We start from the raw sequence: 64,406 nt of genomic DNA on the forward strand, positions 1-64,406 counted from the left end.
ACAGGTGATGTTGGAGCAAAAACATATGTCACACACCAGGTGATCTGTACAGCGTTGCGTCCACCTGGGTGATCTCAAACATCTTGCATCTTGGCTGCACTTATTTGGTGTTGCCAACATGAATTTCCATCAGTTTTTTTGCCTTTCTTTGATCTCAGGTATCGGCATTGAATGTTCTGATCTCCAGTGAACGGCACCCGTTCTTTTATTAACCACAGTTTGAATTAAACTATGAAAATATAGGAGTGGCTGATCGGCTGCTCTACAATAACATGTGACCAGGGTTTAAATGTGCAAAAAGTCATAAGAAATAAAATACAAAAATGGTTTCTGAATTTTGTTTCTTCTTTACTGATTTGTGGTTTAAAAAGTAAACATTCAACACAGACTCAAAATTGAGAGCACGTACACTCTGACTTCTCCACCCTAAATTTCAATAAGTCCAAGTTCAGTCCAGATTCACTGACAATCATCTTCAATCACACTGACGGTCTCAGCTGTTTGGGAGGAAGTGCTGCCAAGTGTCCATCAGTAAGAAGAAGACAAGAGAAGAGGTGTTCAGAAGAACCATTGATGGATTTACAGAACTGTAAAACTGGAGTCTTCTTGTTCTTGTAACGTGTTTAATCATTATAATTTAACAGTGTTAAGGACGTTTAAATCCAAAAACAGCAGATATAGAGATATAGAAGACTAAAAAACAGAAATGTATTACTGATTTATTTACCTTTTGATATTTTTATTTACATATTTTATTTGAATGACAGTTTTATAAGTACATTTTGTACAGAAAACAGTTAATAATAGAGTATAGTTAATAGTATATATGTTCCATAGAAATCTATTGGCTCTCACGATGTGTGTGTGTGTGTGCGTTGAAGATGCGGCCCAGCCTGAGCTAGACCCTGCTTCAGTGACCCCCAGGTAAATGGAGTTTGAGACCCCTGATTTAGAGGCTTTAATACTAAAGAAACGGCAGCTGTAACGTGGATTAAAATGGTAGCAAATGCGGTGATTTTCACATGAGAAAAGCTTACAGCACAAAAAAACCCGCTGCACTTTCTTACCTTGGTCTTGGGTCTTTGGTTAAGGTCTCTTAATCCATTTTACATCCACCGTTTTCTTTCTACTAACCCTTGTGCTGTCCTAGGCACTTTAACATTGGGAGTTGGGTCATCTAGACCCACTAGACAGTCCGCTGTGTCACGGTGCCTGTCAGTTCACCTCCCCCCTCCCAGCGCTTCTGCTCTGCTGATTGGAACCAGCTGATCTTCATCTCCTCATCTTCCTGCCGGCCTTCATAAGGAAGCTCCTCACCAGTATCCAGCGCCAGTTCGTTATACTCACTCCGGTGCTTAAGTCTGGCCTTTTAGTCTTTGCTAAAATATCTAGTTCTTGTACTTTTACCACGCCTTGTACTGACCTTCAGGTTCTATCCACTGGTCATGCTGGTCCCTCATTCTCCAGAGTTCCACGCCTTGCCTCAAGCTGGTTCCGCCGTCCTCGGCGCACACTCCTCGCCTCAAGCTGGTTCCGCCGACCTCGGCGCCCACTCCTCGCCTCAAGCTGGTTCCGCCGACCTCGGCGTCCATGCCTCCCCTCAAGCTGGTTCCGCCGTCCTCGGCGCCCACTCCTCGCCTCAAGCTGGTTCCGCCGACCTCGGCGCCCACTCCTCGCCTCAAGCTGGTTCCGCCGACCTCGGCGTCCATGCCTCCCCTCAAGCTGGTTCCGCCGTCCTCGGCGCCCACTCCTCGCCTCAAGCTGGTTCCGCCGACCTCGGCGCCCACTCCTCGCCTCAAGCTGGTTCCGCTGTCCTCGGCGTCCATGCCTCGCCTCAAGTTGGTTCCGCCGTCCACGTCTCGCTCCAGGCTGGTTCCGCTGTCCTCAGCGCTCACGCCTCGCTCCCTCTGGCTCCACGCTCCAACGCGTCCTCGCGCCGCCCCTCTCAGGCTCCGCTGTCCTCAGCGCCTTCTCCAGTCCTCGCCGCCATCAGCTCCAAGAACATCAGGATCATTCCACGGAGGAACTACTCACTACGTTCTCCTAGAAACTTTATTTACCTCTTGGAAAATAAAACTATTCCAAGTACTTCTTTGTCGTGAGTTACTTCCGGGTTTCAGCTACTGGGTCTACTGGGTCAACTACGTCTACGACGTCATGACACGCTGAACGTTTTTTCTTCAATGATTTGTGATCTTCATTGGTGTCCATGGATTACATTAAATCTTTCCACCTTTATCCACCTTTGTCATGGTAGGGAGAACACGTCAATGCAAGGGTAGGGTCAGCTAAGATAGCACAAGGGATAAACTGTGCTTCATAATCGTGTCTCTTTGCATTTCCAGGGTTTCCAAAACAAAGGTGTTCTGCATTATGCACATATCTGCACCTTTGTAATATGGGGGGGGGGGGGGGCTTCTTTCACGTCCTCACCTCTCTCCGTATCGTTCTCATGCTGTTTTCTTCAAGGTCCTCTTTACCGAAGTCACACAATAACACTTTAGGGCCGCTTCGTACATTTTGGAAAAAATGTAAGACTTTTATGTTCACCTTATGTGTTTAAGTATTTACAAAAAGAGAATTCAAAAATGGTTTCAACCAAACAATGATCAAAAAGTTTTAAATGTGAGGACAAATAAGCATTAGATACGGTAATGGAGATTCGATACAAAGAATATTTGGGAATTTTCTAAATTGAAATGTGACTTCAATTAAATATCTCCAACTGGAAGATTTTACTAAACCAACAAGCGCATGAACCCTTGTTTTCTCTTTCTGAGTGAAAGATGCAGAGAGACGACAAAGGAGGATGAAGCAGGGTCACAGAGACAGACGCAGCAGCTCCGCCCCTGAAAGGGCACGTCGGTGGTCAATGATCCTGGTCCTAGCTCTGAAAGGATCTCCCACAGCAAAAGAAATGCAGATATGGAGGAAGTATAGAATAAAAAATGTATTTGTGTCAAACATAACATGTATATGTGAAGTTGATCAGACGTGTGAGGAGTAAAATCTTCCAGGGGCAACATTTAGGTTGTTTCAATCTTTTTTTGCTTTAACATTATATTATTTATGTTAGTACCAGTATCTAATTATAGAAAAACTTTTATCTCTTCTAACTATTTATTGGGAACACTTCAGCTGTTTTTTTACAACAGAAATTGTCATGGTTTGAGTTTGTTTTTTGCTTTAGTTCTTGTTCTGTCTTGTTTGGTTCTGTTTCCTGTTTTATGAAAGGTTTCCTGTCTTGTCTTGTTTCTTGAGCTTTACTTCCTTTGGTCCCCATCTGCCCTGATCGTGTTCACCTTTGTCTTGTCTGCCCTGTCTGTATATAAGTCTTGTCTCTGCCTTCCTCCTGTGCTGGTCCATTAGCCTTTGTCATGGTGTTCATGTTCCATGTTTTCCACGCTCATGTTTCCATGTCCCTCGCCACGCCACAGTAAGTTTTTGTTTGTTCTGTAATCCTGCTCTGCAGCGCTTTTTGTTTTGCATTAAACCCCCTTGTCCCTGAACCGTCTGCCTCCGCCTCTGCTACTGGGTCCAACCGGCTCTCAAGCCACCCCACACCGTGACAGAAATAAAACTTTTTTCAATCATGTGCCACGGCGGCTCATACCTAGAAGGAACCCAGGAGCAGAGCGACTCGAATCCAGGGGACTTCAATGCCAAAAGGTTTTAATAACACAAAATCCTCCACACATAGGACAAAACTATGCATCAACGGCAGGACTAAACAGGACACTGCGACAATGAAAACACAAAGACAGGAACCTAAATACCAAAACACCCTAATATGAGATTTCAAACAGCTGAGAAGCCTGGTGAGTGCACAGAAGGGGAAGGGGGGTGTTGCTGCCCAACATTAATCATCACATGACCCCCCTCGCAAAGTCCGGCTCCCAGACGGACCCCGACGAGGCTGATCAGGGTGGTCATTGTGAAAATGGGCGATCAGATCCCAGTCGAGAATGTGGCGCTCAGGCACTGACGATCAGCAGAGCCGTAACCCTCCCGGTCCATGAGATACTGAATCCCCCGACCTACTCTCCTGGAGGCGACAAGCTCCCGGACAGTGTAAGCAGGACCACCATCCACAATAAGAGGTGCAGGAGGGGGCACCGGAGTAGGCTGAAGGGAAGAGTCTTTAGCAGGCTTTAGTTTGCTTACATGAAAAACCGGGTGTACTCTTAGGGTGCGGGGAAGGCCAAGCTTGACGGCCACAAGGTTGATGATCTCAACAATAGGGCACGGTCTGATGAAGGTGGGCATACGCTTTCATGAACCCCCCCTTCAGTGGGATGTCTGTGGAGGAGAGCCATAATCTATCTCCCACCTTGTACACTGGAGCGACAGTTCTCCAGCGTTTGCCGACTGCGGTGAACCCCTCCTGGTTTCTTAGCAACTGGTGACGAAAATACTCTCAGTCTCATCGGCAGCACTCTATAAATGCTGCAGGACCCGAAACAGTGGCTACCTGGTCTTGGTGTGGGAAAAGATGTGGATAATAGGCTGCCTGAAAGGGTGAAAAACCAGTGGAGTTGATGAGTGAGTTATGTGAATATTCTGCCCAGGGTAGTTGAGATGACCCGGTGCTGGGGTTTTTGGAGCACATAGCCCTTAGGATGGTCTCTAGATCCTGGTTGAACCTCTCCACCTGGCCATTGGTCTGAGGGTGAAAACCGGAGCTTTAACTGATCTTAACTCCCAACAGAACTCCTTCCAGAAGGAATCTACAAACGGTGGCCCACGAGACTATATTCTGTGGGAGGCCATGCAAATGGAGCACATGTTAAAAATAAAAAGTTAAAGTCTCATTATCTGTCACACACAAGGTGTGTGAAATTTGTACTCTGCATTTGACCCATCCCCTGGGGGAGCGGTAAGCTGCAGACACAGGAACTATGGGTCCCATTTTTAGGGTCTATGGTATGACTTGGCCTGGGTTTGAACTCACAACCTTCCAGTCACAGGGCAGACACTCTATCACGAGGCAAGCAGTATCTTTGGGCCACCAGGAAGGCAGTTCTAGTCACTCCAGGATGGCAAGCTAAGTGAGACAAATGTCCCCATTTCAGGACTGACTGATGTAGATGTGAGGCAACAAACAGACAGTCTGCAGGACGACCTAATGGTATACTTGTAGTGTCGGGAACCGAAGCCTTGACCCTGCGTTCTAAAGAACGATGAGTTGCCCCCAGAACCAGATGTGAAAGGACAATGGGGCTGGATGTCGTGAAGTCCCCACCGTCCTCTCCCTGCTGTAAATGGGACAAGGCATCCGGCTTGGTGTTCTTGCTGCCAGGACGATAAGGGAGGGAAAAGTTGAATCTGTCAAAAAACAAAGCCCACCGCGCCTGGCGAGGCTTAGGCGTTTGACAGTCCGAAAATACTCCAGGTTCTTGTGGTCAGTCCACACAATAAATGGTTTCTCAGCCCCCTCCAGCCATTGCCACCACTCTTCAAGGGCCAATTTGAAGGCAAGTAGTTCCCTGTTCCCAATGTAGTAGTTCCTCTCTGCAGGAGTGAGCTTGCAGGAAAAATACACGCAGGGATGGACTTTATTATCAGACGCTCTCTGAGACAAAACAGCCCCCACTCCCATCTCAGACGTATACACCTCCACAATGAATTGTTTAGCGGTGTCAGGCTGCATCAAGATAAGAACTGTAGAGTAGCGTCTTTTCAGTTCAGTAAATAATTTATCTGCTCCCTCGTCCCAGACAAAACGTACCTTAGTTCAGTGCTTCTCAATTATTTTTTGCCAGGCCCCCCCAAGGAAAAAGAAAATGTTTCGCACCCCCCTTAATCCCCCCCCCCATAACCTCCCACCCCTCACAAGCACACTCACGCGGTGATAATATATTAGGTAAGTATCTATAAAAATTGTGTAAGTATACCTAAAATTGTATCTTTTAACATTAACAAAAGAAAAAAGCAATATGAATCCACTTTCAACAAATATTAACTTTATTTTACCAAACAGAAACCCTGTTACAGTCTAAAACAGGAAAAAAAAGCTTAAAGTACCTGAAATAAAAAATCTGTCATTTCTTATTTAAACTAAAAACATTTTGACCAACTGAACCATTTGATGCTGAGAAAAATAATTCAGATAATAAATAATATTAAATCTAAATTGATCTGAAACATTAACAGGACCAATATATTTAAAGTTTTAAGTCTGAAGAAATAGGTAAAAAACATTGTGCTGATTTTTTTTTAATGATGGATTGTGCTTTCCTGCATTACCTGCTGTCTTTCTGTCTGTCTGACACCAACTAAACGACAGGCAGACAAAGAATACATTTATGGAAAATAAAGACACGTAATCAAAATGTCTACAATAGTTCTTAAAGAATGACATTATTAGCATGTGCTGAGTCATCTAAAGCAGTGTTTTTCAACCAGTGTGCCGCGGGAGATGGTCAAGTGTGCCGTGGGAAATTGCCCACATTAACTGATCTAAAAACATTTCCCATCTCCAGGAAATCAGCTCTTTGTTCATCCAAACAGGCCCTGATAAAACACTGAGTAGCTAGGAATATAAAAGATCATAAAAGTATTTTTTCTTTGTGTTTATTTGATTCTATTAAAGACATTTTGATAAGAATGACGGTTCCGTGAGTTAGCTGTAACTAAAGCTGTTTGCGAAAAAGTCCAGCCCCTTTTTACTGTCTCCGCCAATCATAGTTAAAGGCTTAACCACGTGTCATCAGTCTGACCAATCAGAAGAGGTTAAAGTCTTAACTTCCTTGTGTCAGGAATGATCACAGGGCTGGACCCAGATGCAGAGATTTAGTGGTTTTAGTTTCTTGTACAGGCTTAAACAATAGCTCTGGAAATAACCAAACAACCTGGCACAGGACAAAGGGAGACAGACTATTTAAGACATGAGGGAGGGAACACAGATGGAACCAATCAGAGGAAATTACACAGTCACACCTGTGGGGAACAGACAAGAGCAGGAAGGAACATGGCCTGAAATGAGAGGAGTGTTAGTGTTTCAAAATAAAACAGGAAGTGTAACACGAGACAACACAGATGACAGACAGACCAGAAGTGCACAACTCAGGACAAATGATAAGAACGACAAGACATGACAATACCCCCCCCCCTCAAGGACCGACACCAGACGGTCCAGAACCACGTGACTTAAAGAAGTCAGTCAGGAGAGATCTGTCCACAATGAACCGTTCAGGAACCCACTGCCGCTCCTCCGGACCATAACCCTCCCAGTCCACCAGAAACTGCCGACCTCGACCCCTGTTCCGGACAGACAGGATCCTCCGCATTGTATAAACCGGACCACCCCCCACCATCCTGGGAGGAGGAGGGGGCACTGAGGGGGGGACCAGGGGACTGTCCACCACCGGCTTTATCTTGCTAACATGGAAGGTGGGATGCACCCGGAGGGATCGAGGCAGACGAAGGCGAACCGCAGCCGGATTGATGACCTTGGAAATCGGAAAGGGACCCACAAACCGTGGAGCCAGTTTTCTGCAAGGAACGTGCAGGTTGAGGTCCCTGGCCGAGAGCCAGACCTTCTGTCCGGGTCGATAGATGGGAGCGGGGCGCCTCCTGCGATCCGCAGCCTTCTTGACCCTGTCCTGTTGGCGGACCAGGACCTGTCGGGCAGCCGCCCAGATGTGACGACAGCGGCGAACCAGGGCGTGGGCAGATGGAACAGATACCTCTGGCTCCAGATCTGCAAACAGGGGAGGTTCATAACCGAATACACACTTGAATGGTGAGAGCCCCGTGGCCGAGGTAGGCAAGGTGTTGTGGGCGTACTCCACCCAGACCAGGTGCCTGCTCCATGTTGAGGGGTTCTGGGAGACCAAACACCGGAGGCCGGTTTCCAGTTGCTGGTTGAGGCGTTCAGTCTGGCCATTTGATTCAGGATGATACCCCGAGGTCAGGCTGACCGTGGCACCAATGAGCCGGCAGAACTCTTTCCAAAACCGGGACACGAACTGAGGCCCTCGGTCTGAAACGATGTCTTTAGGGAAGCCATGGCATCTTACTATTTGGTTCATTATAATTTCTGCTGTAGCCTTGGCTGATGGCAGTCTTGGCAGGGCAATGAACCTGACCATCTTTGAAAATCTGTCCACGACAGTTAAAACAGTGGTGTGACCTCGTGAGACCGGGAGGCCCGTGACAAAGTCCATGATATTTCAGCCCAAGGCCTGGAGGGAATGGGAAGCGGTTGAAGAAGTCCCATGCGGTTTCTGGTGGATGTCTTGTTCCTGGCACAGACTGAACATGCAGAGATGTACTCCCAGACCTCCAGCTCCATTCGTGGCCACCAGAACCTCCGGGAGATGGCGTGCATAGTCCGCCGGACTCCCGGATGGCAGGAAAGCAGCGAGGTGTGGGCCCAGTGAATCACCCTCGAGCGTAAGGTCTGAGGAACAAACAGGCGATCTTTCGGGCATCCACTGGGCAACTGCACCCCACTGTTAGCCTGCTTAACCTCTGTTTCTATCTGCCAAGTCACCGCTCCAACCACACAGGTCAGTGGAAGGATGGGCTCAGGTTCCTTGGCATCAGGCTCGGGGTCGTACAGACGAGACAGGGCATCCGGCTTGGTGTTCTTGGACCCCGGCCTGTAAGATAGAGTGAAAGAGAACCGATGGCGAGAATTAAGTCTCTTTGCATTTCGGATATACTCCAGATTTTTATGGTCCGTCCATACAATGAAGGGGTGTTCTGCTCCTTCCAACCAGTGCCGCCACTCCTCCAGCGCCACCTTAACTGCCAGCAGCTCCCTGTTGCCGACGTCGTAGTTGCGTTCTGCCTTGGACAGTCGCCTAGACAGGTACGCACAGGGGTGCATCTTCCCGTCTTGCTCGGACCGTTGGGAGAGGACTGCCCCAATTCCCTCATTGGAAGCATCCACCTCCACTACAAACTGACGGCGAGGGTCGAGCATTGTGAGCAGTGGAGCAGATGAGAAGCGTCTTTTCAGAGCCTGGAAGGCAGCCTCTGCCTCTGATGTCCACCGGAAACTAACATGGGGAGACGTGAGAGCATGGAGAGGGGCAGCAATGGTGCTGAAGCCCCGGATGAAGCGCCTATAGAAGTTTGCAAACCCCAGAAACTGCTGAAGTTTCTTGCGGCTCATGGGTGTCGGCCAGTCCGTCACAGCACTGACTTTGGCAGAGTCCATCTCAACCTTCCCTGCTGAAACCACAAACCCCAAAAAGGAGACGGTTGAGACACGAAACTCGCTTTTCTCTGCTTTCACGTACAGGTTGTTTTCCAGAAGACGCTGAAGAACTGCGGTAACATGAGATCTGTGAGAGTTCAAGTCAGGGGAATAAATGAGGATGTCATCTAGATAGACATACACAAAGTGATCCAGGAAGTCTCGAAGAACATCATTAATCATGGCCTGAAATACAGCAGGAGCGTTGGTGAGACCAAACGGCATAACTAAGTATTCATAATGGCTTTTAGGAGTGTTGAATCCCGTCTTCCATTCGTCCCCCTCCCGGATTCTAACCAAGTGATAAGCGTTACGAAGGTCAAGTTTTGTAAATACCTTGGCCTGGTGGAGCTGGTCAAAGACAGAGGTCATAAGAGGCAAGGGGTATCTGTTTTTTATTGTTATGTTGTTCAGAGCACTGTAGTCGACGCAGGGCCTGAGGGTCCCATCTTTTTTACCCACAAAGAAAAAACCAGCACCCGCTGCAGAGGAGGAAGGACGGATGAGGCCCGCTGCAAGTGATCCATCTATGTAATCATTCAGTGCCTGTCGTTCTGAAGCAGAGATAGAGTAAAGATGCCCCTTAGGAATGGTGGAACCTGGAACAAGATCAATGGCGCAATCATAAGGGCGATGCGGTGGAAGACTCAGAGCCTTTGACTTACTGAAGACCTCTTCCAGATGATGGTAACAGGAAGGCACTTTACTCAGGTCCGGGGTCTCTGAACCTGAAGCAGAATGGACAGAGATGGGTTTACTGACCATTGTGTGTCGTTTTCTAGTGGTGATGGGATGACGGTGTTTATCACATTCAGGCCCCCATCCCAGAATTTTCCCAGTTGACCAGTCAACCTGGGGGCTATGTTTACACAGCCATGGATAACCCAGGACCAGAGTCTTAGAGGGGCATTTGAATAAATAAAAGTTCATGATTTCCTGATGTTCACCTATGGATAGCTTGAGAGGTTCAGAAATGTGTGTAATATTAAACAATCCTCTTCCATCAAGACCACTGGCCTGGATGGGTCTTTCAAGGAGGTGAGATTTTAGTCCCAATCTGTCAGCCAGCTCCCAATCCAATAAACTTTCATCAGCGCCTGAGTCTATGAGACCTGTGAGTCCTGTGGTGTTGCCGTGGTGAGTTACCTCTATGGGCGTCAGGCTCCGGGTGAATTTAACAGCAGTGGTGACTTGACTCACCGTTGCCGGTGTCTTCATAGGGCAGGAGGAGACGAGATGGTTAAGCTCCCCGCAGTAGTAACACCGACCTTCCCGCTGGCGGCGCTGCCGTTCCTCGGCAGAGATCCGCGCCCGGCCCACCTGCATGGGTTATTCACCGCTGTCCGCTGAGGAAAAGCGATGCAGATCGGGAGAAAAACGGCGGAAACCTCGTCCAGCTGAATCAGTCCTGTGAGTAGACCCTTCTCCTGAGGGTCTGCTGCTCCGCAGGCAAGACAATTCATGAATCCGGTTATCCGTACGGATGGCGAGAGCGATGAGGGAATCCAGATCTTGAGGTAAATCCAGTGGCACGAGCTGCTCCTGGATGCGCGGCGCCAGCCCCTTCAGGAAGATGTCATACAGCGCCGTGGAGTTCCACCCGCTCTCTGCCGCTGACGTGCGGAAACGGATGGCGTAATCACAAACAGATTCTCTACCTTGTCTTATGTTGGTGAGTTCTCGCGCTTTCTCCCGGCTGGTTGATACTGGATCAAAGGTGATCTGTAGGGCATGTTGGAAGGCAACGAGGGATGAACAGATAGGAGAGTTGCGAGCCCACTCTGCCATGGCCCATGCACGAGCCCTCCCCGAAAGATGAGAGACCATGAAAGCAATCCTGGCTCTGTCAGACACAAAGGCATGGGGTGAATGTTCAAAGTGAATGGAGCAGTCTGTTAGAAAGTTCTTACACATTCCCAGCTCTCCAGAGTAACGTTCTGGTGGGGCAATCTTATTTTCCAAACTCCTAGCAGGTATGGCAGAAGAGGGAGCTGGGGCTGGTGTAGAAAGATCAGGTGGAGCGGAGGTCCTGAGCTGCCCTAGATGGAGGTCCTGTACTTGGGTGGAAACCTGGACCATATGGGATGCCAGAGTCTTCTGGAAGTCCTCCTGCTGGGAAAGGCGGGCTTCCAGGCGTTGCAGAATGGCTGTGAGACTGCTGCTCTCTGCTGAGTCCATACTGGCCAGGTTGTACTGTCAGGAATGATCACAGGGCTGGACCCAGATGCAGAGATTTAGTGGTTTTAATTTCTTGTACAGGCTTAAACAAAAGCTCTGGAAATAACCAAACAACCTGGCACAGGACAAAGGGAGACAGACTATTTAAGACATGAGGGAGGGAACACAGATGGAACCAATCAGAGGAAATTACACAGTCACACCTGTGGGGAACAGACAAGAGCAGGAAGGAACATGGCCTGAAATGAGAGGAGTGTTAGTGTTTCAAAATAAAACAGGAAGTGTAACACGAGACAACACAAATGACAGACAGACCAGAAGTGCACAACTCAGGACAAATGATAAGAACGACAAGACATGACACCTTGTTCCCATTTAGCTCAAAAAGTCGCTCAGTTCTAACAAAAATACCAGCCAAAGCTCGTCTTTAGCGGTGTAGCTTTCCACAAAATCTGGTATCAGACCGTGGAATTAGAGAAAAAAACAATGAAGCTCAGAGACGCTGGTCTTTCTGCCCTTTTGCGGCAGTTATCACACTACATCTCCCATGATGCATTGGGTTAAAGTGATAGCGCCCCAGCGTACAATGAGTCATCCTTGTTAAACGTCTTGAAACCACAACGAACACACTGTTTGTAAATTTTCTAACTCAGCTTTTATGTTATCATTTAGAAAAAACAGCTGCAACTTCCTGCTTTTTCTGCCACAATAATCCAAGAAATGCACGTGAGATTGCCGGGGGGGGGGGGGGGGGGGGTTGTAGATCAATACAGACTATGAGTTTCTGCTTTTTTTCTTTTTGGGATGCTGGTGTGCCGCGGGATTTTTGTCAAGGTTAAAGTGTGCGGTGGCTCAAAAAAGGTTGAAAAACACTGGTCTAAAGGCTAGTGATCCTGGTGTTGGGCAACAGGCAGCTCTCCGCGTGCACCGTTTCACCTGGCAGTCAGAGCCGACACCACCCCTCCCCTTTCGTTCTCACTCACGCCCCCTTGATACATGGCCCACCGATCAGCAACACCTGCTCTTAATTAGAAGGGAGTTATAAAAGATCCGAGGTGGAAAGTGCAGAGAAGACATGCCCAGGAAAGCAGACCGCCAGGCCATGTCCTGCAAAGGGCTACATCTGCTACAACAATACATAGAATTCAATTGGAAAATACTAAATTGAACTAACAAACTGACTAAACTAAACTGGTATCCCTGCTCGTAGACGCTCCTTCGCGGTAAGGAAAAGCTCATAATAAAAACGGATTCCGGAAAAAACGAAGAAGCCTCAGGGGTGCCCACATGAAGGAGGGATCTTCCCCCAGGACGGACAGGAGATTACCAGAACTCATAGAGAAGAATTATCTTATCTAACTCTAAAACTACATATCTAAAGTCCAGCAGACGAGCTTCATCCAGGTGGAGTTGGGGGGGGGGGGTGGCCGGGGGCGCGAGTCGAGCCGGAGACAGGATCCACAGCCAGGTGTAGAAGCAGGAGCAGAGACGAGGTACACGGCCAGGTACAGGAGCACGGACGAGCCAGAGGCAGGATCCACAGCCAGGTGTAGAACCAGTAGTAGAGGCGAGCCAGAGACGAGGTACACGTTTAGGTACAGAAGCACGGATGAGCCAACTGCAATCTGAAAGCACTCCCACTCCCCAGGAGGGGATTGGGAATAGAGGGACAGTACATGAATCGCACTGCACCAAACAGAGGCATGGAGAACTAAATGATGATATCAGGTGCAGCTCAGGCGGACACAATGGTGGAGTCAGGGAGTGGCAGAATCAGAGTCTTTAATATAAATCCAGGAGGCCATCCAAAAGAGAAATACGAACAGGAGCAAAAGCACTGGGAACTCTGGAAATAATGGCTGGATTGCCCACAGTGAAAGAAAGAAAATCTGACACTGGCTTGTGAAGAAGCCAGTGCCAGCTTATATAGGGAAGACAATGAGACACAGGTGAAGCACATTAAAGAGGAAGCAGATCACACAGCAGGAACTGGAAATGAAAGAGGGGAAGGACAGGAATACAAAATAAACAGGAAGTGATAACCAGAAAGCTTACTAGTCCTGACAGATGAATAATAATCAAGAATAGAGAAGAGAAGGAGAGTAGAAGTAGATGAGAAAAGAGAACAGAACCCCAGTGCACCATAGCTACCCCAGATTCAACTTCTAGCAGCCTACTAACAACTAATTTTTTTTTGTTATTAAGTTTAATTTAAACACATTAACATTAAGTTAAATAATCTCTGAATGCTAGCTAGTCTGATAATAATCTTGTCCAAAGAGGAATGTTTTCAGTCTAACTTTGAATGTAGAAACTGTGTCGGCCTCTCTTCCATGAGATGGGAGTTTATTCCATAAAACAGGAGCTTGGTGGCTAAACGCTCTACCTCCAACCGTACTTTTACAAGAACCACAAGCAGTCCTGCATTTTGGGAGCGATGAGTTCTGTTTGGATAGTAAGGGACTATGAGGTCTTTGATATTGGATGGGGCCATACCATGTAAGGCCTTATAGGTTAACAGGAGGATCTTGAACTTGATTCTAGAATCAACTTGGAGCCAATGGAGTGAAACTAACACAGGAGTGATGTGATCTCTTCTGCTAGTTCCTGCTAACAATCTAGCTGCTGCGTTCTGAACAAGCTGGAGACTTCTTAAGGAACTCTTAGGACACGCTGCTAACAAAGAGTTACAGTAATCCAGTCTAGACGTAACAAATGCATGGATGAGTTTTTCAGCATCACTCTTAGAAAGTATATTTCTGATCTTAGCAATATTCCGCAGGTGAAAAAAGGCAGTTCTACATGCCTGAAATATGTGAGCCTTAAATGATAAATCCTGGTCAAATGAAACCCCAAGGTTTCTAACTGTGGAATTGGGGGCTATACCTACGCCATCCAGGGAGACTATCTGATCATCTCTGAGGTTTTTAGGACCTAATATAATGACCTCAGTATTTTCTGGGTTCAGGAGGAGGTAATTAATTGTCATCCAGGTCTTGATGTTTCTGATGCAGGCATTCATTCATCTTCTGCCGTTCATTCCTTTCGTTCACTGGGCTATCAGAGCCTATCCCGGCCACTTATGGCCGAAGGTAGGGGACTCCCTGGACAGTTCGCCAGTCTGTCGCAGGGTCACACATATCACAGACCCATGCAAACTCACACTCACACCTATGGACAATTTGGAGTGATGAATTAACCTATGATGTTTTTGGACGGTGGGAGGAAGCCGGAGTCCCCGGAGAGAACCCACGCATGCACGGGGAGAACATGCAAACTCCACACGGAAAGGTCCGCCATTGTTGTTCTGTTTTCGGGTCCCCCAGCCGGGACTTGAACCAGGGGCCTTCTTGCTGTGAGGCAGACCGCTAACCACTGTGCCACCGGGCAGCCATGCAGGCATTCAGTTTCTGTATATTGTCATTCTTGTCAGGTTTAATGGATAAATACAACTGTGTATCGTCAGCATAACAATGAAAACTAATGCTGTGTTTCCTGATTACATTTCCCAAGGAAAACATGTCACAAACAGTATGGGTCCTAAAACTGAGCCCTGTGGGACTCCATAGTTAACTGGAGTGCACTGGGAGGACTGTCCATTTATATTAACGAACTGGTACCTATCGGATAAATAGGATTCAAACCACTGGAGGGCAGATCCTCTGATCCCAATGTCATGTTCTAATCTTTGAAGTAAAACACAGTGGTCGATAGTGGCAAAGGCTGCACTGAGGTCTAACAGGACCAGAATAGAAAGTAGTCCCTTTTTTAGGGCCAATAATAAGTCATTAGAGACTGTAACTAGTGCAGTTTCTGTGCTGTGGTGAGGTCTAAACCCCGACTGAAAGTCTTCAAAGTGGCTATTGTCCTGTAGGTGGCGGTAAACTACGACTTTTTCTAGGTGTTGCACCGAGTAAAAACTGATAAGTGCCGTAAAGCAAGTCAAAGTTTTATTAACACAGGATCATTATATACCTTTATACCAATGACACCACAGCAAACGTGCGAAAAAGAAGAATCACAATCAATGCAAAACCAAAAAATTAAAAATTCAAACATGCAAGAAAACTGTGATGCACAGCCCACTCAGTCAGATACGGCACTTAAAAATAATGTCCAGTATAAATGAAAGGAAGTGACTTTAACAAAATGACAAACAAAATAGAAAGAAGTAGTCCGCTCTTGCACTTGATTAGTCAATCATGCCGCATGAGCCCGTGAGGAGCGGACAAACAAAACACAAAACCAAAAAAACTAAAACAGGACAGCAGGGCACAGTATTCCAACACTAAAAACAGAATAAGCACCATATTAAAAACATTTGATGAAAAATAATTTACCATTTGTTTAAAATACACCTCTGCTGTGATAAAAGTGTAAAATACCTGGTGCCTTGCAAAACCTCACGCCCAGTCTTTAAAACCCCCGATAAAACAGGATCTACCTCTGCCTTGATCCTGTCATAAAATAAAAATTAAACATCAAGCACTGCTTAAAAACATCATCCACGGGTAAGGATAAAAGCAGTCTTACTGCACTCTCTGCTCGAGCCAACTCACGCTGCTCCCTGAGCTAACCGGCTTTCTCACAGGAAGCTAGCACCATAGCAACCACACGTCAACTTCCTTTTTATACCCTCTGTACAATGGGTTTAGCGACACCCTCAGGTGCCTCCCGTTACATAGGATTTTAGAAATAAAGGGGAGGTTTGATATTGGTCTATAGTTGGCCAGATTGCTAGGATCTAAACTGGGCTTTTTCAGAAGAGGTTTAACAACTGCATATTTAAAAGACTGTGGTACATAACCTGTTTCCAGAGAGTTATTTATTATCGTTAATATGGAATCATTAATTAGGGGGAAGGTTTCTTTAAAACATCTTGTGGGAAGTGGGTCTAACAGACAAGTTGAGATTTCGAAGGACGTAATAATTGATGCTATTTCTGCTTGATCCACAGCAGTGAAGCAGTCTAATGTTACAGAGGTTTCTATGGATGCCTCCACTTTAACCGCTTGATAGTAGGAATGGGCTGATAGTAGGAATAACTTATGTCTAATATTTGAGATTTTACTATCGAAAAATGTAAGAAAATCATCAGAGCTGAGAGAAACAGGAACATTTGGTTCTAATGAGCTCTGACTGCGAGTTAATTTAGCAATAGTGCTAAAAAGAAATCTTGGATTATTTCCATTCTCTGATATTAAGGTTGAATAGTACTGGTTTCTAGCTCTACGCAGAGCTTTTTTATAATTTAATAGGCTATGTTTCCAGATATCCAGAGACTGCTCTGAACCGGAGCGGTTTCTTGTTTAAGAGAACGAGTTTCAGCGTTAAACCACGGTGCTACTCGGTTTTCTCTGACGAACTTAGGTTTCAGGGGGCAACAACATCAAGTGTACTCCTGAGGGCTTGTTAGGCATCATTAACAAAGTGGTCATTTATACTAGGACTGATGCTATGGGAGCTGGACTCAGAGTATTTTCTCAGACTGTCACTAAGTACTGGTTGAACTGTGAGTTTAAACTCTGACACAGAACGGTCAGTTAAAGTTCTTCTAAGTTGTTTCTTATTCACTGAGGAAGGACACTCAGCTGGCTGATCTCTATACCATGGGTTAAAACAGGGTCCAGGTTGTGCTTATGACAGTGAGTGGGTTCATTTACACTTTGGGTGAAACCAACTCATCCACTAAGCTGTAAAAGCATTTTCCTTGACAGTCACTGGGGTCAACAACATGAATAATAAAATCCCCTAATATTATAATTTGATCAGAATCAAAAATAGTCGATAGGAAGTTGGAAAACTCAGTTAAAAATTTTGAATACGGGCCGGGGGGGGATAAATAATTAAAAATAAAACAGGTTTTCTAGTCTTCCTCTTTGGGTGATTTTTAGACAATATGATGCTTTCAAAGGAGTTATAAACATTATTTTACTTTAGGGCTTAGAAGTAAGCTAGACTGTGATATTACTGCCAAACCACCTCCTTTCCATGGATCTCTGATGGTTAGCATAACTGGGGGGGGGGGTTGGTGCTTCATTCAGGCTAACATAGTCATCCTGTTAGAACCAACTTTCTGTTAAGGCTAGTAGACTAAGGTTGTTATCATTAATTAGCTGATTGACCAAGAGGGACTTAGAGGAAATGGATCAAGTAGGATCAGAGTAGGATGGATGCCATCTAACCGCATGAGACTGGGTTTCCCCGAGAAACGTGCTCCAATTATCCACAAAACCAACGCCGTTTTCTGGGCACCATCTAGAAAGCCAGCGGTTAAATGATGAAAAACGGCTGTACATTTCATCATTGACTATGTTCGGCAGGGGACCAGAGAAAATGACAGTGTCGGACATCGTCTTAGCCAGTTTACACACTGAAGCTACGTTTAACTTAACCACCTCTGATTGTCTCCGTCGGGCATCATTACCGCCTGCGTGAATCACGACTCGACGGAACCTGGACTTACTCTGAGCTAACATCCTGAAGTTCCCCTCGATGTCACCAACTCTGGCCCCTGGATAACACCTGACTGTAGCCGCTGGGAGCTCCACGTTTCTAACTTCAGAAGAGCCAATAACCAGAGTTGAGGATTCAGCGGGTGTGTCGCTGAGGGGGGAGAACCTATTACTAACGTGGAGTCTCGGGTGCTCTAAGATTTTGCGTTTAGCACTATGTTTCCTCCCAACCGGTACAAACCCCTGTGTGTTTCCCGGCTGCTGTAAAGGCTCTGGGGTGCTAACTGGGTTAGCCCTGGCAACGCGGCCCGCACTACGAGTAACAACCTGGCTAGCCGGCGTAGCTTCCACTGTGTGGAGCCGTGCCTCTAACTCAGGGGTCGGGAACCTTTTTGGCCAGGAGAGCCATAAACGCCACATATTTTTAAATGTAATTTCGAAAGAGCCATACAATAATGTAGTGTCCCTTTCCCACACTAAGGCACGGAGACTTAACCTCTTTTAGGGTTCTTTATTCTGGTTACTGTAGACCGCAACAAACGCCGTACAATCAATTCAGCAACTCCTGAATCTCTCCCGCCGAGACGAGAGCGCTTCTCCCAACTTTATATTCCCCCGTCCTGCTCCAGCCCTCCCATTTTCCTTATTCGGCCCATAGCTGAACCCCATTGGTCCAAACTCCCTAACAACAGGCTGAGCGACAGAACTGAGGGCCAATCAGATCTCTGCTTGAACGATGCGTTCCATGAACTCCAGAACTTTTAAGGCGGCCCAACAGCCAAGTTAAACTCAGTCCGCGACAATTTGTTTAAAACTAAAATACAAGTGAATGTGTGCATTTGATGTAATTTCAACATTTTTAAAGTCCAATAAGTCTGTGGATTCTTTTTAATAACATTGTTATACTGTTGCTAATAAATGATGAGTATTTCTCGTGGTGGTTTTGCTGATGGTCTAGTCTGGTTGATCCGTGGTGAGTTTCTGCTTCATGCAGGCGTTGAGACTTTAAACGTGATCATAGTCTGAATGTTCTGTAGATGTGAGACAGACATGGAACCAAACACACCCACCCACGCTGCAGGAGTGACGGGCAGCAGGTTTACGTTTTTACCATCTCTGCGCGATTCACCTGCTGCCGGTCCCCCCCCCCCCACCCCCTCTGCTTTCTTCCTCACACATCCCGTCCCCAAAACTGCGCGCTCTTCCTCAGGGAGGCAATTCAAAGGTTTCCGGGTGGTACAAACTCTGTGAAATAATAGATAACAGTAAACTGATAGTTTTTTCTCCAAGCACCGCTACTACTGCGCGCCTCTGGCATTGCATCGCGCCCGAGAAGGACTGGTCTAATGAAAAAAAAAAACTATAATTAAAGATTTGTCTGCGAGCCACATGTGACCATCAAAAGAGCCATATATGGCTCGCGAGCCATAGGTTCCCGACCCCTGCTCTAACTGCTCTAGCCTGGCCTCCAAGTCTAACACAAGACTACACTTAACACACCTACCGCTATCTTCACTAAAGGAGGCAGGATCCTCACTAAACATATGGCACATGGAGCAGGAGAAAGGGGGAAAGGCGGAAGGAGTGGTGGCCATGCTAAAAAAAGTGCAAAGCTAGGGCTAGCGGTGTTTAGCTTAGGAGAAGTAGTTTATTTAGCAAACTGAGAATAAAGTGGACAGTAAGCGGTTAACAGTAGTGTATTTGCAACTAAAAGGTGCAAGATGTGAATGTGAATATTAAACCAAATAACGCTTAAATTAAGCAACAGTTGCTTAATTTAAGCAACTATTAAATTTGCTTAAATTTAATTAAATTTATGCAAATTTCAAGAATTAAATTTAATTCTTGTTTGGCATATGCCAAACAAGAGAGCAACAGTCAAACACGACCAGCACTGAATTACGCTCACCCGGAAATGACGTCACAAGAACTCTGACAATCTCCACCAGGGTTGGCCAGTTTTAACTGTAACTCAGCGGCCATCCATATTTTTATTGTTAGAAATAAATGGACATTGTGGCCAAAAAAAACCCAGGTGCTCTTTGTGTGCTTTCACCTAGATCATTTCCCTAGCCTGTTTAATATCTCTGTTCATTTTATTTATTCATCCCTTCTTTCAACCCTTTACAGTCCTTACATACATATGACACTTATGTTATTACTCTGTATTATCGACTGCTCCCCCAACCCCTCTATCTAACCCCTCTTAACCCTTTAACCGCCATTTGTTGTTTTTCTTTTTAAATTGTTCTGTGCAACAGCTAAGCAAACAGATGAGAGCTGAAGGCCTCTTGTGTTGGACATACAGTGCCTTGCAAAAGTATTTGTCCTCCTTGAACTTTTTAACCTTTTGCCACATTTCAGGCTGCAAACATAAAGGTATAAAATTGTAACTCTTTGTGAAGAATCAACAAGTAGAATTAAATTGGATATTTCAAACTTGTTTAACAAATAAAAATCTGAAATATTGGGCATGCAAAATGATTCAGCCCCTTTACTTTCTGTTAGGATGAGTGGAAGGATCCCAAAGCAGAGACTGAAGCCGAGGGCAGGTTGACAATTTATTCCTCAGGAACAAAAACGAACTCAGACAGAATGCTGAATTCAGGGAGCTAGACGGATAAACAGGACAGGTGCTAAGAGCTACTGAATAGTAATAATCCGGCAGGGAGAAAGAGAAAGGTGCAGGCTTTTAAAGACATGGTGATGAGATGAGAATCAGGTATGCAGTGTAGAGAGGCACCTGGGAAAAGGTCAGCCACGCCCCCCTGCTCCACACTGATCATAACAGTGCCCCCCCCTCAAGAGACGCCACCTGGCGGCCGACCAGGCCTGTCAGGATGACGGGCATAAAAGTCTTCAAGGAGAGCAGGGGCCAGGATAAAGGAGCAGGGAACCCAGGAGCACTCCTCCGGGCCATAACCCTCCCAGTCAACGAGATACTGCAGGCCGCGACCCCGTTGCCGGACATCCAGAAGGCAGCAAACAGGAAACGCCGGATGATTCTCCACCACCAGGGCGGGAGGAGGGGGCTCGGCCAGAGGGCTGAGAACACCGCAGGAGACAGGCTTCAGGAGAGACACATGGAAGGACAGGTGGATGCGCAGGGAGGCAGGCAACTTCAGACGGACCACAGAAGGCTTGATGACCCGGTCGATCTCAAAAGGGCCGATGAACCTCGGAGAGAACTTCCTGGACTCACATTTCAGGGGAATGTCACGTGTGGAAAGCCAAACCTTCTGTACAGGGCTATAGTCCAGGGCTGGGACCCTGTGGCGGTCTGCCAGAGCACGGTTCCGTGAGGCAGTGCGTGGAGGGGGAGGGCTGCCCGGACCTCGTGCCAAACACGACGAGCCCTCCGGAGATTATCCGGGATGGAGGGCACGGCCACCGCTCTCTCCTGAGAGGGTAAGAGGGGAGGCTGATAACCGTAGGATGTCATGAACGGAGACAGACCTGTGGCAGGGCAGACCAAGGAATTATGCGAGTACTCAACCCAGGGAAGATGAGTTGACCAGGATGCAGGGTGACTAGCTGCAACACAGTGCAAAGCTGCCTCCAGGTCCTGGTAAGCCCGCTCAGTCTGGCCGTTGGTCTGGGGGTGGTATCCTGACGACAGGCTAGTTGCTGCTCCAATGGCCCGACTGAAGGCGTTCCACACCCTGGAAGTGAACTGGGGGCCTCTGTCTGACACAATGTCCTGGGGCAGCCCATGTAGCCAGAACACAGGACCAGGAGGTTGGCTGTCTCGAAGGCAGATGGGAGCTTGGAAAGCGTCACAAAATGGACGGACTTGGAAAAACGGTCGACTATGGTCAAGACCGTTGTGTTGCCCTTAGAAGTTGGGAGCCCAGTGACGAAATCCACAGCTATGTGGGACCAGGGTCAATGAGGAATTGAGAGTGGTCGCAGAATTCCAGCTAGTGCGCTATGGGAAACCTGGCCACGAGCACAGACAGAGCAGTCCCGTGTGTCAGCAGACATGGAGGGCCACCAGAAGCACTGTTTAAGCAAGGTCAAGGTCCGGTGTATCCCAGGATGGAAAGCCACCTTGGAGTTGTGACCCCACTGCAGCACGGAGGAACGGGCAGGTGGGGCAACAAACAGGAGACCTGAGGGACATTCAGGAGGAGAGGGAAGGTTTTCCAGAGCCCTCGAAACCTCATGCTCCACCTCCCAGAAGGTTGCACCAACCACACAGGAACATGGTAGGAGGTATCCTTAGGAGTGTTGCTGGAGGCTGGCAGCTCAAATTGTCTGGACAGGGCATCAGGCTTCTGGTTGCGAGATCCTGGGCGGTATGTGAGAGTGAATTGAAACCGTCCCAGGAAAAGGGACCACAGAGCTTGACGGGGATTCAGTCTGCGGGCAGAACGAAGGTAAGACAAGTTCTTATGATCAGTCCATACCAAGAAAGGTTGAGATGTTCCCTCCAGCCAATGGCGCCATTCCTTCAAGGCCAGCACGACTGCCAACAACTCACAATTTCCCACGTCGTAATTCCTCTTAGCAGGAGACAGCTGCCGGGAGAAGAAGGCGCAGGGATGCATCTTCTGATCAGAGGGTGAACGCTGTGAGAGCACTGCCCCAACTCCAGACTCTGAGTGTCATCCACTTTCACCATGAACTGAGCTGTGGGGTCAGGCTGGGACAACACAGGGGCAGAGCAAAACAGATTGTTTAGCTTCACAAAAGCTGCATCAGCAACTGAGGACCAGGATAAGTGTTCCCTGACAGAGGTCAGCTTGGTCAGGGGAGAGGCCACGGAGCTGTAGTTCCTGATAAACCTCCTATAGAAGTTAGCAAACCCCAAAAACCTTTGCAGCTGCTTCCTACTAGTAGGTGTAGGCCAATCTGCAACCGCTTTGATCTTGGCAGGATCTGGTTTGAGTTGGCCCTTCTTGATCACAAACCCAAGAAAACTGACTGTAGATGCATGAATAATGTATTGCGTCAGAACAATTTTTGCCAACAAAAAAAGGATTTAAATGTATTTTTTAAAAGACTATCAACATTTTTATCTACAGAAGACAGTAGATTAATAAATGGTCATTAACTCGTATTAATTAGATTTTAACTCTCGTTAACTCTCCCTTTAAATCTCGTAAATTACAAGAAAAACGTCATAGATTGACGAGGAAAAAACACCAAAGTTTTCCGTTTATCGGAGCCTAGTTTGAAGATGAAATATGTGGAGCCTTTTGTGAAGCTTTATTTCTGGAAATGTTTTAAAAAAAAGAGATTCTGAACCTTTTGATGACTCAAAATCAGATTATTGTCAGTGGAGCTGTCTTTCTGGGGTTCAGTGTCGGTAAAGCGGAGTTTATGTAAAATAAGGGTTCAGAAACAAGTTTGGGTGTAGAGGACCGCTGCAGCCTTTATTCTCCTTTTCATTCACATAACCTGAAGTTCATTTGTCACATTACGTCATGAACCTGTCATCCAAACACCAATGCAGAGGTAAACAGTGTTACATACGCCCCCTCCTCCAGATGAAACGTCCCGTTTCAACATAAAACAATAAAGAGGAATGAAAATAGTCTGTTGTATTAGCACTAGAACGTTGAAAATGACAAAAAAAAGTGCTGCTCCTCAGACGGAAGCATCACACAGACGTAGAAATCTTGTCTTTCATAGAGGAAGAAAGGATTGAAGTGGACATCTGCAGGGACACCGATGTCTTCATCAACGGCTGCAGAGATCCTGCAAACCACCCATCAATAAATAAAACGTTAATAAATCATAAATCAAACAAATGAGCTTCCAAACATTTGGAACGTTATCAATAAACATTCAGCTCACCTGATCAACTACGTTTAGTCGGTCTGCTTTGCTGCTGCGTGGCGTTCACTTTAATCTCGTAAATTTATGAGTTTTTTCTTGTAAATCTACTACTTAAAGTCTTGTAATTTTACTTTTTTATGTATTTGGTGGCCCTAAAACGTGTAATGACGTCATATCCTCCGTTTAAAATCCGAATTGCTTTTAAGATCCAGGGCACTACATTGTGTTTTAGTTGTTAGGGATTAGGGTGGGAATTCGGACACAGCCATGTTCTACTTTATCCTGCAACTTTATACTTAGTGTAACATGTGTGTGATTCAAGCTCATGTGTGTTTGATTTAAGCTTGAGTGTTTTGGTACATTGGTACCTTTAAGGCACATTAAAGCTTGTAAATCAGTGATGGAGGCAGTTCTTGTTCAATGCATTTTTTATTACAAAAAATAAAATAAAATATTTCCACAATAATTTAAATTATTCATTAACATAAAAATGTCTGAACATTTTTTGTATCAAAACGTAGCCCTCATATATTTAAACACTTCTCGCAGAAATGACGTTTTAAAAATAAAAAAGAAAAAGCGATAATTTTCGTAAAGTTATAACTGCATTTCCCACAATGCCTTACATTTTGTATTTGGGTTTTTATTGGTCTTTTTTTAAGGCGAACCCAGTGTTCCGTCTCTGTGTGTGGCTGTTTCTTCCTGTCAATCAACCAAACCCATTTGTTGACCAATCAGAGTTGGTTTTACCCTACTGGGCGGGACTTTGACCCATCAGGTTTGTTTCCTGGTCGCGGCTAGCAACCCGCCGTCTGGAACTTTGTGTGTCTGTTTTCCCCGGTTCTCGGTCGGTTTCCAGCGGCGGGCTGTTAGACATGTTTCCGAGAGGGAAGCCGCATCGAGTCTGAAGCAGGCGGGACCGTCGGCACAGCGCTGGCCCGGCTGCTCGGCGCTTCTCGGGGGTTGCAGTCTGGCCTCTAACCGCGGCCGTGAACCAACTTCATCCTCGCGCCGAGTGTTTATTTTAAGAAGATGGCGGTGAGGAGGACACTGTGAACTAAATGACTGTCAGAAACATCGCCTCCATCTGTAATATGGTGAGTTCCTCTCTGCCTTCAGCTGGGATGTCAGAACGGCGCTGGGTTGATTTGTCACAGAGATTGATTGACAGGTGAGGTGCAACTGACAGCTCGTTGGTGATTGCATAATAATGCGATGCTGCTGCTACAGGGAGCCCGGACATCCTACTCCTCACTAATCTGTGCTCGTGTTGCGTTCAGGGACAGGGCAGAGTGGGGAATAACAGAGCTGCGTTACTGCCAGTAGTATTTGCTTTAGTTAGACAGGACGCTGATGTCCAAACTAGTCTGCAACCATGTAGCCATGCAGCCATGCAGCCAAGCAGGCATGCGTTGACGTGTATCGCTGCATGACTTTGTAAATCCTGTTCTCCAAAAACCCCCGGCCTTCAGGCTCTGAAACTAGCCATAAGAGTCTGGTTGATGTCTGAAGTTCTTGGCTGGATTTCACCACCAAACCCCAGAGTTCCATTCAAATTCACAGTATTGACCCAAATAGATTCCGTTATTGCAGATTTTTCAACTGAACATCTAAATGTTCGTTAGTTTGCCTAATGAGGAAAGTCCTCATAACTGGTGATTCAAACAAGGCAAAGGTGGAAGAAGCATTGAAGACATTCATTGCACAAGTAGTAACAATTATTATAAACGTATTATAAACGTCTGGCAGAAAAAGTGAAAGCTGGTAGGGATGTGTGAACAGAGGCCTTAAATACCAAGAAACTGTTTTAAAAGGAAAGTGATCCATTTGTTTTACGAGTTCATTTGCATCGTGCAAAGCCTCAGTCACATCCACCCAGGGTTGCAGACTTCTGCGTTGTCGCGGAGGGTTGTAGACAGGTGTGGCTGCATCTTAAGGGGAGCACAGGTGTGCCTCACAGTTCTCTTTAAGTTTATCTGGTCACCTCAAGGGGCATCATGAAAGTGGAACATACCATTATATTTCCTCCCCCTGTTTAGCACATGCTAACTCACCGAGTTCATCTGAAATGTGTTTGGGACAAATGAATTGGTCATAGTGTTCATTATGACCTGTTGCCCACAGCACACCTTTTTGAAAAAAATGTGCATGAACATTTTCACTCTATGGGATCACAGAATGATCTACGACCTCGATATCCCGTGGGCCTCCTTAATTGTTCATTTTTTGCTTGCAGAAAGCCCATGTCCTCTCCCAAAGACAGTTGTGACTAATGCACAAGTTATGATTGGGAATTGACTTTTTTGATAACCAGTGCCATTCTTCATGCAAGAAATGTTTCAAACTGGAAGTATGAAATCCCACAGATCCTGAAACCGTCATCTTATTGTCTCTTTATGTGTCAATGGAATCCATGTCAGTAGATTTGTGCATAAATATGTCCTCCCCCTGTTTAACACATGCTAACTCACTGAGTTCATCTGAAATGCGTCTGAAACCCCAGCCAGCACCTTTGTGTCTGTAATGCACAGAGCTCTGTTGTGATGGGGTGGGGGGGTGCATTGTTCATTTACCATGCGCTCTTCTTCACATCACAGACACGGAGCACAAAAAACAGACTTGTTGTTTCACTGGTTTTGTTTGCATGGATGCTTCAGCATGACTGTGGGGTGTACTCTCTTGAATGAGGATCATTCAGGCGTACATGAGTTATTAGAACTTTCTTTAATCCGTCGTTCATTTACATTCTTTGCTCAGACCTCACGACTTTCCAATCACATGTTCTCTTCCCGTCACTCTATCTGAACTCCCCCTAGCGCTCACAAACAAAGCAAACATCTCAGGACCCCTTAGCTGTCCAAAACTGCCTGAATCTTAATATCCCTGTGCTTTACATTCCTAAATCACATTAGGTCACATGTGCATCTCTGCAGGTGGTAGGTCAGATGGAAATGCTTTTGGTTTTGTTGTCTCCTGCATCCACCTTTCATATTTACGGGTTTGCAGTCTGCTACCCTTCCAAAATGTTAAGTGGGTGGTAATTCAGAGCAGGAGACAACAAGCCCAAATTCCAAAATGACTTTAAAGGCCTATGTCATAGTGAACAATTTCCTTGTATATAATGATATATTACCTTTGGACATTTAAAAATAAAAGAGTTATTTTCCCGAGTGTTTGTCCTAAGTGGAAGTAAAACGACCTAATCTCCGAAGCATCACCTTTTGGTTCTTTTTGGGGGCGCCGCCCATTTCATGACATCATCCTAGAGTCGGGCTCAGCAGTGTGTCGGCGTTTCACCCACGAAAACAAACAACATTCACACTTTTGCAAAGATGGATGTGCATATTGTGCATAAAAACTAAAAGCTTTTTGGCTGACCACCGCTAGCTCTGTGTAGAAAGTGGGCGTGTCTGTTAGCCCGGGGGCGGAGCTGGCAGCACAGACTCTTCCTCATTTTGTAACATCACAATGTGAGAATCTACTGGTTTTCATGGATTGGAAGGGGCTGGTGCTGAGAAAGCAGGGTTTTAGAGGAAACCTCAGAACTAGATCAAATATACCACTTTGGGGTTTCTCTTCGTGAGGAATGAACATATTAACACACTTAAAAGCTCAAAAATAGACTTAGCATAAGAAAGACCCTTTAATGGTTTTAGATCTATAGTTTGGTTTTGCCATAACTGGATGCCCACTTACAGTTTACAGACCTTCAAATGCCCTGCAGCATTTCAAAGTGGAATTCCACAAAGAGCTCTTCACATTGTGCTTTGACAGACTGAAATCTTAGAAGGAGCAGTGGCTCAGGTGGTAGAGCAGGTCGTCCAACGATCAAAGGGTCGGCGGTTCGATCCCTGCTCCCCCCAGCCAGCTGTCGTTGTGTCCTCAAGTGTGGCTCCACTGGTGTGTGAATGTGTATGAATGTCCCGGTGATGGTCAGAGGGGCCGTAGGCACAAACTGGCAGCCACGCCTCCAGTCTGCCCCAGGACAGCTGAGGTTACATTAGAGCAGTGTTTTTCAACCTTTTCTGAGCCACGGCACACTTTAACCTTAAAAAAAATCCCGCGGCACACCAGCATCCAAAAAAAAAAAAAAAAAAAAGGAGAAACTCAAAGTCTGTATTGATCTACAGTCCCTCCACAATCTCACATGCATTTTTGAGATAATTGTTACAGAAAAAGCTGGAAACTGCAGCTGTTTTTTTTCTAAAAGATGCAATAAAAGTTAAGTTAGAAGATTTAAAAACAGTTTGATGTGTGTTCGTTGGTTTCAAGACGTTTAACAACAGATCTCCTTGTGCGCTGTCACTCTCACAACCCAATGCATCATGGGAGATGTAGTGCATAAAACGGCCGAAGATCGCTTTTCGGAGCTTCATTGTTTTGTTCACTTGTTCCACGGTCTGATACCGGATTCGGTGGAAAGCTACACCGCTAAAGACGAGCTTTAGCTGGTATTTCTGTTAGAACTGAGCGACTTTACGAACTAAATCGGGACAAGGAAGTGAAGACTTTAAGGACTTCTGATTGGTCAGACTGATGACATGTGATTAAGCCCCCCAAGAATGATTGGTGGAGACAGTTAAAGGGACGGGACTTTTCCTTACACACTTATAGCTGCAGGTAAATCGCGGTACCGTGATACTTATCAAAATGTCTTTAATAAAATTAAATAAACACTAAGAAAAAGTAATTTTAAGATCTTTCATATTCCTAACTCCTCAGTGTTTTATCAGGACCTGTTTGGATGAACTCAGAGCTGAAATCCTGGAGATGGAAAATGTTTTTAGATCAGTGAATGAGGGCAATTTCCCACGGCACACTTGACCATCTCCCGCTGCACACTAGTGTGCTGCGGCACACTGGTTGAAAAACACTGCATTAGAAGTTACTAGGGGTGTAAAGATACACGTAGTTGAACCGAACCGCTTTGGTACAGCAGTTTCGATTCGGTTCACTTCTGTACCGTTTCGGTTCGTTTTTTTTCTTTTTTCCCGCATAAGCATTGTAACGACCCAGCTGCTTTATCACTCGTAGTGGGGAAACGAGAGCCGAGCTGCTGATTAATTAACTGCTAAGACTGCCCCCCCCCCCCCATACTTTACACGCCCTCAAACTGTCTCAGAGAGAGAGTAGACAGAGAAATAGATGCTCCATCTCCTTTCCGGCATTAAACCCGTTTATAAAGAACACACAAACAGCTTAACAACATGAACCTGACTTCTCCTCACAGCTGTCTCAGTGATGGTGAAGCAGTCAACACACAAGATTTCACATTTCCCATGAGTCTTAGTGGCTATAGGCGGGGCTAACCCCCAGGTCACCACTGTATTAACTTTGCACCGAGGCAGAAGTAATGTTAGCCGTGAGTTTCCTCCCAGACGCTTTTAGTTGACGGACAGTAAGCGTGTCAACATATGACTAATGCAGACGCCAGGCCAGAGATGAGGACCCCCCCATCTCCTTACACTCTCCTGTGTGGGGGGGAACTTTGGCTTTGTTGTCAGCATCCATGAAGGAAAAAGACAATTGGATAAGTGGAATGCTGTGTGTTGACATTGTTACACAAAGATAGTGTATGCCACAGTAACAAATCTAATGTGTTAACAAACTTAAAACGGCATCAACGACTGGAACAATCGGGTCAAAAAAAAAGTTTTTGGTTCCTGGCAGCTAATAGTTTTTCTTAATTTATATAGCAGATTATCTACACAGGTCAATTTTATTTATTGTTATGTAAAACCAATAAATGCATTTTGTAAGTAATTTTTTTTCTGCCCTAGTTTTTTGTACTGAAAATAGATAGATAGATAAATCTTTATTAATCTCCCAAGGGAGAAATTAAGGTGTCTGGCAGCAAAACACACAATAAATAACAATAAAATAATAGTTTATAAAATAGCAGTTCATATCAGGCAGATTTGTTAAACAGCAGGACTGAACCGAACCGAGCCCCATGAAACTCTGAACCGAACCCAATTGAGATTTTAGCGTATCGTTACACCCCTAGTTACCATCACCAAGTATGAATGAGAAGTGAGTGAATAATGGACACATTAAAAGCACTTTGAGCAAGAAGAAACAGCTCAACAAAGCTGCACTTCATCTGGGAAAGGTTTGAGCCCTGACAAGTGAAGACATTAATGTTTCATCCCAGGCAGCTATCAGGAGATAAAAACTCCGGACCTTTCACATTTCTACATCCATTCACCATGTATCTGTGCGCTGCTCTGATGGGATTTGTAAAGTTATCGAGCGCTCTGAAGTTTAGTCCCAAAAGTGTCCTCTTTTGTATCTGCATAGTTTTGCAAAGGGCTTTGTGTGACTGCTGCAGCTGTACTGTGTGACTGTTCCTCATTTGCATATTCATTTGGGTTCACATGCTGCTCTGAGTCTAAAGCTGCATAAACAGAGCTGTGAGTGACACCTTCCTGATGAGTCTCCTGCTCTCTTCCCTCAGGGCACCAATGCCTCCGCTCTGGAGAAAGACATCGGCCCGGAGCAATTCCCAATCAATGAGCACTACTTTGGATTGGTCAATGTGAGTAATAATAATAATAATAATAATGGATTGGATCTATCTGCGCTTTTCAAGTACCACTGAACACTGCTGCCCTCACAACAGTCATCAGTGTGGGACAACACGGGTGTCACCTTTCAAACCAAAATGCTGCAGGACAGCGCTGAGTCATCATGTTCTCTTCCAGGCAGGTGCTGTTTAGTCAGAGCATGTTTGTCTTCTCTGGAAATAACCGGATAGTAGTTTCTGAAGCCTTTTTCCTCCTTTCCTGCACATTTAAGGATCCACTCTGATGAAAATGGTGTTTCAACATGTTTTAGTGGCATTTTTTTGATGACACGTATAAAGAAAATTAAGATTAAAATTGCATTTAGGAATATTTCTTTATTCAACTCATTGTGAATCAGGACCAGCCGTTAGAAAAAGAGTTTATTTGGGACGTCTGCGCCGGTCTCAAGCTCTCTGCTCCAGTCCATTCTGATCGTCCGCTGTCAGACATGAACGTCTTTGTTTTCCTGGTCTGAGCTGGAATCTGGATCAGAACTGGACGGATGGACAGATCTGATATTGCTGCCATTTTTGCTACACCGGTAATGTTAGGTTGGGGATGTGAGGGGTTGTCAAATATCAGCAGAGCATGTAAACAAAATAATTATGGGAAGTGGGGAAGGCTTACTCCGCCCACAGCTCAGACGTGAATTTCATATGAACTGGCGCTCTGCAGAAACTAAATGGCGAATACTTATATAGCGCCTTTCTTCCTACAAGGAAAAGGGCTTTACAGTCACACACACATTCACACACTGGTGGCGGCTCCGCTGCCAAACACAGGCGCCCGCCTACCACCAGAGGCAAGGTGGGGTTCAGTGTCTTGCCCAAGGACACTTCGACTCATGGGCGTGCAAGGCGGGAATCGAACCTGCAATCTTATGATCATGGGTCGACCACCCTACCGCTGCACCACGGCCGCCCCAATCTTAGGATTGGAGCGGCCTTAGGAAACAACACAGGTTTTTTTAAATTTTGGTTAAAAATGGCATAATCATAGTCAGGGTTTTGACTGTTTCTTTACCAAAGAGAAGAACCACACAGAAAACAAACATTTTTGTTAGACTCCTGCAGAAGGAGAAGCTCGTCTGTCACAGATCACATGATCACATGATCACATGAGAGTGGGTCATTCAATCAGGGAGAACGGAAACATCATGTCTTGTACAATCAGCACTTTTCACATCGGTGTTTTCTCACTAAAGACAGAACTGAGACTCAATCATACTAGAGTGATAACTCCATGTGTGAACAAATGATAACTGTATTAACAATTATAGTTAAAAGACAACTGGGAACGCTTTGAAAACAGATCAAAAGATGATCGGAATGAGACCTTAAGTGATATTTTTCAAAAATTAGAAGTCATGCATTCACTTAAACTGTTTTTCTCTTCATTTGTCTTCTTCACTCCTAAACTCACAAAATTGCTGCACAAAAGGAGGTGCAAAAGATAAGGAGTTACTTGACCTCCGACCTTTTCAACCCTTTAACACCAGTGATGTTGCCGGCAACATCTGAATAACTCATGCTCTTTGACATACCGCAAATATTTGAGTGTTTACACATCAACGGGAATCGGCTGATTTGGACGTGAACAAAAGTGGCTTTTCATATCGACTTTCTACCAAAATGCAACATTTACCTAACAAATGATTGCATAACGGCACAAAGCTGCTTTCTCCGTGACAGAATCTACTTGAGTTCGGTTAAGTGTGTTAAGACTAAGAGTAGAGGAGTTGTAATAGTCAAAAGAATGTCAACACTGGAGCCAAATATGAGGTGCCGTGTAGGACATTATTCAGAATTAGCATTCACATACACATGTGAAATCTCTCACACACACTAGTGAAATGCTCTCACACACACTACTGAAAATGCTCTCACATACACTAATGAAAATGCTCTCACACACACTATCCAAAATCCTCTCACATACACATGTGAAAATTTCAATAGAAACGGAAGGCATTTCAGTAGAAACAAGGTTTTTTTTTTTACTTTATTGTTAGAAACGAAGTTGCTCGACTGAAGGCATTTCAGTGGAAATGAACCTGTGTCCGAATTCCTGCCCTGATCCCTAACTACTAAAACCCTATATAGTGCAGAACTATATAGAACTATATTTAAATGCAATTGAATTTAAAAGCAATTCAGACACCCGTGCTCAGTACTTTTTTCTTTTGGGTGTTGTTCATAACGCGCTTGACACGGAAACAAAGTGGCGCATTACCGCCACCACCTGGTCTGGAGGCGAACTACTCCTATTTAACGCGGAGAATGACACTTATTTGTCAGAGTAAAAACATAATAAATATGAACATTTTACAAAGACTATTTATGAATCTGCTGTGTTCTGATCATGGAAAACGTGACTGATTTATAAATAATTAAATTACAAACACTTTGGTGTTGATTTAATGTATTTGTTCATAAATAAACCCCCAAGTTATTTTTTCATGCCAATATTTATTTTGTTTTTGTGCCGCTGAACGATTAACGGGCTCTTGCAAGGAGGCATTTTTTTCTGTAGTTTTCTTACACCTTACTGAAAATGGCTTTGAAAATGAATCTGTCCGTGTTCCTGGCAATAATTCAACCGTTTTTCGTGAGATCAAACTGAAAACGAGCAGATATGCAGCATCACAGGACGGCAAGGACAAGCAGACATCTCAGAAGATTTCCTCTGGATGCCCTGACCAGACAGAATAACTTGTGAGTTAAACTTAAAGCTTTTTTTTTAGTTAAACCTAAACTTTAACTTAAACTTTGTTACTAATCATGCTCAAGGTTACACAGTCTGCTGGGTAAGAGTTTAACATTCTTTTTCAAGTGAGTTGTGTAGTCCAATTACATGAAACACTTGTGAGTTCAAAGTTTAGAATTTTTTATTCAGAGTCAAACCATATCACTTGTTTTAAACAAAAACAAAACAAAAACTTTCATTTTTAAAAGTTTAAATGAAAATCCAAAAACCCAGCCAAATAAAAACCACGAGATTTTCCAGAATTAATAAATACTTCATAATCTAAAATGTAAGACATCAAAATAAATAGAAACATTAAAAAAATGTGATTTAATTTCCTCAATGAAATAATTAATGTTGCATTTTCCAGGGTCTTCCACGTCTCTACTGCTTTACCAACACAAAGGTGTCTGTCCTGGCCCTTTACGCTGACGGTCAGTCCGACACAAGACTGGATTTTCGGTTGACCCGCAGGACCATCGAGCATCTGGGTCGATGGTCCTGAAGCATCAGCTTCGGGTTCCTCACACTCTGGGGGGTCACAGGAGACTGACGTCCTGGTGTTTCTTTTCTGGCTGCCGTGTGGCACATCTTACAGTGTGGTAGCCAGAGTCTTTGACATGACACGGTCCACCGTGAGCGATGTTGTCCACAGGACGGCAGACCGCATCTTCCAGCTGATGAGCAGGGTCACCCAGCTTCCCAGTGGGAATGAACTACCATAAGTCGCCTCTGGATTTTAGCAGCTCGCTTGGTCTTTCTCCTTCCAAAGGGTCACAAGGAGCATTGATGGCTGCCACATAAGAATAAAGGCCCTAAAAGATAATGCAGCTTGTTATTTTAACAGGAAGCTTTTTTATTCCATTAAAATGCATGCTGTATGTGACTTTAATGCCAAATTTATAGATATTTTTGTTGAGAATCCAGGATCAATCCATGATTCACGGGTTCTACGTAAAAGCCCAATTTATGTAAATCAAACAAACCCACCTGAAGGATCCTTTTGGGTGATGGTGGGTATCCCTGCATTGCACATCCCATCATGCTGCTGACACCCTACAGGGAACCCATGAGGAATGCCATTGAGGCAGTTACAACCAGAACCACTCCAGAACACGCTCTGTTGTGAAGAGAGCATTTGGCATGATAAAGATGAGGAGTAGAGCAATATTTCTGAGGGCACTGGAAGTAAAACCAACCTTTGCAATGAAAATCATTGCCTACAGTTCAATTCTGCACATTCTGTGCATCAGCAAAGGCGACTGCTTAGCCACAGATGTTGAGCCACAGCCGGACAACACCAGGAACATGCAGGACGAGCAGAGTCACGTCCGTCTGCAAGGACAAATCTTTGCTTTCCTTTCCACACATGACTCTAGAAGACCAGGATTATTGTTAACATGTATAAAAATAAATATTAACATATAAAACGAAATTCTAAATATGTACATCTGATATTTATATGAAAATCCTTTTAAGATTGTTAAAAATAGCTCAGATTTAAATAATACATGTAAATTATTCATTTTTGTTCATACATTTATTAAACAAATTGGAAAAACAATGGCTGCATTACACTTTAGAACAATAATTTCAACTCAAGTAAACTTAACAGACTCTCCTGTCGCTGTTCCTCCCTTCTAGCCCTTTCCTCCTCTCTCTTCTGGGTCTTTAACATAAACCTTTAACCCAGTACGACAACGATTAACCGTTTATTAAAATGAAGTCAAATCTGATCATATGTCTCTACCCATCTGGCACGAGCTAGCTTGAAAACAAACAGGCTATCTTTCTCCATCTGCAAATGGATCGGATTTTCCTCATCCTCGTCTGTCCCTACATATATGAACACATTTAAAACATGTGTTAATAACTTGTGACTACGGTTAGAAGTCACTGCTTTTTGATGTAATATCTAGCGTTTGTTTTTAGCCTTCGGCGCTAATTCGCGTTAGCTTTAGCATTACTGAAATTGATGAGCTTCAAAACAATCTAGGTTGTTGATTGAGGAATATAACATATTAAACACATCATCTTAAGTATTTACAAATATATTTTACAACAGATACTGGATATTTTTTAATATACTTACACGTTTCGGTGGTTTTCCTTGCGCAACCGGCTGCCATTTTCGAATGATTCAGACGAATGATTATCTCGCGATAATCAGCCAACATCCGTTTCTACTGAAATGCCTTCCGTTTCTGTCGAAAATTTCAGTAGTGTGTGTGAGAGGATTTCAGTAGTGTGTGTGAGAGGATTTCAGTAGTGTGTGTGAGAGGATTTCAGTAGTGTGTGTGAGAGGATTTCAGTAGTGTGTGTGAGAGCATTTCAGTAGTGTGTGTGAGAGCATTTCAGTAGTGTGTGTGAGAGCATTTCACATGTGTATGTGAGAGATTTGACATGTGTATGTGAGAGATTTCACATGTGTATGTGAATGAATACATTTTCAGTTGTATGTATACAAGCATTTCACTAGTGTGTGTGAGAGATTTCACATGTGTATGTGAATGCTAATTCTGAATAATGTCCTACACGGCACCTCATAGCCAAAGCTGTGGTGTTAAAGACTCTCCATCTGACCTGGAATCGTGACCTCATATTAAAAAAGCAGAAATGTCGTTTTTCTTTATCATCTTCGGTGTGATGCCTACAGATTCATTCTTCTGCGTTCTGTTTGCTGGGGCTCAGAAAAGTAGGTATTTTTATAAAGTAACTGGTGTGCCCTTGTCCTCCTCAGTTTGGAAACACGTGTTACTGTAACTCCGTGCTGCAGGCGCTCTACTTCTGCCGGCCTTTCCGGGAGAACGTGCTGGCCTACAAAGCTCAGCAGAAGAAGAAGGAGAACCTGCTCACGTGTCTGGCCGACCTCTTCCACTCCATTGCCACACAGAAGAAGAAGGTGGGCGTCATTCCACCCAAGAAGTTCATCTCCCGACTGCGGAAGGAGAACGGTGAGAGGGCAACGTCCACGCTCTTCTCCACGAAATTCCTCTTCTGCTTTGGTGGAACTTTCAAGGTCTCAGTTTGGCTGGACGTGAGAAACTCCAGGGAAAACTGGGAAGCAGGTTGACATTCCCATTAGAAGTCTGAACACTCTTCTTCAGTGGTGAAGAGTCTTTTAGATCCAAATACTCTGATTACTGCAGATCTGAATTCAACTCACAATTTTAAGTAAACTTATAGAGAAAAGTGTTGCTAATCAACTACATGAGATTTTAAATGCAGCAAAACATTTTAGAAAAATAACAGTCTGGTTTTAGGACAAACCACAGAACAGAGACGTCTCTTTTAAAGATCGTTATACCGCGGTCTGGGTGAATACTCATTGGCTGCTGGGTGTGCACTAAACAGTGATAATCCACAGTGATAGTGTACACCTAAAAAAGTAGTTCCGGTCACCTAGCTTAAATGTTTTGTATCACTTGTTTAAAACAACCTTTATCTTCATCATTTGGACAAAAACAAGCGGTAAGAGGTGAACTTTCTCTCTGAACTGATGCTTTATTTAACACATCATGACCATCAGCACAGATACTTTCCTTTGCCGCAGCTGTTGAGGTCGGTACAGGCTCCGCCCGTTGTCATGTTACCATGACAATGTGCCACACAACGTCATAAATAGTCCGCTTTTTGTGGAAAAAAGCGATCTAAACTGACAAAACAACAAGAAGAAAATACTAAAAACTAAATCTTCATTTCTTTTGTGAGTGACCATAGTGTACCGTAAGCAGGTTAATGACCTTTGAAGTCTGCAGTATCAGCATCAACATACTTTGCAGAAGCAACCGTTCTCTGGCTTCCACCGCATACGTTTATTTTCTGATGATGCACATTATCCCTTACTTTATGATATTAGAAACAAATTAGACTCACAGAAACTTTCTGTTCTGGTGCTGCTGGATCTTAGATACAGTTGATTGGACAGACGTAGGAGTCTAGTGGGCCTCTCTGGAAATGTTCATAAGTGGTTTTATTCTTACCTTACAGACCAACACTTTTATGTAAGTATGGATACATGGTCTTCAGGAATCCATGAATTAAGTTGTGGGGTTCCCCAACGGGTCGAATTTGGTTCTACACTGTTTAACTTTTATATGTTTCCTATTGGTGATGTCATCAGGAGACACGGCATTGACTTTCACAGCTATGCTGATGATACACAACTTTACAATGCTGTATCTCCTGATGACCTTGAACCTATTAACACTCTAGTCGTGAAAGGCAGAAAACTTCCTACAGCTCAACCAGGACAAAACTTTTAATCATTGGTCCTGAAGACGAGAGAGAGATGATTTTACCCAAACTTAGGAATTTTAAAGACCTAAACTTATGGTGAGCCTTCGTTCTGCCATTATGGTCCTCGCCTGTGGAACAGCCTGCCGGAGAGCCTCAGGGGCTGTCCGACAAAGCAGGGGTCTCAAACTCGCGGCCCGCGGGCTATTTGCGGCCCCCAAGACGATATTTGGAGGCCCCCACCTTAATATGAAAGTGTAATGTTAGTGCGTCCCGCCAGTTTTTTATGAATGACAGTATTTCAGTGTTGTGTGCGGAGCTGACAAACCAACCAATAACAGTATAGTATATGACTCTTGGGGGCGTGACATTGACCAGGCTTGAAAGCAGGAGAACATTTAGGGAAACCTGACAGCCCCCCCCCCCCCCCCCTCCCCGGACCAGGAGGAGTTCCTTACTTTCCTTTTTATTTTAATGTTTTGTAACGTATGTAGCCTATTTCTTAACAATAGGTTTTTTAATGGATTTCAATGGATCACTTTAAACTACAAGAACTGTCTGGACACCGTTTCCCACAATGCATTTATTTGCAGTCATCAGGGCGGCTCACAGTCAGCGCAGTACCAAATTTGCAGCTGCGTTAGCTTAGGTTGCCGCCTTTTTGCTCGCACCCCTTTCTCGTGATATTTTTGTGACGTGACGTTGGAGCAAAAACAAAAACATACTTTGGACACCAGGTGATCAGCGCAGCGTTGCGGCCACCTGGGTGATGTCAAACACACTTATTGTGCATCTTGGCTGCACGTATGATGTGTTGCCAACATGAATTTCCACCAGTTTTTGAGTCTTTCTTTGATCTCAGGTATCTGTAACGCTTGTTCTGATCTCCAATGAATGGCGCCCGTTCTTTAACTAACCAGAGTTTGAATTCAACTATGAATATAGGAGTGGCTGACTGGCTACTCCTAAATAACCTGTGACCAGGGTTTGAATGTGCGAAAAGTCATAAGAAAGAAAATCAACAGATTGTTACTGAATTTTGTTTCTCTTACTGATTTGTTTTAAGCAAACCTAAAAAAACGTTCATCATAGATTTAAAATAAGGAGCACATACTTGTGTGAAAAGTTCTTCTCTACCTTGAACTTCAAGAAGTCCAAGTACAGGTCCAGAACTTTCTGACAGGCATCTTCAAGCCATACTGAGGCTCTCAGCTGCTTCCTCTCAGCTGGAGCAGAGGAAGCAGCCAAGTGTCCAGCAGGAAGAAGTAGGCAAGTGCTCAGAAGAACCCATTGATTGAGGTTGAAGAACTGTAAAATGTAAGTTTTCTTTTGTGTTTAGTAGTTATAATTTCACAGTGCTAACTGAACTGTTAATAAGGACATTTACACTTTTTTTAACTCTTTATTTTTGTTTTCTCATCACAACATGAAACAAACATAACAATTCCCTGAAACAAGTTTGACCATAAGTCCACATTCAATATAGTGTAAAGCAGGTAAAACAAAGAAATTTAAAAAAAAATGCATTAACGCTAGATGCGACAAGCAGTTCAGTTAAACATATATTCATACAACCACAGTCAAAGGTACAAGGAACAGTCACAACCCCAAATAAAATTTAAATGATGTTACATTTTTCCAATTTCCCTTTGTGTTTTTTTTTGCGACCAGAAGTAAAATTTGCATTATATATATTTGATCAGCATCAAAGTCTTTTGGAAATACACCAAGCAAATACAACAGAGTACTTAAAGGAATGTCATGTTTTACAATACTTTCAACCTCCCTCTTAATATCTTTCCAAAATTCGCAGATAACTTGGCAATCAAAGAAAATATGTGTATGATCCCCAATTTTTCCACATTGCCTCCAACATAAGGCCGTGGATGAGCCTTTGGCAAAATTAGAAATCAACAGGGGTGTGTGAAAAAAAACCTTTTTGATTTTCCAGTCAAACTCTTTCCATAGTTGGCTATTAATTCCTATATGGCTGTTGTCACGCTCCTGTCCGGAGTGAGACCGACAGGTCCAAGGCAAGACCAATAAAAGCCACTCCACAAGGTTTTTGTGAATGCTGAAAATGGCTGTTATTTTTATTTTACAGTAGGTAACCAGCAGCAATGTCCATACATGCTCTGAAACCCAAACTCCTCTCTCTCATGAACCAAAATTCACACTTTTATAAGACATGGCCCCTCCCCTGGGCCAGGTGGTTTCAGTTGAGGTTAATTGCTGATTTTTGGTCAGGCCCTACAAAAGCCTACCAAACCCAGAGATCGGGTCCTTTGACCCAGGAAGTGAAACTGAAAAAGGTAAGACACAAGTCAGCAAGACATACAAAAATACATAAACATAATACACCCAAAATAATAAAGGAATAAAAGGAGTTAACAGTGTGTATATCAGTGTGTGTTGCTATCAGGAACTTTCTAAGATGTTTTAAATGGTTGAATGTGTTCACCCACCCAACCAGCATTAGCTTAGTCCCTGAGTATACGATGTGTCTGTATGTTTGAGTTCCTTTGTGGAGTTTCAGTCAGGGGAAACTGCCACAGCTGTCCTCACACAATTTAGGACATTTAAGTTTGAAAACAAGATATAGAAAACTGAATAAACAGAAATGTATTACTGATTTATTTATTGATTGTTTTTTTTCATTTAGGTGTTTGAGTTTATTTGATCGAGAGTTTTAGAAGTACATTTTGTACAGAAAGCAGTTTATAATAGTATAGTATAGTATAGTTAATAATATCGCACATGTTCCATACAAATTTACTACCAAAGAAGGGATGTACCTGAGAAAGTCACACAACTTGTTTCCACCAGGGTCCTTGTTCATCTTATTTGTGTTCATAAAATAGAATAAGAAATCGGAGAAGATTGGAATTTTTTAAATTTCTGATTCAAACTGGCATTGGCTCTCAGACAGCGCTGAAGTTGCGGCCCAGCCTCAGCTAGACCCGGCCCTCTGTGGCCCCAAGGTAAATTGACTTTAAGGCCCCTGCAGTAAAGGTTTTTACAAAGATGCTAAAGACCCACCTTTTTAGTTTTGCTTTTAGTCTAGCTCATATGCTTATTTTTTCTATTAGTTTTAGTATATATTATGTTATGTGTTTAATTTTATTTAATGCATTTAATCATTTAACCCTCCTCCCATCCCCCCGTTGTTTTCTCATGCCAGAGTGAGCAGGTAGAAATGGAGACACCAGGTGTTCATTTCACCTGCGCTTCAGGAAACCAGTCCAAATCCAGGAGGTTCATAGTTGCTGTTTTCTTGAAAGTAATCTAAATGGAGTACTTTAATGCATCTGTAAAGCTACGTTCACATCGTTTACACCTTGGCAATGCAACCACTGTGCTAATGTGCGTAAATGCGCATTTCGGGCTTCTGTGTTCATAACTCTTGCGTTTGGGTGTAGCCATGCAAGTTTCTGCGCCCGTTTTCAGGCTTTACGCGTAAAATGCACCTGCGTTGAACACATGTTGCTATAGACGTGAACTTGGGCAGCAGAGCTGGTCCATTTTATGCAGAGATAAGGGGGACTGGATGAGAATCTTTTATTATGAAACTAGAATCAGCTTTTGGTTATTATCCTGTAGGGTTGAGCTAGCGGTTATAAACATTTCTGCTCCATGTGGACAGTGCTGCACAGACTGCTTTAAGGTCTCTACATCATCAGAATGTCCTTTTTCTCTCAGATGTTTCTAAATGGACAGCTCATGACACGTCTTCCTGTCTTTTGTCTCCGTCCAGATCTTTTTGACAATTACATGCAGCAGGATGCCCACGAGTTTCTCAATTACCTGCTGAACACGGTGGCTGACATCCTGCAGGAGGAGAAGAAGCAGGAGAAGCAGAACGGCCGTCTGAAGAACAACGGCACCCCCGTCACGTCAGAGCCAGAGATGGAGAACAAGATCGAGCCCACGTGGGTTCACGACATCTTCCAGGGCACACTGACCAATGAGACGCGCTGCCTCAACTGTGAAACGGTAGAGAACTCTCCTCAGTTGAGATTGGCAGGCAGGCCTTCCTTACAGACCCACTCAGATGAAAATAGTCTTTTTGGTGTTTTTACATGTTCTCTTAGCAGTCTCTTAATGTTAAAATGTAGGTCTAAGTATTTCTTTAATTAAATTGTTGTGAATCAGGAGCAGACAAAAACTGCAGTTGGACAAAAGCTTGTAGCGGTGACGTAGAAACTACAATCGGAGTCCCGCCAGCTTCCTGCTCTGCTTCATTCTGATCATCCACTGTCAGACCAACAGATCCATGAACGTCTTTGTCTTCCTGGTCTGAGCTGGAATCTGGATCAGAACTGGACGGACGGATGGCTCTGTTGTTTTGTTCCACCACTAATGTTAGCTAGGAGGTGTGAGGGGATGTAAGCTAGCAGGATAGAGACAAAAGGATGATGGGAAATTAGTCCGGGTTTTCTCGCGCACACAACTCAGAGGTGAATTTCTAATGAACTCCTGCAGCTCTGCAGAAACTATGTAATAGAAAACGACGTAGGTTTTGGCTAAAAACGTTAAAATCGCTGTTAAAAGACCATTAGGACGCTTTGAAAATAGATCAAAAGATGATTGGAGAGAGATTTTAAGCAACTGCCCCAGACGTCACCGTTTTTCTGTGACCGGCAGCATATCATGCATGTGTGGGCAGACTGAGTCAAGGCGCTGCATAGTCCCAGTCTCTCACAGGTGTCCTGCTCTGTGGGTCACAGGTAAGCAGTAAAGATGAAGACTTTCTGGACCTTTCCGTGGATGTGGAGCAGAACACGTCTATAACCCACTGCCTCAGGTAGTTCTGTCCCGTCACAGCAGAAATGTTCCCTCTGTTGTGACTCTGGCTGAATGGCTGAGCCTGCCTCTTCCTGCAGGGACTTCAGTAACACAGAGACTTTGTGTAGTGAATACAAATACTACTGTGAAACCTGCTGCAGCAAGCAAGAAGCACAGAAGCGGTGAGTAAAACGACTGCCACACCACACTGACACGACAAAAGCACCAAAAAATCAATTACACTCATTCTTGCAAGAACAAAGCAGAAGTTGTAGATATTTGTTGACTCTTGGATGTTTTGTTGCTGAGGAAAGAAATGTTGGAACGTAATCTCAGGAGTTCTATTTGATAGTGTTCATTTCAGCCCCTCTGTCCTTCTGCACAGGATGCGCGTGAAGAAGCTTCCCATGATCCTGGCGCTGCACCTCAAGAGGTTCAAGTACATGGAGCAGCTCCACCGCTACACCAAGCTCTCCTATCGGGTGGTGTTTCCTCTAGAGCTCCGCCTCTTCAACACATCTGGAGATGCTGTCAACTTGGATCGCATGTACGATCTTGTGGCAGTGGTGGTTCACTGTGGAAGGTAACGTTCATTCGTGAGGGTCTGAGCCTTTCAGTGGGATGTATGAATGTTTTAAGATCTGAAATCTGAGCCTTTGGTGCACATTTTCCTGTTTGTGGAGTTTGACCCTTTAACACCAAAGCTCTTCTTCCAATCTTGACATTCTTTGTACTACTGTAACTTTTGAACCATTTAGTGTCATTCCAGCGAATTCCAAAGGGGGGAAAAGCAGCTTTGCACCATTATGCAATGCATTTCAATGCAAAGCCCATATAAAAAGCCGCTGATTCACCGATCGCGTAAACAGTAGAAGACAAAGAGGGTGTGTCCTGCACGCCATAGTCACATGTAACTTCTCCCATATGGGGGTTGATAGAGAGGGTCCTAGAGAGGAGCGGCTGCATCTAAAGCGGAGCACAGCTGTTTCGCAGTTCCCTTGAGGTCCGGACGGCCACCTTAGGGGACGTCATGAAAATGGAACCAACAATATTTTTAGGGATAATGTAAGTTACACACACTTATGACGTTTGGTGTGTCCTGTACGGCGTGTGGTGTCTCTAGTCGTTAGTGAGCCGTGCATAGGATGTCCACACAAACTAACGGGGGCGGCCGTGGTGCAGCTGTAGGGCGGTCGACCCATGATCGTAGGATTGCAGGTTCGATTCCAGCCTTGCACGCCCATGAGTCGATGTCTCCCTGGGCAAGACACTGAACCCCACCTTGCCTCTGGTGGAAGGTTGGTGCCACTGTTCTGCAGCGGAGCCGCCGCCAGTGTGTGAATGGGTGGATGGGTCTGTGACTGTAAAGCGCTGTGGGCCTTGTAGGTAGAAAAGCGCTGTATAAGTATACACCATTTACCATCCACACAAACTACTCTATTGTCTAATTTGTTCATTTTTAACACCGCAAGGAGGAGATACTTACCACCTGAACAGCACTAACGGACTCCTGGCGCTGTGTGCAGGATTTTCACCTACTTCACCCATACTTACCCTTCTGGTATTTGTAGTGTTCGCTACAACCTGCCGCCCGCAACATGGACGTAGAAAAATGTGTGCAAGAACATTCTGTCTCTATGGGCTCACAGAGTGGTGTACAACTCTGATCATTTGTGCGTTCCACCTGCATGACTCGTTCAGGTTTGCCCATTTTTGCCCACAGGCAGCTTGAATCCACCTTTAAGGACAGATGGGACTAAGGCCTAACACAGATAAAGAGGGCCTCAAGGAGAACAGGAGGGTCCAAAACAACAGATTTCTTTCAAAATAACTGTTACTGCTTTGAATATCTATTAGAAGATCCAGAAACCCGGAAATTTCCATCCCAACTGCAAGAGGAGCAGATGCCTCCACTGATTGGCTCTACATTTCCCAGAATTTCTATGTTCTTCTCTTAAGCAAGATATGCTGCTCAGACGTACAAGTGTGATGACCAGTCAGCACCAAGGCTGTTTGTGGATCATTTCTCTTTATTCTCTGGAGAAATGGCATGCAGCTCCGTCCAAGTCTGTTCACTGACTGCACATGACTGCATGTGAGAGGTGGGGTCACTGTGTGTTTCTGTTTGTGCAGTGGCCCCAACAGAGGTCATTACATCACCATAGTGAAGAGCCACGGCTTCTGGCTGCTGTTTGACGATGACATTGTAGAGGTGGGTCACTGAGCCAGTCTGCTCAGCCTTTTTGGACTCGTGTGTTGTTCTGTCGGTGTCTTGACTAAACCCCTCTCTCTTCCCCGGCTGCAGAAAATCGACGCCCAGGCCATCGAGGAGTTTTACGGCCTTACCTCAGACATTTCCAAGAACTCTGAGTCCGGGTACATTCTCTTCTACCAGTCCAGGGAGTGATGGATCAGGGACACGGCAGTAGAAGCAACAGGAAAAGAAGCCCCTTCTCTGTTCTCGTCCCGCCCCCTCATCTCTGCCACATGTGTGCCAATCCTCCTCCCCCACTCCGTTTTACCTGCTGTGTCTCTGTGATCGGACTCTTGTCCTCTTGGTGACCTGCATCTGGACCGCACTTTACCACAAAAGCAAAAATGTTCAAGCGACCCTGCAGACAGGATTTTTTTGAAGGACCCCCAGAGCTGCAGGGTCAGAAACGGCTATTTAGCAGTTTGTGTAGAAACCTTTCCACCATGGCGGTTCCTTTGGTCCTGTCCTTTTGCCTCTGAGGTTGGAGACAAACACAGTGTGATGAAGACAGCAGTTGGACTTTTTTAAAGGGTTTGAAGCTATGTCTGATGATCTTCACAGCAAACTAACAGGTCCAAACTGTAGGACTTCAAAACTTGAGTTTGGTCAGAAGTAATCTGAATTGTTGCACTGCTGAGGTGAGAAACTCAGCCTTAATAACACTACAGTAGAAATCACCACAGAAAAATCATCAATTGACTTAATTTTTGTTTTTGTTATCTCTTTCATATGAAAACTTCTATTTATTGACCTGAAGATATTTATTTGTTTTGTTTTTAATGGTGGCTGCTGGGAAAATGAAGGTGTGTGTGAAAGAACCTCCTGAAGGAAGAACTTTAAGATGAAGAAGTCAAAGGAGTGATGCAGAAATGTAAAGTGCAAAAAGAGATTTACTTGAACTTCATGGCAGACAGTAGGAGCCTGGAATATTTGATGTTTTCTGGCATACGTTTCCCTGTTGATTTTACATTTCAGGCCTGGAAGATGTTCGGTAGAAAAGGGGAGTCAGTGATTTAGTTAGAGGTGGGTCATGTTGCTGTTTGGTCCTACAGTGGGAGACCTTCTGCAGAGCTTCCTGCACTTTGACCCGCCCGTCCCTGCATGGTTGTGATAGTATTCTCTAATGCTGGTAAAAGCTTGTGTTCTGAAGTTTTCAATTATTGTAGCCTGAAGGAAATGAGGGGCACCATCTTCCTGAGCACGTGTGTTAGCTTCAGGCGCTCTGGTTCCCTCCTGCAGTCTGTAAACATCTTTTTCAGTTTTTCCGCATAATCGGCAGAATGCCGCGCAGCAGCATTTGTAATCGGCAGGCGGCATCTGCAACAGAGATTTTAAGAAAAAGTTCAAATTAAAGGATTTTTGGACATCGGTCAGTGACCGTCCGGTGACAGGCGGGTGTCAGAAAGGCAGCAGTGCGATGACTGACTGATAAAAGGGTCTCCAAGGTCCCCCAAATTATCCGATGTTCGTCCAATTTCAGACTGTCACCCTCCAGCCCGTCCTGCCGTCCCACGGCCGCCGTCCCATTGTGAGAAATCGTACGGTAGCAGTGCGGGCACTTGACGGGGGATGTTGACATGGGCCCAACGATGACCGGACATCAATCTGGCTGCTTTCTTTATACTACTGGGCTACCGGGCGGCGTGATCTGGACGGCCGCTGGCCGGAGACAGTAATGCATCGTCCAATCGGAGCTGCTGCCAGCCGCCATCGCCCTGTGCCCGCCGATTACGTATTGACGCCATCCCTGCCTGACTGCCACTGTCTACATTCATGCCCCCCCCAACAATTAAAAAAATCAAAAGGGGGGGGTAGCTCATCTTGAAGATTCTGCCGATGTCTCCCCATTGTGCAGTGGCAGCTATCTTCATGACCGTAGCATAAGGGGAGTCTGTCAGTCGGTGTGAGCCCGCTGTCACCCAAAGACACATGGGAAGGCCCCAGCAACCTCCATGTCATCAGAACAGAGTGGGTGGAGATGATGGGTGGAGCAAATCCATTTGCTCCTTCAAGGGAGATGTATTGAATTGTGATGACATAGTGAGCTGGAAACACTAGCCTTTCATTTGGACACATCTTCACTATAGGTTGGTATCAACAACATGAAGCCAAAACATGAAATATCTCAGGTTCATGCTGTCTGCAAAGAAATGAAAGAACATTTCAAAAAAACTTTGTGTTTTTGTTTTTCTTCTCAGTCTTATCCTTTCATTTTAAGGTCAAAGGAGTTTAGTTAATGCTAATGTGTGATGCTTTAGAGCAGATCATGATGAGCCCACACAGCTGCCTGCTCTTTGGATCGACACCAGTGGTGCAAAAGGCAGAGAACCTTTTCTTTCTCTAAAGACATTTGTGGATTTATATGTCGGTTCTTGAGGTTTGAAATTCCTCTGTTGTCTGCGTGCAGAAAGTCTCAGTCTATAACATATCGTCCTCTTTTTACTCTCCAAAGTCTTCATGTTGTTACTTTTAAGTGTCCATTGAAAACTGTGCAGCGGTTTCCTGTTGATTTGACTGTAACCACGTTTGACAAACACTGAGGTCTAACAGCATCACTCTAGAACTAGAAAATCCAGCTTCCAATATGTCTGTTTTGCTGCACATCAGAGGAAATGTCTGTTGATAAGTGTGATGCAGTCCTGTGTGAGAGCGTGCGACATACAAGCAGAGCTGTTTGAAACAAACCTCTGTGTTTGAGGCTGAGGCTTTGGTGCCAAAATGACCCTGCAACTGTCTTTAGCACAACATTGCTGTCTTAGTCGAGTTCCAGCAGTGCTCATACGATGCAGAAGCCTCTGCTGCAAATCCCAGTGTATTTTTCTAAAGTGAAGATGCTACAAAAAAATTCCAGTTTCATTACTGATGAAGAAGAACTGTGCTTTTTCCAACAACGACCACCGCGTTACGGGCTGTTTTGGGGAGCCTTACGAGAAGAAAAGAACCTTCAGACACGCAGATCTTCCACTCGCACTTATGCACTCGCCTCATCATCGAGGCGCCCTGGAACCAGGCTGGACCCGACCCGGTCTCTGACGGACAGGAGATGACTGCATTTGCCAGTTTACTGCACTTTACTAGTGATGAGTGGACACTTTAACATGCTAAACCACATTTAACCTATTTACACAGTCTCTTCTACTCAATAAATTAGTGATCTGCTAACTTAATGGACTGATTTCATTTCTTTTTTTATGATGGGAGAGATTCTTCATGAAGATATTTCTGCTGATTGTCAAAGGAAAAGCCTTTCTTCACAAAGTGTATCATAAATCCATAGTACAGTGAAATAATTTTTAGAAACATGTATTGGTGAAGTCACCAAAAATAACATTTTTGATCATAAAAAATGTCAAAGGTTTTGAAGACGATACAGGCAGCAACAGCAGCAACAAAACCAGTAGGAGCCAGAAACTTCATCGTTCAGCGGCACAAAAATAAACACGGCCATGGACTAATAAATTGACGGTTTATTTCTGAACAAATACATTAAATCTACACCAATGTGTTTGTAATTTTAATATTTATAAATCAGCCACGTTTTTCATGATCAGAACACAGCAGATTCATAAATAGTCTTCATAAAATGTTCATATTTATTATGTTTTTACTTTGATAAATAGGTGTCATTCTTCGCGTTAAATACAAGCAGTTCCCCTCCAGACCAGGTGGTGCGCCACTTTGTTTTCTTGTCAAGCGCCATATGAACAACACCCGAACAGTGTTGCCAGATTGGGCGGTTTTGGTTCTAAATTTGCGGGTGAAAATGGCTTTGGGCAGGTATGCATAATTTGGGCGGTTTTAGGGTCTGTTCGGCAGGTCCCCCCCCCCCCCCCCCCCCCCCCCCCCCCCCCCCCCCCCATGAATATATAACAGCGGACTACGTTAGGTTGGGTGGCTGTTGAAGTCTTATGTTCTGAAGCTCCGTGAACGCACCAGGTAGAGACGCTTAATGGGTTCTGTCATCTAACCCAGGGGTGTCAAACATACGGCCCGCGGGCCGTATCCGGCCCGCCAGGTGGTTTACTCCGGCCCACACATGAAGAGTAAAAATCATAAGCATGTTTATAAAGAAAGCAAGTTTCTAGTCCATTCCTGTGGCGAGTTATGATTTTTTAAAGAAATAACCGAAATACACAATTCCGCCACTAGGGGGAGCAAAGGAAAAGCTTAACAAGTGTAACAACATAACTGCATGTGCCAAAAACGAAACCTAACAGCCCTGCGTCTGGGTAGGCAGTAGTTTAGTTCCCTTTGAGCTTCATCACTGAAGGATGATCAGTAGTGACGCCCTAATGACCAAAATGTGGTCAAAAAGAAAAAAAAGGCTGAAGTGAGGAAAACGGAAAGTGTTTTATTTGTTCACGGAGCTGAATGCAAACCTGCATGCTTGGTACGTCTTTAACAGGTTCTCCAAGAATTTAACATTCAGCACCACTATGAGACTCTCCACAAAGAAAAGTTTCAGCATTTGCAGTTAAGAAAAAAAGTTACTGCAGCCCTGACGTCAGTGATGGAGCAGTGACACCTAGCTACTTTATTGCAAACAAGTTGGAGCAAACATCCAAATCATTTTCTGATGGTGAACATATTGAAAAATGCTGAAGGCTGCAGAAGTCTTGTGCCCCAAAAAGCAGTCGACCGTAACCCTTGTGCTATCCTAGGCACTTTAACGTTGGGAGTTGGGTCATCTAGACCCACTAGACAGTGCTCTGAACCTTTTTTCTTCAATGATTTGTGATCTTCACTGGTGTCCATGGATTACATGAAATCTTTCCACCTTTATCCACCTTTGTCATGGTAGGGAGAACACGTCAATATGAAACCCATCGACACGACTGTTGTTGTGATTTTGGGCGATAAAAATAAAATTGAAATTGAAAATATAAGGGTGGGGTCATCTAAGATAGCATAAGGGTTAAACATGAGTCTGTCAAGAATTACGACTCCAGATCCAGCATCTCTGAGGAAACCTGGGCAGCCATATGAAGGAATCCAGTCATTTATTGTATTTTCAGTCACTATTGATGAAAGCACCATCATCACAGATATGTACAGCTGTGCAGATTTTTTAGAGGTGTTGAACAGACGTCACAGTGGAGTTTCTAGAGTTGATGGACACAACAATAACTGATGACATAGTCAGCTCTCTAGTTACTGTGCTGGACAATGTTGAAGTGAACTGGTCACATGAAGTAATTTTGGTCACTGATCGCACTCCATCAAAGGTCAGGAAGAAGGCAGGTGTTGCCACAAAATTCAGGCGGAAACCAGGAAAAGATTCTTATAATAATGAATGATAATAATAATGGACATTTCATGTGTTTTTCACACTTGAATGACAGTAAATGTGTTTTCTGCACAGGGTTTGAATCCTAATATCTCTGGACGGGTGAAGTTTCAGGACAGAATGGAGGTTAACTCCAAACTCTTATGTTCACAAATGTTTGCAAGTTTAATTTAGTGTAATTTTGTCATCATTTGGACATTTACATTTTAGGAATATGTTTCATTTTTTTCTGTAGCCCCTCTTGAATATATTATCAGGATCGCTTCAGTGTCAGATTTAAAATATTCAGTCTGTATAAAATTAAACAAAGCAATATTTTTTAAAGTGAAATTAATTTTATTTAAGATCCATTGGCCTCTGTGAATGAATGTGTAATAAGAAATGATTAGGCTACCATGTTGGTTGAGGCATCTTTTCCAATTGGGTAAAAAAACAAGAATAAAGCTGTTGTTTTGCCTTTAAGCTACTGGTCCGGCCCACTTGAGATCAGACGGGTTGAATGTGGCCCCCGAACCAAAATAAGTTTGACAACCTGTTGTTGGGGGTTTGCCGCCCCTCCCCTCCTCTTAGAAGTTGTGTTCTTAAAGCTGACACCGCGGTCGCGTGTGGGCGGAGCTACGAGCTAACGTTATGTCTGATCGCTGCATGTCTGTGTTTATCAATGCATGGTAGACCCTGAGAATGTGGAGAGATCAGGTTTATTATTTTGAAGAGTTCTACTTGATAATCATGTTTCCATGTTTGAGTTCATAAAATCATCCCAGAGAAAGTCTCTGCTTCAACTCCTGCAGTGAAAGCTGCGTCTGAATCTGACGCCCGTGTTTGCATCTCTTTGACAGTTTAAAGCCAAAGCCCCACCCCCGCCCCTCTACCTGCTTTTCCTCTCTACCTGTTCACCTGTTCACATCTTCTGTAGCTCAGAGTTGTTTTTCCCCGCGCTCCTCAGTGTGTCCTACACAGAGAGCGCTAAATACGGTCATCATAGCAGCAGGTTGACACGGTAGTAGTCGGGGCGCTTTGACACAAGCGCAGCACAAGGATGGAAGAGGTTATACATAGGTTATAGCGGGTTAAGAAAATGAATGGAAGAAGGCCGGTCCGCTGAAGAAATATTCAATACTGTACTCCTTTTATTAATAGTCTGAACTATCTTTGATTTTGAGAAATGTTTTATTTTGAAAAATCACCGCATCGGGTACTTAATCAGTCCAGTAGGGGAAAAAATCTACAAAAGCTGTATATTGTTGTTTCTCCCAATCATAGATGGATAGATGGATGGATAGATAGATAGATAGATAGATAGATAGATAGATAGATAGATAGATAGATAGATAGATAGATAGATAGATAGATAGATAGATAGATAGATAGATAGATAGATAGATAGATAGATAGATAGATAGATAGATAGATAGATAGATAGATAGATAGATAGATAGATAGATAGATAGATAGATAGATAGATAGATAGATAGATAGATAGATAGATAGATGTGATTGTGCTTTTAGACTGGACAGGTAGCTGTGAAAAAGCCAGTCGAGTAATATCTACATCTGTGATTTGTGAATGTGTAATTCCTTTGACTTGATCTTATTTTTTGCCTCCCCCGTTGGGCGGTTTTTTGCGGGGTCTGGCGGTTTTCAGATGACTTTTGGGCTGGAAAACTGTGACTCTATCTGGCAACACTGCACCCGAAAGAGAAAAGTAGTGAGCATGGTGTCCGAATTGCTTTTAAAATTCAGAGAACTATATAGTGCCGCACTATATAGGGTTTTAGTAGTTAGGGTAGGAATTTGGACGTAGATTCAGACAGCACTAAAAATGGCGAACTCACTATATAATGCACTGTGTAGTGTGTAGAGAGGGAATTCAGACACAGCCATTCATTTTGATAAATTGATGTCATATTCCCTGTTTTTTAAAAAAGTTGTCAGCATGGTGTCCGAATTGCTTTGAAAATCCAGGGCACTGAATATGAACTTCAGCTGTGAGATTTACAGTACTGTAATCTAATACTACTTTCTTTACTGTTGAACTACAGCACACTATGCCACAAAAACTTAGCTATGGTTCTAGTAAATTGTAAGTCTTCATGGAAAACCTCTTGTATGACTATTGACAGTACAGAACAGAGTAGTCTATGCTTAAAAACCCTAAATTGCAGTTTGTTCACTTGATCTCTCAACCAAATGTCTGAATAATAGACCTGACATTGTGAGGCCATCATTTACCGGGTACATTCTCTTAGTGTTGCCCTCATTTCATCAGCCATCTATCAATGTGGTTGGCCTCTTCTTCCTCTTCTTTCCCAGTTTTGTCCTCTTCCTCCTCCCATCCTCACCCCTCTTCCACGAGGCTTACCTTCCATGTGTTGCAGTTTTGTAGATGCAGTATGTGCTTCGTGCATACTGTGTCGACAGTAGTATAGTTTATTTATGGTATAGTTAATTTTAACAGACGTGATAAAAAAACAAGTTAAAAGTGATCATTTTGCAGAGATTTGTTTGAGAGGTTTGTTCAATAGCATTTAATATGTAATCTAATGGTTAGTTACTTGGAAATTATGCTGACTGACATTATTATTATTACTGACAGTATTTAGCAAAAACATTCAAAAATGTCATTTGCATAATAATTTGAAACACCCTGTAAAAGTTCTTCCATGGTCAGATAAACTGTCTCCAGCATTTGAGCAAAACAATCTTCCAATAAACTAATGAGGAAGTTGGAGTGACAATGATGAGTGAAGAGAAGCTTTTTGTCTGTTTGCTTGCATTTTTGCATCGTCCATGTTCAAACCTTTTTCTGGGCCCCTTCCCTGTGGAGTTTCTTCACTCTCCTCATGGATCTCTTCAGGCCGTTTGGTTTGAAGTTGCCAACTTTGTAGGACCGACAGGACGTTTCTGTCAGTAGTTCTTCAGAATGCGCACAGTCTTCCGGTGTGCCTGCTTTCCCCCAGATGTGGCACCATTCTGACACAATTCGGCACTGCTGAGTTGTTCTGTGCTGAGCTTATGTCACTTCAGCACGGACACACTTCACATCAGGATTACACACAGTATTTGTTGTCTTGAGGCTTCAGTGTTGATCACAAAGACTCCCACCATTGACCTCCCAGATTCCTGCTCTGCTTTTATGGGTATCAAACCGCTGTCTGTCTGGTCCATTCAGTCATGCAACAGGCTGTGGGTGACTGAGGCTGTTGGTTTTTCCTGTAATTTTGCTGAGTGATTGAGAGGAAACGCTCCAGCGAAGCCCCACAGGTGGCGGGGGACATGGTGCTGCCCTCTCAATGAGTTCTCTGAAAATGTCTCAGACTCTTCATGGAGACACTTCGCCTCCCATGGGGAGTTTCACCGAAACAGGGCCAGACATTGTTGTTGGACTTATCAGCACATCCGGATGATCTTTATTTTATTCCCAGAAGTCATGCATGTGTGTGTGTTGGTGCTTTCACTGCCAAAACACGTATGTGGGCCTGCACTGAATAGCAGAAGTCTTCCTCTTGCTTCCCACACTTGCTTCACCTCCAAACACGTTTTGCTGTTTTGTGATCTAGTTTTCTCTCTTTCTGCCATAGTCTGTTCTGTACAAACACAGAGATTCCAACATATACTGTAGGTTATGACCTGCTTTTCTTTAGGCAAAGCCTCATCTTTTCATGCATCTCCACCCACAGATAGCAGAAAAGAAAACCAAACAGATCTTTCATGGACATTGAATTTTTGAGTTTGAAAAAAGCCAACATTTAAAAAAAACTATTTTTCTAATTCAATGTTGGAATGTCAAAGTGAGTTCTTTCTAGGAATTGTGCCCTTCACAATGGGCAGGAAGGATTGTTCAATAAAATCTAACATGACCTGTGGGACTGTCAGATGTGACATTCTGGTCTTCATGAGATTAACAAGAATCCCACACAAACAAACCACTGATGGATGACTGAATACTGAAAATGTTGGTAATATTCACCACATACTTTGCTCCAACCTGACCACTGCTTGCCACCCATCCATATTTTAAATCATGCTGTATTCCCATTGGGATCACAGAGATGCTGGAGCCTATCTCAGCTACTGTAGAGGAAATGGTAAATGGCGTATACTTATATAGTGGCTTTCTTCCTACAAGGACAAAGTGCTTTACAGTCACAGACTCATTCACCCAGTCACACACACATTCACACACTGGTAGCCACTCCGCTGCCAAACACAGGCGCCTGCCTACCACCAGAGGCAAGGTGGGGTTCAGTGTCTTGCCCAAGGACACTTCGACTCATGGGCGTGCAAGGCGGGAATCGAACCTGCAATCTTATGATCATGGGTCGACCGCCCTACCGCTGCACCACGTGGTGCAGCGTGGTGCAGTAAAGAGCACATCCTGAACAGTTCACTTGAGCCCTTTGTTTACCCATCTGTCAAACCAATTATTGCGTTTTCTTTGTATTGATTTCATATTAGCAAACCAGTGTTGCTTTGTTTGACTTGATATGGAGAAAATAATAATTAATAACAATATATAAATAAGTCAATAATAATAATAATAATAACAATAAATCAATAATAGGTCAATAATAATAAATGATAATAATAAATCAATAAGTCAACAATAAGTCCAAAAGTCAACAACAGATTTTCCCCTTTAAAAAAACAAAAACAAAGAAAAACAATAGATTTACTGATTCATGTGAGTGATCAGTTTGTGTAACACAGATGTTATGGTGTCGGGTTTCAAGCTAACAGTCTGGCCTCTCATCAAAATCTGTTTCCACAAAATCTTTTGAACATAGTCAGACTGTATTACTAGTTGGTACCACAGTGATCCATCTGGGTTAGCTCTTTTTATTGCTAAGGCCCACTTTTTCCTTAAGTCTGAATCCATTGGAAACCTGCAAGAAAAGTTTAGTCACTGAGTCAGAAATGTATAAATCTATGTTAATATAATAGCCTAGTCCTAGTAGTACTGTATATAGGTTTAACAAAATAAAGTTTACATGTATGTCGACAGCAAATTATATGTACATCATGCAGCATGTTGATAATAGCCCTGCAGCATCATGCATGTCAACATGTGTACGATTAATGAAGCCCCTGCAGCATTAAAAAAAAAAATATATATATATATATAGTATGTACCTGTGAAATGTTATGCCTTCCTCCTTCGTGGACTCATTTCTCTGAGTTTGGCAGTTGAAACCCGCACAATGAATGGCATTTTGCAAAAAATGTGTTCACATGCATGCACTGCAGCAGTGACTTGACCTCACCAAGATGGCAGCGTTCTCCTTCCATGAGGAATCACCTGATGTCTCCTCTAGCGATAGAACTCATTGGTTGATACACCTAGTAGACTGCACTGGACAGCAGCACGGGGCATCTCAGACATCTTCTTATTGGCAAGAGCAGCAAATGAGGGGACAACCATCACATTCAAGAAAGGAGAAAGCCACCTGATAACCAAGAAATGATACAGGTTTGACATTCATGAAAATGAACAACTATTTACCAAATATTAAAGCTGTTCATGGTTTTTAAGGTTGGAATGAAATCATGGGTCATTGCAATTTTGAAAATATAAGAAAGTTGCAAAGTGTGGTGAAAGGAATGGAAGTAAAAGGGGATGTACAAGTGAGCCCAGGCAGAGTGTGCACAGAAGGTAAAACCACTTAGATACGAAACAGGGAACCAGATAGAAAGGCTGAAAAAACCACTACAACTAGTACATACAGATCTAACTAGTCCTATGCAAACAAGTTTAGATGGGTTCAGATATGCAGAGTCTTTTACTGATGAATACACGGGTACCATTTTTGTGATGCAGCACCACGGTGAAATAAGGTGCATTTGTTCTGATAATGGCACTGAATTTACAAATCAAGATTTTCAGGCACTTATGACCAAAAACGGAATCAGACATGAAAAGTATGGTGTCAAATTAGCGTCTAAAGTATTGCGCATAAAAACAGTAAAACCGCGCATCAAAACCCCAAATCTGCAAATCAAAATGCATAAATTGAGAACCAAAACCCACAATTTGCAACCAAAAGCCATTCCCCAAAGCACAATCCTATTTCAGCTGCCGATTTGTTTTCTCGCCATTCTGAAATCCTGTTTTTGAGTTGCAGTTTTATTTTGAAATAATCTTTTTGAGTTGCGCTTTTATTTTTGAGTTGCGCTTTTATTTCTTGATTCTAAAACCTGTCGACAAGTAAGTTTCTCATGTTTTTCATATCTTTTACTATATTAAACGATCAAACGTGTACTTTATTTAACCAAAAGACGCCAGCACAGTCAGATGAGGAGCTCCACCAGTAGCTGCTAGTGAAAAAAGATGTTAGAAAGTAAGATGTTGCATGACAAACTATCATCATTATTCTCCCGTGTTAGCATGCTAGCTAGCTCAATGCTAGCGGGGTTTCCAGCTCTTTTAATGACTTGTATGGATTAAACAAAGTCCATTTTTTACCACAGTGTCAGGATCGGTCATGTCAACCTGGGAATAATTGCCTGTGGATTGTCACTAGGGTTAATCAAATAGTTTTTTAAGAAGTACATTCATTCATGTATAATTTATAAGGTTTCTCAATATTTCCTTAGGGATTACAGATGGATTGAACAACAAAGCAACCTATTGCTGCAAGAAAGTGAAACCTTTCCTAGTTTGGGATCAAGTTAATCCCTATTTAAAAAAATAAATAAAAGTAAAATTATAATTCAGAAACACAATTTTTATCTGAGGTACCAGAGCAAATTTCCCACGGGTGGGATCAATAAAGTTTGTGTTGTATATATATATATATATATATATATATATATATATATATATATATATATATATATATATATATATATATATATATATATATATATATATATATATATATATATATATATAGATATAGATATAGATATATATATATATATATTTATATGTATATAGATATAGATATATATATACACACACACACTCATTTTTAACTTTATATACACACAAACACACTCATTTTAACTGTCTTAAATACATCTTTCTTTGTGTGCAGGATGCTGTGGACATTGGATGACAGACTAACTTAAACCAGGCAGAGCAGGAAACTGTTGGAGTTGTTGTTCCCTCCGTGGCTTGTCTTTTCTCCTCTCAGACCTGTTCAACCCTTGTGGGACATCGGAAAACCATGGCCAAGACATTTACATGTCTGTACTGATCTATGCATGTCATCTCAGCAAGATGTAACCAAAAAATAACAATGTGAACAGATCTCATCTGCCTTACAAAACACTGCCCCCCTTAAGAAAAGAAATGGCTAATAATCACCACTGGTATTTTGTAAAGCTTCATTGTGTAATGATTGACCATTAAATGTGTTTTGTACAAAAGACTGATGGTTTTGCAAATATCTTTGAAACACAGAGTCAAGTGCATTAGATTCTGTGAAATTCTGAACCACAATTCAGAGAAATTAAAATAACTGTTTTTAAAACTCCTCAAAAGATTCGAGGTGGAAAAGTCCCTGTTTTCGTACAGGCACTGAGAAATGGGAAGCAGACAGTGTGCCTGGGCATGTTGTCAATGCAATCATGGTCAAAATGGACAACTATTTTAAATGCTTCTCTTTCAGTTAACAGGAGATGTCTGTGAGCCTGCTGGACAGCCTTTGCATCACACCAGGGACGTCTTTGGAGCCTGCATCTGGAAAGAAACAAAAACAGCAAAGTTGATTAACCAAAAAAAAGAAGAGAAAAAATTAAGATTAAAAGTGTTTTCATTACCTTAAAGAAGTTGTAGACATCCATGTCGTAGCTGCCTCAGTATTCCTGCCTTTTTTGTTATGGCATGCATGACAACGGCCCTTTATAGAGAACAACAGACATAGAGCAATAGTCAATTTTAAAACCAGCACCTAATTAAAAATATACTAATAATTTTATTGATGATTAATACTGGAATAAATTTAAGGGGAATAAAGCACGTTTTTGCTGGTCTGCTACAATTTACTCTGCTCTGATTCACTCATACCAGAATTCTGCCAGTCTGCATAGTGCAGACGCATACATTTTGTAAATATGGCACAGCAATATGTTGCTCTGTTCAATTCCCTCTGTAAACCCTGAAAAATATTGAGAAACCTTAAAGGTTAGAACATATTTGATTAACCCTAGTGACAATTCACGGGCAATTATTCCCAGGTTTACATGACCGATCCTGACACTGTGGTAAAAAATCGACTTTGTTTAATCCATAAAAGTCATTAAAAGAGCTGGAAACCCCGCTAGCTGGCGTCTTTTGGTTAAACAAAGTACAAGTTTGATCGTTTAATATAGTAAAAGATATGAAAAACATGAAAAACTTACCGGCACATTCTAAACTGGTATGGAGACGTAAGACTCTGTGTTATTCGGTAGCCAATGAGCTTCTGGATATCAGGGATGTCCCGCCTCCCCTCCCCTTGACTGACATGACACTGTTTTCACGTGTCGACAGGTTTTAGAATCAAAACTGCAAAAACTAAAAGCGCAACTCAAAAAATAAAAGCGCAACTCAAAAAGATAATTTCAAAATAAAACTGCAACTCAAAAACAGGATTTCATAATGGCGAGAAAACAAATCGGCAGCTGAGAAATAGGATTGTGCTTTGGGGAATGGCTTTTGGTTGCAAATTGTGGGTTTTGGTTCTCAATTTATCCATTTTGATTTGCAGATTTGGGGTTTTGATGCGCGGTTTTACTGTTTTGATGCGCAATACTTTAGACTCTAATTTGACACCATAGAAAAGTCTGCACCGCACTCACCTCAAAATGGTTCAGCAGAAAGGGCGCACCCTTTTGGAAATGACGCACATTGCAGCTTTGACCGCACAGATTTTTTAAGTACATCCAAGGCTAAAGGTTGTTAGCACGTGTAACAGGACGTGATCTGTTCATTTTAATTACACAAAATATTGACTGTCTCTAAGTTTCTTTCCCCCCTTGTATTCTGTGTTGGGTTTTGTAGCCCCTCCTTAATGTGTTCTTCTTCGTGGTTTTCTCTTTATAAGGTTGGCGCTTTCTTTCCCTCTTTCCTTTTTGTTTTACTGTCCAGCGGGAGAGGTGGGTGTCCTGTAATGTTAGCCATATGAATCCTCATTTTATGTTAATTATTGTGCCATATACTGTTATTATTTGGAATCTGTTATGAAAAACATAAAAACCTTTGTAGATGTTAACTGTTTATTTCAGAATAAGAATTTCCTGTTCATGTTCTGTGCTCCCTCTACCTCTCACCCTCATGTAGGAGCTAATACGGGATGCTAACACCGTAATTTCTATTTTCTTTTTGGAAAATTGCCAGGTATGTGTTAGCGGGCCCTTTTTGTTTTACTGTCCAGCGGGAGAGGAGCTAATACGGGATGCTAACACCGTAATTTCTATTTTCTTTTTGGAAAATTGCCAGATACGCAATAAACGGAGGTGGTCTCCAAGGGTGCTGATGTGTCCCGAGATCTTTTGACTTCCTAAACACAACGCAGAAGTGATCCGGTTACACTTGGTGCCGTTAGACCCGTCCTATCGCGGATCAGCAATCTCTGTCGCCATCACCGTCTCTGCATGATCCAGACCACCTCGCAGGCGGCTAACAGCGGCAGTTTGTAACGGTTGAACTGTTCCCTGCACATTGACTTACAGGTTTTTCAACAGCCCGTTGAATAAGGGCGCAATTTTACCTGTGCTCTGACTGACAGGTGTTTTTTTTTTTTTTTTTTTTTTTTGTTTTTTTACATGCGTCGGCTTGCTTATTGTCAAGTATGTTGTTACATGGCAATCAACATTTCTGATTTTTTTTTCATGAGTTAATAAGAAACAGTTTTTTCCCCCCATTCTTTTTCTGTTTTTAAGTACTGTGGCTGCACCAACACAGCATACTTTCTGTTGAGGTGATTGATATTTGTGGGACCCTGAAACCGGAAAATATGTCTGAACAAAAGTTTACCAGTCATCAGATTTGTTCTGGTTTGGGGAGGGGTCAGCCCTTGCTTTCATTTGGGAGGGGAAGATTTATGAGGCCCAGCAACTTTCATTGTGTCACAGAACAGTCAGAAATTTCTCCTCCTCTAATCCCTGCTGCAACTTCCACACCTGTTGCAAATGCCCCCCCTAGTCCCACCCAAGTTATTACAGTTGAAACGCTCAGCACTGTAATTAGCGACTTGGCAAAACAGATTGGGGACAATATCACAGCAAATCTCAGTGTGATGCAGCACAACAAACCTGTCCAATCACAACCCGCCGAGAGACAACCCTCAGAACACAATGAACAGTTAAGAGTGGTGATCCAGCCGGAAGCTAAAGCACCACCGTATTTTAGGGGTGACCAAACAGATACCTTTTCTATTGATGAGTGGGAAGATATGATGAGATGTTACTTGTCCAGACTGAATTGTGGATCTCAACAAGCATTTGACTTAGTGATGTCCAGACTGATGGGCAAGGCCAGGGATGTAGTGAAAGTGTCTCTGCGCTGCCATCCCACACTGAGTGATGCTGAATTGATGGATGTTGTTTTTGACATTTTGAAGCGCAACTTCAGTGAGCTAACATTCTCTGATCTTCCAATGAAGGACTTCTATAATACATTGCCATTTCTTGGTGAAGACGCAATGGATTATTGGATCCGCCTTAACAAAGCTATGGATGTTGCCATTGAGTGCCTTCGCAGGCGAGGCAGACTTGTGGAAAACCCAAGTGCTGAGGTTGTCATGATGTTTATTAACCACTGTCCTGACGCCCGCCTTGCACTGTCTTTTCAGTTAAAAGACCCTCACGAATGGACAGCAGCTGAAGTACAGAAGAAATTGGACAGCTATTTAGGCAAAATCAAAAGCTCAGTCCCTCAGTCAAAACATGGTTTGAGTCAAATCATTCCCAGTCAGAATGCCCTGAGTTTTACCTGTCAGTCTCAGCTTGATTCTAATGCAGTCGCTTTTCCTACAAAAGATCAACACTGTCATCCTTCGCAGGTTTCACAATCAACCAATGTCAATGGCCAACATCAGTCTGTTGGTGATGTTCTAACCCCTCAACACTCAACGGTGACTGCTGATTCTGCTGCTAATACATTCATTTCTTCACAGCCCATAATTGAACATGCCACCCAACAAATGGTGAACATGTTTGATAAAGTTCTGTCACTGTGTACTTCTTCTCTTACAACTGATCGTCGGAGACAACAGCAAAATGGCCGTCCACATGGTCAGCAGAAATTTGAACATTTCCCATGCAAGGTCTGTAGTTCAAAAGACCACACTACCCATGCTCATTGCAGACTATTTAGACTATGCCTCAACTGCTTTGGTTCAGGACATGTGAAACGTGACTGTACATTGGTGGCTCAGAAACCACCAACAGTAGTCCCCTCTTCTAGCACTGATTTAAACTAGCAAGCCCATGTGAAGAGAGGGGCAGCATGGGTCACACGGGAAATACCCTCAGAAATACAGTAGACCCCTACGCAGTATATGTGAACTGTTGTGAGTCATTGTCAGACAAGAAGACTGTGATTTTTGTTGGATCACAACGAGTAGATCAGGCCTGTGAGTTGTTCTACACCCCCGTGTCTGTTGGAAACAGAGCCGTTTTGAGAGGAATGCTTGATTCAGGGAGCATGTCATGCACAATAAATGAAGAGGCAGAAAGCAAACTACAGTCTTTTGGTGTTGTACTTACTCTCAAATCTGTCCCCGAAAATGTGGTTATGGTTGGTTGTGGTGGCCTGCTAAAACGCCCAAAATGCATCTACAATTTGGATCTTGAAGTCTATGGTTTTCGATTTGAAGTGCCAACTTTTGTGGTGCCAGGACAGAGGGATGAACTGATCATTGGTACCAATGTACTCCGTCCAGTTATACAGAAAATGAAGTGTGACCCAAAATATTGGGAGCTGATATCATCAAGGACTTCAGACCCAGGATGCGATGAGTTTCTCCAGCTTCTCAGTTGCACCTCACGATGGTCTGGCTCCGAGCAACCAGACAAGATTGGATCTGTGAAGTTGAGACAAGCTGTCACTTTACTGCCACAGAAGGAATATGTGGTGTGGGGGAAACTGCCATCTTCTACTCCAGTGTCACCAGGGTGCACTGTGATTGTAGAACCATCTTCAACTCGTTCAGCCCCAAAAAGCATCCTTGTTGGTCGAGTTGTGACACCCATGTGGGGTGACCACTGGATCCCAATGAAGGTTCTCAATCCCACACTCAAACCCATAACACTACGTCGAAACACCAAGATTGCTGATGTATTTTCCTGCGTAGCTGTTGAAGATATGACTTTCTATCAGGGTTTGTGCAAAAGTGTGTCTGACTTTTCTGGAGTGCCCACTGTAACACCAGATCCAACATTTGACCCCGTGAAGCTCCTTGCTGAAAGAGGTTTGGGGGACATCGATGTCCAGAGCTGTGAAGTGTCAGATGAATGTAAGAGGAAACTTGCACATCTCCTGTTGACATACCAAGATGTATTTTCCAGAGACAAACTCGACTGCGGTGAGGCTAAGGATTTTGTCCACCGCATTCATCTCACTGATGATCGTCCATTCCGCCTCCCATATCGACGCGTACCACCAGCCCATTATCAGCAGCTGCGTGAAGTGCTTTCTGACATGGAAATCAAGGGCATTATCAGTAAGTCAGTCAGCGAGTATGCTTCACCTCTAGTAATTGTCTGGAAAAAGTCAGGTGATTTAAGGATATGTACTGACTTTCGTTGGCTGAATGCCAAGACCGTCAAGGATGCTCATCCCTTGCCTCATCAGGCTGACTGCCTGGCTGCACTTGGTGGTAACATCCTTTTTAGCACCATGGATCTGACATCAGGATTTTACAACATTCCACTTCATGAGTCTGACAGACACTACACTGCTTTTACAACCCCTCTTGGTCTTTATGAATACAACCGCCTACCACAAGGTCTATGCAACAGTCCTGCTTCTTTTATGAGGATGATGCTCAGTATCTTTGGTGACCTGAACTTCTCCAAGCTCCTCTGTTACTTGGATGATCTCCTGATTTTTGCACCTACAGAAGATGAAGCCTTGATGAGATTGCAGATTGTTTTCAATCGTCTGAGAGCTAATAATCTTAAACTGTCACAGAAGAAATGTCACTTTCTTCGGAGCTCTGTGAGATTTTTGGGACATGTAATAGATGCTGATGGAGTCTCGGTTGACCAGGAAAAGGTCAAGGTTATTTCTGCCTTTGTGAAGAACGATCTCATGAACCCTGATGGCTGCACCCCATCTCAGCAGAAAATCAGATCATTTCTTGGGATGGTACTGTTTTACCAACACTTTATTCCTGGTTGCTCACGTATTGCGAAACCTCTTTATGCTTTGACAGCAGGACAAAAGAGAAAAGCAAAGGGGCGTGGCAAAGCTGGAACCTATCGTACACTCACCCCTCAAGATTGGACACCTGCTTGTGAGAGAGCATTTGAGGGGCTTAAAACTGCGCTACTGAACTGTGTGATGTTGTCCCACCCGGATTTTGACTCCCCCTTCATTCTCTCAACTGACGCATCTATGGATGGGTTGGGTGCTGTTTTATCCCAAGTTCCACCTGGTGAATTGAAAGCTAGGCCTGTAGCCTTTGCCAGCAAGTCCCTCAGTCGCAGTCAGACCAAATATCCTGCACACAGACTTGAGTTTTTGGCATTGAAGTGGGCAGTGTGTGATAAGTTTTCCCACTGGCTAAAAGGTCATAGCTTTACAGTTTGGACTGATAACAATCCACTAACTTACATCCTCACTAAGCCCAAACTTGATGCTTGTGAGCAGCGCTGGGTCTCTAAACTTGCCCCATACTCTTTTGACATCAAATACATTCCTGGGAAACAGAATGTAGTGGCAGATGCTTTGAGCAGAACTCCCTTTGTGACCCCATTAGCACAGCGCATTTTGGCAGAGCCATATTCTGAGCTTTTGGAACAGGTCTGTGAAATGAATGGTGATGTAGTGCAAGACTCATTTCATTTAACCTGTCAAACACAGCTGTTAGACAGTTTGTCTGTTGCCAACAATGCCAACATGTCCATGTCACAAGAGGACGTTTCATCTGTTTTGACTTCTCTGATTGATTGGGATTCTGCTTCCAGGCAGCGTGCTACATATCTGGCTAACCATTTGACAACACTTGAAAAAACAGACCTGAACATCTCTACTGTCTTTGACCTTGCCGACTTACGTTCTAGACAAGAACAGGATCCTGTTGTTTCAAGGGTGTCTTTCTATGTTGAACGTAAGCAGCGCCCATCAAGGCGAGAACGTTGTAATGAGAGCCGACAAACATTGAAACTACTCAAGCAATGGGAAAAACTTGCCTTTCTAAATGGTATTCTCTACAGAGTGACAAAAGATGCAATAACAAAAAAGAAGAGGTTCCAGTTTGTCGTCCCTGGTTCTTTAATAGCTGCAGTGTTGCGCGGTGTTCATGACGATGCAGGTCACCAAGGACAGCCACGAACATTATCACTTGCCCGTCAGCGGTTTTTCTGGCATGACATGGAGAAGGATGTGCGAGGGCATGTCAGGAACTGCCACAGGTGTGTCCTCAGTAAGACTCCAGAACCTTCAGTAAGAGCCCCTTTAGAGAGCATTAAGACCAGTGCTCCACTAGAACTTGTGTGCATTGACTTCTGGTCAGCAGAAGACCACAACAATAAATCACTGGATGTTCTCGTTATTACCGATCATTTCACAAAGCTTGCACATGCTTTTCCATGTCAAAATCAAACTGCTAAGTGTGTTGCCAAGAAGTTGTGGCACTGCTTCTTTTGCATTTATGGTTTTCCAGAACGTATTCACTCAGATCAGGGGGACAATTTTGAGAGTGAACTTATGACAGAACTCCTTCAGTTGAGCGGTGTTTCTAAGTCTCGCACTTCA

The 64,406-nt window shown here is 43.7% G+C and overlaps 1 protein-coding gene and 1 long non-coding RNA gene across 2 annotated transcripts; both read left to right on the forward strand.

The window, feature by feature from the left end:
- The first annotated feature begins 24,380 nt into the window (after nt 1–24,380).
- usp46 (ubiquitin specific peptidase 46) lies at nt 24,381–47,378 on the forward strand. The gene is made up of 9 exons (XM_004067567.4): nt 24,381–24,722; nt 30,083–30,163; nt 35,677–35,890; nt 40,927–41,165; nt 41,900–41,976; nt 42,056–42,139; nt 42,343–42,540; nt 44,091–44,169; nt 44,263–47,378. Exons 1-9 carry the CDS (start codon nt 24,687–24,689, stop codon nt 44,362–44,364), a joined length of 1,110 nt encoding a protein of 369 aa, XP_004067615.1. The 5' UTR covers nt 24,381–24,686; the 3' UTR covers nt 44,365–47,378.
- Nucleotides 47,379–58,192: 10,814 nt separating this feature from the next.
- LOC110016730 lies at nt 58,193–58,955 on the forward strand. Its single transcript, XR_002292068.2, has 2 exons — nt 58,193–58,820; nt 58,923–58,955. It is a non-coding gene; the product is annotated as an uncharacterized LOC110016730 (long non-coding RNA).
- Nucleotides 58,956–64,406: the final 5,451 nt, after the last annotated feature.

Source organism: Oryzias latipes, chromosome 4 (genome assembly GCF_002234675.1).
Source record: "Oryzias latipes chromosome 4, ASM223467v1".
Taxonomy (NCBI): domain Eukaryota; kingdom Metazoa; phylum Chordata; class Actinopteri; order Beloniformes; family Adrianichthyidae; genus Oryzias; species Oryzias latipes.

Coding starts and splice junctions, on each gene's coding strand:
- usp46 (XM_004067567.4), top strand. CDS start 24,687: ATGACTGTCAGAAACATCGCCTCCATCTGTAATATG. Junction 24,723..30,082: donor TCGCCTCCATCTGTAATATG/GTGAGTTCCTCT, acceptor CTCTTCCCTCAG/GGCACCAATGCCTCCGCTCT. Junction 44,170..44,262: donor TTGACGATGACATTGTAGAG/GTGGGTCACTGA, acceptor CCCCGGCTGCAG/AAAATCGACGCCCAGGCCAT.